Source organism: Triticum aestivum, chromosome 5B (assembly GCF_018294505.1).
Source record: "Triticum aestivum cultivar Chinese Spring chromosome 5B, IWGSC CS RefSeq v2.1, whole genome shotgun sequence".
Taxonomy (NCBI): Eukaryota; Viridiplantae; Streptophyta; class Magnoliopsida; order Poales; family Poaceae; genus Triticum; species Triticum aestivum.
The window spans coordinates 251,498,677-251,570,765 of NC_057807.1; the positions used below are offsets into that span (position 1 = coordinate 251,498,677).

General features: G+C 45.9%; 1 protein-coding gene across 2 annotated transcripts; it reads right to left on the reverse strand.

The window, feature by feature from the left end:
- Nucleotides 1–29,722: 29,722 nt before the first annotated feature.
- LOC123111221 (uncharacterized) lies at nucleotides 29,723–46,226 on the reverse strand. 2 transcript variants are annotated; one of them, XR_006454284.1, is made up of 4 exons: nucleotides 45,924–46,226; nucleotides 45,270–45,538; nucleotides 33,135–35,209; nucleotides 29,723–30,543 (listed from the first exon to the last, which is right to left on the reverse strand). XR_006454284.1 is itself a non-coding variant. In XM_044531965.1 (4 exons), exons 1-4 carry the CDS (start codon nucleotides 46,211–46,213, stop codon nucleotides 29,977–29,979), a joined length of 1,200 nt encoding a protein of 399 aa, XP_044387900.1. In that variant the 5' UTR covers nucleotides 46,214–46,226; the 3' UTR covers nucleotides 29,723–29,976. The 2 variants fall into 2 exon arrangements, 1 of the variants encoding a protein (XP_044387900.1); XM_044531965.1 differs by lacking the exon at nucleotides 33,135–35,209 and adding an exon at nucleotides 40,252–40,325.
- Between the last annotated feature and the right edge of the window lie 25,863 nt (nucleotides 46,227–72,089).

The window sequence follows — 72,089 nt, forward strand, 5'->3', positions numbered from 1 at the left end:
CATGGAAGATATAGGCAGCCCTAGTTGTAGCATGAGCTGCTCGAGCATACAAAATAGAATTTCATTTGAAGATTTGGAGTTTGGCACATACAAATTTACTTGGAACGGCAGGTAAATACCACATATAGGAAGGTATAGTGGACTCATATGGAACAACTTTGGGGTTTAAGGAGTTTGGATGCACAAGCAGTATTCCCACTTAGTACAGGTGAAGGCTAGCAAAAGACTGGGAAGCGACCAACTAAGAGAGTGACAACAGTCATAAACATGCATTAAAATTAATTCGCATCGAATACAAGCATGAGTAGGATATAATCCACAATGAACATAAATATCATGAAGGCTATGTTGATTTGATTCAACTACATGCGTGAACATGTACCAAGTCGAGTCACTCAATTCATTCAAAGGAGGATACCATCCCATCCTACCACATCATAATCATTCTAATAGCATGTTGGCACGCAAGGTAAACCATTATAACTCATAGCTAATCAAGCATGGCACAAGCAACTATAATCTCTAAATGTCATTGCAAATATGTTTACCTCATAATAAGCTGACTCAAAAACGATGAACTCATCATATTTACAAAGACAAGAGGGGTCGAGTTCATACCAGCTTTTCTCATCTCAATAAGTCCATCATATATCATCATTATTGCCTTTCACTTGCACGACCGAATGATGTGTATAATAATAAGAGTGCACGTGCATTGGACTAAGCTGGAATCTGCAAGCATTCAACTCAAGAGAGAAGCCAAGTAATATGGGCTCTAAGTTAAATAAACAATCATGCATATGAGAGCCATTAAACATTTTCAATATGGTCTTCTCGACCCCCAAAGGAAAGAAAATAAAACTATTTACACGGGAAAGCTCCCAACAAGTAAGAAGAAGAACAAGAAATCTTTTTGGGTTTTCATTTTAATTTCTACCACAAGCATGGAAATTAAACTAACTAGTTTTTTTTGGTTTTTCTTAAGGTTTATCAAACACACAAGAAGAAAACTAGAAAAAGAAATTTAAACTAGCATGGATAATACAATGAAAGAGTATGAGCACCGACGACTAGTGTGTGAATCATGAATGTAAAGTCGATGAGAAATACGTACTCCCCCAAGCTTAGGCTTTTGGCCTAAGTTTGTCTAGTACCAAGGACCGCCGCTACTCTCCCCGGTGTACTAGGAGGTGTAATCAGGATACCACTGGCTGATCATCTCTGGATCCCACTGGAAAGAGGATGCATGATAAGGGTCCAGTGCAGGTTCCGGCTCAGGTTCAGGTTCTGCAGTGGATGCTTGAGCTCGATGATTGTTCACCGCTTCCGGTGTGACAAGAAAATTATCTGCAAGCAAATCAAACAACAGAGGCGCAGGCAAAATAATAGCCTCATTGTGTTTCTTATTAAATCTAAGATTTACAAGAGCATCTTCTCTTCGTTGTCAATAATAAACATGTGGGCTACCATGCTCTTGTAATCTAAAATGTGAGGAGGCAATTTTGTCTCCTCTTTCTCATGGTGCCTAATAGGTATCTGAAAATGTCTAGCAAGATGTGAAGCATAGATACCTCCAAATATGTGGCCTTTTATTTTCAGGATATTTTTTTAGTGCACGGATAATTTAGAAAACAGACAGATAATACTATTTTTGCTTTATTTATTCTAAATAACAGAAAGTAAAAAGTGGGTACAGAAGGTTGTGCCTTCTAGTTTCATCCATCTCATGATCATCAAAATGAATCCACTAACAAGGTTGATCAAGTCTTGTTAACAAACTCATTCTGAATAACACGGAACCGGAGAAATTTCGTATAACACTAAGTTACCTCAACAGGGATATGAAAATCCCCAACAATTAGAATATCATACTTTTTCTTGACAGTAGGGAGAGGAAATTCAAAACCTCCAATAATAATAGTTGGAACTTTTCCAATAGAATTGATGTTATGAACTTGAGATTGTTTCCTCGGAAAGTGTAGCGTATGCTCATTACCATTAACATGAAAAGTGGCATTGCCTTTGTTGCAATCAATAATAGCCCCTGCAGTATTAAGAAAAGGTCTACCAAGGATAATAGACATACTATCATCCTCGGGAATATCAAGAATAACAAAGTCCATTAAGATAGTGGCATTTGCAACCACAACAGGCACATCCTCACAAATACCGACAGGTATAGCAGTTGATTTATCAGCCATTTGCAAAGATATTTCAGTAGGTGTCAACTTATTTAATTCAAGTCTACGATATAAAGAGAGAGGCATAACACTAATACCGTCTCCAAGATCACATAAAGCAGTTCTAACATAATTTCTTTTAATGGAGCATGGTATAGTTGGTACCCCTGGGTCTCCAAGTTTCTTTGGTATTCCACCCTTAAAAGTGTAATTAGCAAGCATGGTGGAAATTTCAGCTTCCGGTATCTTTCTTTTATTTGTGATGATATCCTTCATATACTTAGCATAAGGATTTACTTTAAGTATATCAGTTAAGCGCATAAGAAGATAGGTCTAATCATTTCAGCAAAGCGCTAAATCCTCATCATCCTTTGTCTTGGATGCTTTAGGAGGAAAGGGCATGGGTTTCTGAACCCATGGTTCTCTTTCTCTACCGTGCTTCCTAGCAACAAAATCTCTCTTATCATAACGTTGATTCTTTGATTGTGGGTTATCAAGATCAACAGCAAGTTCAATCTCTACTTCGTTGTTTTTGCTAGGTTGAGCATCAACATGAACATTATCATTAACATTATCACTAGGTTCATGTTCATCACCTGATTGTGTTTCAGCATCAGAAATAGAAATATCATTGGGATTCTCAGGTGTATCTACAGTAGGTTCACTAGAAGCATGCAAAGTCCTATCGTTTTTCTTCTTATTATTTTTAGAAGAACTAGGTGCCTCTAAATTATTTCTCTGAGAATCTTGCTCGATTCTCTTAGGGTGGCCTTCAGGATACAAAGGTTCCTGAGTTATTCTACCAGTTCTAGTAGCCACTCTAACAACAAAGTCATTTTTATTATTAAATTCATCAAGCAAATCATTTTGAGCTTTGAGTACTTGCTCAGCTTGAGTAGCAACCACAGAATTATATTTGCTAATGAGTTTAAGTTCACCTTTAACTCTAGCCATATTATCGCTTACGTGTCCTATCTCGAAAGCATTGTTCTTTAACTCTCTACCAACATAAGAATTAAAACTTTCTTGTCTAGCCATAAAGTCATCAAATTCATCTAAGCATGGGCTATGAAATTTAGTAGAGGGGATTTCAACTTTATCATATCTACAGAGAGAATTTACCTTTACTACCTGTGTCGGGTTATCAAGACAATGTGGTTCTTCCACAGGCGGTATATTAAGACCATGTATTTCTTCAATAGGAGGTGAATTCTTAACATATTTAGCTTTAATACCTTTTTATTTCATTGATTTCTTTGCCTCTTGCATATCTTCAGGACTGAGAAATAAAACATCTCTCTTCTTCGGAGTGGGTCTAGGAACAGGCTCAGGAGTTGGCTCAATTGGTTCAGGAATTGCCTCAGGAACTGGCTCAGGGAGAGTCCAATTATTTTCATTAGTCAACATATTATTCAATAGTAATTCAGCTTTGTCGACTGTTCTTTCCCTGAAAACACAACCAGCACAACTATCCAAGTAGTCCTTGGAAGCATCGGTTAGTCCATTATAAAAGATATCAAGTATTTCATTTTTCTTGAGAGGATGATCAGGCAAAGCATTAAGTAATCGGAGAAGCCTCCCCCAAGCTTGTTGGAGACTCTCTTCTTTGATTTGCACAAAATTATATATTTCCCGCAAGGCAGCTTGTTTCTTATGAGCAGGGAAATATTTAGCAGAGAAGTAATAAATCATATCCTGGGGACTACGCACACAACCAGGAGCAAGAGAATTATACCAAGTCTTAGCATCACCCTTTAGTGAGAACGGAAATATCTTAAGGATATAATAATAGTGAGAATTCTCATCATTAGTAAACAGGGTGGCTATATCATTTAGCTTGGTAAGATGTGCCACAACAGTTTCAAATTCAAGGCCATAAAAAGGATCAGATTCAACTAAAGTAATAATCTCAGGATCAACAGAGAATTCATAATCCTTATCAGTAACATAGATAGGTGAAGCAAAAGCAGGATCAGGTTTCATTCTAGCATTAAGAGACTGCTGCTTCCATTTAGCTAATAATTTCTTAAGATCATATCTATCATTGCAAGCAAATATAGCTCTAACAGCTTCTTCATTCATAACATAACCCTCAGGAACAACAGGCAATTCATAATCATTGGGAGAATTTTCATCATCACTATCATCAATAATAGCATCTTCAATAATTTCATTCCCCCTAACTCTAGCAAGTTGTTCATCAACAAATTCACCTAATGGCAAAGTAGTATCACGCACAGAAGTAGTTCATCATGCATAGCAAAAGTGGCATCATCAATAACATGCGACATATCAGAATTCATAGCAGTAGCAGGTTTAGGTGTCGCAAGCTTACTAGCTTACTAATAACGGAAGGAGAATCTAGTGCAGAGCTAGATGGCAGTTCCTTACCTCCCCTCGTAGTTGAGGGTAAAATCGTAGTTCTGTCGTCTTTCAAGTTCTTCATAGTGATCAACAGATATAAATCCCAAGTGACTCAGAGAACAGAGCTATGCTCCCCGGCTACGATGCCAGAAATTAGTCTTGATAACCCACAAGTGTAGGGGATCGCAACAGCTTTCGAGGGTAAAGTATTCAACCCAAATTTATTGATTCGACACAAGGGGAGCCAAAGAATATTCTTGAGTATTAGCAGTTGAGTTGTCAATTCAACCACACCTGGATAACTTAGTATCTACAGCAAAGTATTTAGTAGCAAAGTAATATGATAATAAAGGTAACGGTAGCAAAAGTAAAGATAATAGTTTTTGGGTTTTTTGTAGTGGTTGTAACGGTAGCAACGGAAAAGTAAATAAGCGAAGAACAATATGTGAAAAGCTCGTAGGCAATGGATCAGTGATGGATAATTATGTCGGATGTAATTCCTCATGTAATAGCTATAACATAGGGTGACACAAAACTAGCTCCAGTTCATCAATGTAATGTAGGCATGTATTCTGTAAATAGCCATGCGTGCTTATGGAAAAGAACTTGCATGACATCTTTTATCCTACCCTCCTATGGCAGCGTGGTCCTAGCGGAAACTAAGGGATATTAAGGCCTCCTTTTAATAGAGAACCGGAACAAAGCATTAGCACATAGTGAATACATGAACTCCTCAAACTACGGTCATCACCGAGAAGTATCTCGATTATTGTCACTTCGGGGTTGTCGGATCATAACACATAATAGGTGACTATAGACTTGCAACATAGGATCAAGAACACACATATATTCAAGAAAACATAGTAGGTTCAGATCTGAAATCATGGCACTCGGGCCCTAGTGACAAGCATTAGGCATAGCAAAGTCATAGCAACATCAATCTCAGAACATAGTGGATACTAGGGATCAAACCTCAACAAAACTAACTTGATTACATGGTAAATCTCATCCAACCCATCACCGTCCAGCAAGCCTACGATGGAATTACTCACGCACGGCGGTGAGCATCATGAAATTGGTGATGGAGGATGGTTGATGATGACGACGGCGATGAATCCCCCTCTCCGGAGCCCCGAACGGACTCCAGATAACCCTCCCGGGAGAGATTAGGGCTTGGCGGTGGCTCCGTGTCGTAAAATGCGATGAAACTTTCTCTCTGATTTTATTCTCCCCGAACATGAATATATGGAGTTGGAGTTGAGGTCGGTGGAGGTCCAGGGGGCCCACGAGATAGGGGCGCGCCCAGGAGGGGGGGAGCCCCCTTGTCTCGTGGATAGGGTGTGGGCCCCCTGGTGTATTTCTTTTGCCCAGAAATTCTTATTAATTCCAAAAAGTGCCTCCATGGATTTTAAGGACATTCCGAGAACTTTTCTTTTCTACACATAAAACAACATCATGGCAGTTCTGCTGAAAACAGCGTCTGTCCGGGTTAGTTTCATTCAAATCATGCAAGTTAGAGTCCAAAACAAGGGCAAAAGTGTTTGGAAAAGTAGATATGTTGGAGACGTATCAGTTGTCAGGCAAGGGCACTGTTCACATTAGGGCTACTGGCCTTCAGGACTAAGTTACCTAAGCATTTTGGAGCCTGTGACATCGCTTAGCAGGTGTATGACCGAAGACTGTTTAGATAACCTATGATGGAAGGAACTGGTCTACAAAGCCGATAACTCGCATACACTTTGGCTTCAAAGACTAGTTCGGGGGCAATTGAGGGAGTCCTGGATAGGTTTGTCCTTGGCCTGCCGGCCTATCTCTGATGGGCCGAACTAGTGGACAACTCCGAATTCTATTAAGGAAGGCCGAGCTTCAGAGAACTCCGTGTTCCGGAAGGAAAACTCCGAAGACTTGGCATGTACTTCAAGACAAGATAGATGGCGTATGCGTGTACTCCGACTATGTGTAACCCTTGGTACCCCTGGTGTCTATATATATGTGCCTAGTGCACGATCAATGAGATATCGATGCACCAAATCATTCTCTACATGGTATCTATTGCAAGTCGATCCTCTCTTGCTTCCGCCTAACCCTAGCCACCGCCGCCGCCCCACGCCGCCGCCGCGCCCCTCTTCCCCATGCCGCGCCACCCCCCTACCGCGCCGCCTCTCCGCCGCGCCGCACCCGTGCCGCGCCGCTCCCTCCCAAACCTAGCCGCCGCCCACTCCCCTCACCACCGCGTCGCCGCCATGTCTTCCACTGCCTCCACCTACTCCAACCCCTTCGCTGGGCCGGACCCCGCTGACATCGACGACATCAACATCCACGACAGCATCCCCGTCCTCCTCGATGCCACCGATGCCATGTACTTCGCGTGGAAGACGTACTTCTTGCTGCTCTTCCGCGAGAACAATCTCGTGGATCACATTGACGGCACCGTTGACTCCCGTGCCATGGTGGGTGACTCCGAGTGGACCGCGATCGACGCCACGCTCATCCGGTGGTTCTTCACCATCATGTCGAAGGACCTATTTCATATGGTCATGAGCGATGGTGATGACGCCCGCGCCGTGTGGGTCAAGCTCAACGGCCTCTTCACCGACAACAAGCTTCAGCACCGCGTTTTTTTGTAGCAGGAATTTTTTGACTGTCATCGGGATGATTAGTCTACCGATGACTACTGCCGCATCTGAAGACGTTGGCGGATGAGCTTTGTGACATCAATGCCAAGGTTGATGACGACCTCCTCCTTAGCACGCTCACCGTCGGCCTCAACAAGGACTTCGGTAACGCTGCCACCAACCTCTCCCTCATCACAGAGCCCTCCTTCCCCAAGTTTGTGGCATACTTGCGGTTGGAGGAGCGCCGGATGAAGGGGTCAAGAAGCGTGTGCAGCACCACGCCCTCGCCGCCGGCACCTCGCATGGCGCCCCACCACCGGCCACCCCGCCCGCGCCTGCACCCCGCCACCAGCCGCCGCCCCCCGCGCCTCCGGGGTTCTTGCCCCTACCGCCCGTGCCCCCCGCCCCTCCGGCTGCCCCCCAGCAGCCGCAGCCGGATGGCAGGCGCCGCGGCAACCGCCGTGGGGGCGGTCCCAAACAGGCGGAAGAGGGGGCCCTCGTCGGCAGCAGCAGTCGGCCACCCCGCCCTGGACTTATGGCACCAACCCGTGGACGGATGTCGTACACGCGTACTCGATGCCGGTCCCTCAGGCTCCCGCTCCGGGCATTCTTGGGCCTCGTCCGGCGAGCCACCAGGCACTCTTCACCACGTAGAATGCCGCCCCCTAGAGCGGCTACGGCGCCGCGCCCGTGCCTACCTACGGTGCCGCTCCCGTGCCGGCCTATGGAGCATTTTTTCCTCCCCAGGTGTCGCCGCCGTGGGACCCGGCCCTCCTTGCTGCTCTGTACTCGGCTCCGTCACCAAGTAACTACAGTGGCGGAGGTGACAGGTACATGGACTCGGGCGCCACCGCTCACATGACCGCTCATCCCGGTAACCTCGCGTCTTCCACTCCCGTTCATACTCCCACTCGCATCACCGTCGGTAACGGTTCCTCTCTACCCATTACACATGTCGGTCATATGTCGTTTCCTTCTAACTCCACTCCCATTAACATGTCTAATGTTCTTGTTTCCCCTGACCTAGTTACCAACCTTGTTTTTGTTGTCGCCTTGCTCGTGAGAATCCTATCACTGTTGAATTTGACGACATTGGCTTTTCTGTGAAGGACGCCCGTACACGGATAGTACTCGGATGTCTACTACACAACCTTCTTCTTGTAGACGTTGTTGGGCCTCCAAGTGTAGAGGTTTGTAGGACAGTTGCAAATTTCCCCCAAGTGGATGACCTAAGGTTTATCAATCCATGGGAGGCATAGGATGAAGATCATCTCTCTCAAACAACCCTGCAACCAAATAACAAAGAGTCTCTTGTGTCCCCAACACACCCAATACAATGGCAAATTGTATAGGTGCACTAGTTCAGCGAAGAGATGGTGATACAAGTGCAATATGGATGGTAGATATAGGTTTTTGTAATCTAAAAATATAAAAACAGCAAGGTAACTAATGATAAAAGTGAGCACAAACGGTATTGCAATGCTTAGAAACAAGGCCTAGGGTTCATACTTTCACTAGTGATGGTTCTCTCAACAATAATAACATAATTGGATCATATAACTATCCCTCAACATGCAACAAACAGTCACTCCAAAGTCACTAATAGCGGAGAACAAACGAAGAGATTATTGTAGGGTACGAAACAACCTCGAAGTTATCCTTTCTGATCGATCTATTAAAGAGTCCATAGTAAAATAACACGAAGCTATTCTTTCCGTTTGATCAATCATAGAGTTCGTACTAGAATAACACCTTAAGACACAAATCAACCAAAACCCTAATGTCACCTAGATACTCCAATGTCACCTCAAGTATCCGTGGGTATGATCATACGATATGCATCGCACAATCTCAGATTCATCTGTTCAACCAACACAAAGTACTTCAAAGAGTGCCCCAAAGTTTCTACCGGAGAGTCAAGACGAAAACGTGTGCCAACCCCTATGCATAAGTTCATTGAACCCGCAAGTTGATCACCAAAACATACATCAAGTAGATCACATGAATATCCCATTATCACCATAGATAAGCACGGCAAGACATACATCAAGTGTTCTCAAATCCTTAAAGACTCAATCCGACAAGACAACTTCAAGGGGAAAACTCAATTCATCACAAGAGAATAGAGGGGGAGAAACTATTGGGGAACGTAGCAGAAATTCAAAATTTTCCTACGTATCACCAAGATCTATCTATGGAGAGACCAGCAACGAGTAGAAAGGAGAGTGCATCTACATACCCTTGTAGATCGCTAAGCGGAAGCGTTCAAGTGAACGGGGTTGATGGAGTCGTACTCGTCGTGATTCAGATCACCGATGATCCTAGTGCCGAACGGACGGCACCTCCGCGTTCAACACACGTACAGCTCGACGATGTCTCCCACGCCTTGATCCAGCAAGGAGAGAGGGAGAGGTTGAGGAAGACTCCATCCAGCAGCAGCACAACGGCGTGGTGGTGATGGAGGAGCGTGGCAATCCTGCAGGGCTTCGCCAAGCACCTACGGGAGAGGAGGAGGTGTCACGGGAGGGAGGGAGGCGCCAAGGGCTCAGGTATGGATGCCCTCCCTCCCCTCCACTATATATAGGGGCAGGGGAGAGGGGGGAGGCGCAGCCTTGCCCCTTCCTCCAAGGAAGGGGTGCGGCTAAGAGGGGGGGAGGAGTCCATCCTCCCCAAGGCACCTCGGAGGTGCCTTCCCCCTTTAGGACTCTCCCCTTTTTCCTATATCTTGGCGCATGGGCCTCTAGGGGCTGGTGCCCTTGGCCCATGTAGGCCAAGGCGCACCCCCTACAGCCCATGTGGCCCCCGGGGCAGGTGGCCCCACCCGGTGGGCCCCCGGGACCCTTCCGGTGGTCCCGATACAATACCGATGACCCCGAAACTTGTCCCGATGGCCGAAACAGGACTTCCTATATATAAATCTTTACCTCCGGACCATTCCGGAACTCCTCGTGACGTCCGGGATCTCATCCGGGACTCCGAACAACATTCGGTAACCACATACAAACTTCCCTTATAACCCTAGCGTCATCGAACCTTAAGTGTGTAGACCCTACGGGTTCGGGAGACATGTAGACATGACCGAGACGTTCTCCGGTCAATAACCAACAGCGGGATCTGGATACCCATGATGGCTCCCACATGTTCCACGATGATCTCATCGGATGAACCACGATGTCAAGGACTTAATCAATCCCGTATTCAATTCCCTTTGTCTAGCGGTATTTTACTTGCCCGAGATTCGATCATCGGTATACCGATACCTTGTTCAATCTCGTTACCGGCAAGTCTCTTTAATCGTTTCCGTAACACATCATCCCGTGATCAACCCCTTGGTCACATTGTGCACATTATGATGATGTCCTACCGAGTGGGCCTAGAGATACCTCTCCGTTTACAAGGAGTGACAAATCCCAGTCTCGATCCGCATAAAACAATAGATACTTTCGGAGATACCTGTAGTGCACCTTTATAGTCACCCAGTTACGTTGTGACGTTTGATACACCCAAAGCACTCCTACGGTATCCAGGAGTTACACGCTCTCATGGTCGAAGGAAGAGATACTTGACATTGGCAAAGCTCTAGCAAATGAACTACACGATCTTTTGTGCTAGTCTTAGGATTGGGTCTTGTCCATCACATCATTCTCCTAATGATGTGATCCCGTTATCAACGACATCCAATGTCCATAGCGTGGAAACCATGACTATCTGTTGATCACAACGAGCTAGTCAACTAGAGGCTCACTAGGGACATATTGTGGTCTATGTATTCACACGTGTATTATGATTTCCGGATAATACAGTTATAGCATGAATAAAAGACAATTATCATGAACAAGGAAATATAATAATAATACTTTTATTATTGCCTCTAGGGCATATTTCCAACAGTCTCCCACTTGCACTAGAGTCAATAATCTAGTTCACATCGCCATGTGATTAACACTCACAGGTCACATCGCCATGTGACTAACACCCAAGAGTTTACTAGAGTCAGTAGTCTAGTTCACATCACTATGTGATTAACACTCAATGAGTTTTATGTTTGATCATGTTGCTTGTGAGAGAGGTTTTAGTCAACGGGTCTGAACCTTTCAGATCCGTGTGTGCTTTACAAATCTCTATGTCATCTCCTAGATGCAGCTACCACGCTCTATTTGGAGCTATTCCAAATAACTGTTCTACTTGGAGCTATTCTAAATTATTGCTCCATTATATGTATCTGGTCTCTCTACTCAGAGCTATCCGGATAGGTGTCAAGCTTGCATCGACATAACCCTTTACGACGAACTCTTTTACCACCTCCATAATCGAGAAAATTCCTTAGTCCACTAGTTACTAAGGATAACTTTGACCGCTGTCCTGTGAGCCATTCTTGGATCACTCTTGTACCCCTTGACTGACTCATGGCAAGGCACACTTCAGGTGCGGTACACAGCATAGCATACTGAAGAGCCTACGTCTTAAGCATAGGGGACGACCTTCGTCCTTTCTCTCTATTCTGCCGTGGTCGAGCTTTAAGTCTTAACTTCGTACCTTACAACTCAGGTAAGAACTCCTTCTTTGACTGGTCCATCTTGAACACCTTCAAGATCATGTCAAGGTATGTGCTCATTTGAAAGTACCATTAAGCGTTTTGATCCATCCTCATAGATCTTGATGCTCAATGTTCAAGTAGCTTAATCCAGGTTTTCTATTGAAAAACTCCTTTCAAATAACCCTATATGCTTTCTAGAAATTCTACATCATTTCTGATCATCAATATGCCAACAACATATACTCATCAGAAATTCTATAGTGCTCCCACTCACTTCTTTGGAAATACAAGTTTCTCGTAAACTTTGTACAAACCCAAAATCTTTGATCATCATCAAAGCACACATTCCAACTCCGAGATGCTCACTCCAGTCCTTAGAAGGATTGCTGGAGCTTTGCATACTTATTAGCATCTTTTGGGATTGACAAAACCTTCCGGTTGTATCACATACAACCTTTCCTCAAGTATAACGTCGAGGAAACAATGTTTTGACATCCTATCTGCAAGATTTCATCAATCATGCAGTAACTGCTAATCCAATTCCAACAGACTCTTAGCATCACTACGAGTGAGAAAATCTCATCGTAGTCAACTCCTTGAACTTGTCGAAAAACATCTTAATGACAAGTCGAGCTTTCTCAATGGTGACACTTACCATCATTGTCTGTCTTCCTTTCAAAATCCATATGTACCTAACAGCCTTACGACCATCAAGTAGTTCTTCCAAAGTCTACACTTTGTTTTCATACATGGATCCTCTCTCGGGTTTTATGGCCTTGAGCCATTTATCGGAATCCGGGCCCACCATCGCTTCTCCATAGCTCGTAGGTTCATTGTTGTCTAGCAACATGACTTCCAAGACAGGATTACGTACCACTCTGAAGTAGTACGCATCCTTGTCATCCCACGAGGTTTGGTAGTGACTCGATCCGAAGTTTCATGATCACTATCATAAGCTTCCACTTCAGTTGGTGTACGTGCCACAGGAACAACTTCCTGTGCCCTGCTACACACTTGTTGAAGTGACGGTTCAATAACCTCATCAAGTCTCCACCATCCTCCCACTCAACTTTTCGAGAGAAACTTTTCCTCGAGAAAGGACCCGATTCTAGAAACAATCCCTTATTGCTTTCGAATCTGAGACAGGAGGTATACCCAACTGTTTTGGGTGTCCTATGAAGATGCATTTATCCGCTTTGGGTTCGAGCTTATCAGCCTGAAACCTTTTCACATAAGCGTCGCAGCCCCAAACTTTCAAGAAACGGCAACTTAGGTTTCTCCAAACCATAGTTCATACGGTGTCGTCTCAACGAAATTATGTGGTGCCCTATTTAAAGTGAATGTGGTTGTCTCTAATGCCTAACCCATGAACGATAGTGGTAACTCGATAAGAGACATCATGGTATGCACCATATCCAATAGGGTGCAACTATGACGTTTGGACACACCATCACACTATGGTGTTCCAGGCTGTATCAGTTGTGAAACAATTTCCACAATGTCTTAATTCTGTGCCAAACTCGTGATTCAGATATTCATCTCTATGATCATATCATAGATCTTTTATCCTCTTGTCACGACGATCTTTCAACTTCACACTGAAATTACTTGAACCTTTCAATAATTCAGACTCGTGATTCATCAAGTAAATATACTCAACATCTACTCGAATCATCTGTGAAGTAAGAACATAACGATATTCACTGCATGCCTCAGCACTCATTGGACTGCACACATCAAAATGTGTTACTTCCAACAAGTTGCTATCTTGTTCCATCTTACTGAAAACGAGGCTTTTCAGTCATCTTGCCCATGTGGTATGATTTGCATGTCCCAAGTGATTCAAAATCAAGTGAGTCAAAACGGTCCATTTGCATGGAGTTTCTTCATGCATATATACCAATAGACATGGTTCGCATGTCTCAAACTTTTCAAAAATGAGTGAGTCCAAAGATCCATCAACATGGAGCTTCTTCATGCGTTTTATACCATTATGACTTACATGGCAGTGCCACAAGTAAGTGGTACTATCATTACTATCTTTTGGCATGAACATGTGTATTACTACGATCGAGATTTAATAAACCATTCATTTTAGGTGTAAGACCATTGAAGGTATTATTCAAATAAACAGAGTAACCATTATTCTCCTTAAATAAATAACCGTATTGCGATAGACGTAATCCAATCATGTCTATGCTCAACGCAAACACCAAATAACAATTATTTAGGTTTAACACCAATCCCTTTGGTAGAGGGAGCGTGCGATGCTTGATCATATCAAGCTTGGAAAAACTTCCAACACATATCGTCAGCTCACCTTTAGCTAGTCTCCGTTTATTCCGTAGCCTTTTGTTTCGAGTTACTAACACTTAGCAACCGAACCGGTATCTAATACCCTTGTGCTACTAGGAGTACTAGCAAAGTACACATTAACACAATGTATATCCAATATACTTCTATCGACCTTGCCAGCCTTCTTATCTACCAAGTATCTAGGGTAATTCTGCTCTAGTGGTTGTTCCCCTTATTACAGAAGCACTTAGTCTCGGGTTTGGGTTTTACCTTGGGTTTCTTCACTAGAGCAGCAGCTGATTTGCCGTTTCATGAAGTATCCCTTCTTGCCCTTGCCCTTCTTGAAACTAGTGGTCTCACTGACCATCAATGATTGATGCTCCTTCTTGATTTCTACTTTTGCGGTGTCAAACATCACGAATATCTCAAGGATCATCATATCTATCCCTGATAGGTTATAGTTCATCACGAAGCTCTAACAGCTTGGTGGCAATGACTTTGGAGAACCATCACTGTCTTATCTGGAAGATCAACTCCCACTCGATTCAAATGATTGTTGTACTCAGACAATCTGAGCACAAGCTCAACAATTGAGCTTTTCTCCTTAGTTTGCAGGTTAAGAAAGTCATCGGAGGTCTTATACCTCTTGACATGGGCACGAGCCTGAAGTCCCAATTTCAGCCCTCAAAACATCTCATATGTTTCGCGATGTTTCAAAAACATCTTTGGTGCCTCAACTCTAAACCGTTTAACTGAACTATCACGTAGTTATCAAAACGTGTATGGCAGATGTTCGCAACAACCACAGACAACGTTCGAGGTTCAGCACACTGAGCAGTGCATTAAGGACATAAGCCTTCTATGAAGCAATGAGGACAATCCTCAGTTTACGGACCTAGTCCGCATAATTGCTACTATCAACTTTCAACTAATTTTTTCTCTAGGAACATATCTAAACAGTAGAACTATAGCGTGAGCTACGACATAATTTGCAAAATCCTTTTGACTATGTTCAGGATAATTAAGTTCATCTTATGAACTCCCACTCAGATAGACATCCCTCTAGTCATCTAAGTGATTACATGATCCGAGTCAAACTAGGCCGTGTCCGATCATCACGTGAGACGGACTAGTCATCATCGGTGAACATCTTCATGTTGATCGTATCTTCTATACGACTCATGTTCGACCTTTCGGTCTCCGTGTTCCGAGGCCATGTCTGTACATGCTAGGCTCGTCAAGTTAACCCTAAGTGTATTGCATGTGTAAATCTATCTTACACCCGTTGTATGTGAACGTTAGAATCTAACACCCGATCATCACGTGGTGCTTCGAAACACGAACTGTCGCAACGGTGCACAGTTAGGGGAGAACACTTCTTGAAATTGTTGTAAGGGATCATCTTATTTACTACCGTCGTTCTAAGCAAACAAGATGTATAAATATGATAAACATCACATGCAATCAAATAGTGACATGATATGGCCATCATCACTTTGCTCCTTTTGATCTCCATCTTCAGGGCTTCATGATCATCATCGTCACCGGCATGACACCATGATCTCCATCATCATGATCTCCATCATCGTGTCTTCATGAAGTTGCCTCGCCAACTATTACTTCTACTACTATGGCTAACGGTTAGCAATAAAGTAAAGTAATTACATGACGTTTAAGTTGACACGCAGGTCACAAATAAATAAAGACAACTCCTATGGCTCCTGCCGGTTGTCATACTCATCGACATGCAAGTCGTGATTCCTATTACAAGAACATGATCAATCTCATACATCACATATATCATTCATTACATCCTTTTTGGCCATATCACATCACATAGCATACCCTGCAAAAACAAGTTAGACGTCCTCTAATTGTTGTTTGCATGTTTTACGTGGCTGCTATGGGTTTCTAGCAAGAACGTTTCTTACCTACGCATGAACCACAACGTGATATGCCAATTGCTATTTACCCTTCATAAGGACCCTTTTCATCGAATCCGATCCGACTAAAGTGGGAGAGACAGACACCCGCCAGCCACCTTATGCAACTAGTGCATGTTTGTCGGTGGAACCGGTCTCACGTAAGCGTACGTGTAAGGTTGGTCCGGGCCGCTTCATCCCACGATGCCGCCGAATCAAGATAAGACTAGTAACGGCAAGCATATTGAACAATATCGACGCCCACAACTACTTTGTGTTCTACTCATGCAAAGAATCTACGCAATAGACCTAGCTCATGATGCCACTATTGGGGAACGTAGCAGAAATTCAAAATTTTCCTACGTATCACCAAGATCTATCTATGGAAAGACCAGCAACGAGTAGAAAGGAGAGTGCATCTACATACCCTTGTAGATCGCTAAGCGTAAGCGTTCAAGTGAACGGGGTTGATGGAGTCGTACTCGTCGTGATTCAGATCACCGATGATCCTAGTGCCGAACGGACGGCACCTCCACGTTCAACACACGTACAGCTCGACGATGTCTCCCACGCCTTGATCTAGCAAGGAGAGAGGGAGAGGTTGAGGAAGACTCCATCCAGCAGCAGCACAACGGCGTGGTGGTGATGGAGGAGCGTGGCAATCCTGCAGGGCTTCGCCAAGCACCTACGGGAGAGGAGGAGGTGTCACGGGAGGGAGGGAGGCGCCAAGGGCTCAGGTATGGATGCCCTCCCTCCCCTTCACTATATATAGGGGCAGGGGAGAGGGGGGAGGCGCAGCCTTGCCCCTTCCTCCAAGGAAGGGGTGCAGCTAAGAGGGGGGGAGGAGTCCATCCTCCCCAAGGCACCTCGGAGGTGCCTTCCCCCTTTAGGACTCTCCCCTTTTTCCTATATCTTGGCGCATGGGCCTCTAGGGGCTGGTGCCCTTGGCCCATGTAGGCCAAGGCGCACCCCCTACAGCCCATGTGGCCCCCGGGGCAGGTGGCCCCACCCGGTGGGCCCCCGGGACCCTTCCGGTGGTCCCGATACAATACCGATGACCCCGAAACTTGTCCCGATGGCCGAAACAGGACTTCCTATATATAAATCTTTACCTCCGGACCATTCCGGAACTCCTCGTGACGTCCGGGATCTCATCCGGGACTCCGAACAACATTCGGTAACCACATACAAACTTCCCTTATAACCCTAGCGTCATCGAACCTTAAGTGTGTAGACCCTACGGGTTCGGGAGACATGTAGACATGACCGAGACGTTCTCCGGTCAATAACCAACAGCGGGATCTGGATACCCATGATGGCTCCCACATGTTCCACGATGATCTCATCGGATGAACCACGATGTCAAGGACTTAATCAATCCCGTATTCAATTCCCTTTGTCTAGCGGTATTTTACTTGCCCGAGATTCGATCGTCGGTATACCGATACCTTGTTCAATCTCGTTACCGGCAAGTCTCTTTACTCGTTTCCGTAACACATCATCCCGTGATCAACCCCTTGGTCACATTGTGCACATTATGATGATGTCCTACCGAGTGGGCCCAGAGATACCTCTCCGTTTACAGGGAGTGACAAATCCCAGTCTCGATCCGCATAAAACAATAGATACTTTCGGAGATACCTGTAGTGCACCTTTATAGTCACCCAGTTACGTTGTGACGTTTGATACACCCAAAGCACTCCTACGGTATCCAGGAGTTACACGCTCTCATGGTCGAAGGAAGAGATACTTGACATTGGCAAAGCTCTAGCAAATGAACTACACGATCTTTTGTGCTAGTCTTAGGATTGGGTCTTGTCCATCACATCATTCTCCTAATGATGTGATCCCGTTATCAACGACATCCAATGTCCATAGCCAGGAAACCATGACTATCTGTTGATCACAACGAGCTAGTCAACTAGAGGCTCACTAGGGACATATTGTGGTCTATGTATTCACACGTGTATTATGATTTCCGGATAATACAGTTATAGCATGAATAAAAGACAATTATCATGAACAAGGAAATATAATAATAATACTTTTATTATTGCCTCTAGGGCATATTTCCAACAGAAACATCATAAGATCCAACTATAATAACAAAGCTCGCGATACATCAAGATCGTACCACCTCAAGAACACGAGAGAGAGATCAAACACATAGCTACTGGTACATACCCTCAGCCCCGAGGGTGAACTACTCCCTCCTCGTCATGCAGAGCGCTGGGATGATGAAGATGGCCACTGGTGAGGGATCCCCCTCCGGCAGGGTGTCGGAACAGGGTCCCGATTGGTTTTAGGTGGCTATAGAGGCTTGCGGCGGCGGAACTCCCGATCTATTGTGTTCCCCAAAGTTTTTAGGGTATATGGACATATATAGGTGAAAGAAGTCGGTCAGGGGGGCCACGAGGGTGGGGGCGCGCCCAGGGGGGTAGGGCGCGCCTCCCTGCCTCCTGGCTTTCTTGTTGCTTCCCTTACATACACTCCAAGTCTCCTGGATTGCTTCCGTTCAAAAATAACTCTCCCAAAGGTTTCATTCCGTTTGGACTCCGTTCGATATTCTTTTCTTTGAAACACTGAAATAGGCAAGAAAACAGCAATTTGGGCTGGGCCTCTGGTTAATAGGTTAGTCCCAAAAATAATATAAAAGTGCTTAGCAAAGCCCATAAACATCCAAAACAGATAATATAATAGCATGAATGCTTCATAAATTATAGATACGTTGGAGACGTATCAGCATCCCCAAGCTTAATTCCTGCTCGTCCTCGAGTAGGTAAATGATAAAAGAAATAATTTATGAAGTGTGAATGCTAGTAGGTGCATAATTTTTATCAAATATAATTTCAATCACCTTTCCTAGCATCATTATATGTCATAACAGTAGCTCATCTCATAAAACTTCTCATGGTCAAGTTTTTTTTTACTGAAAGACTGTAAGGGAACCCCCTACAGTATAATTGGTGCAACAAACCCAAATTGCAAGTACCATGCCTTGAACCTGGGTGGGTGTGAAGGCATCAACCCCTTCCCACCACTAGGCTATGCCTTAGTCTGCTCTCATGATCAAGTAACAAGCTATTCACATGTTAAAGCATAGACCACAAACTTTCTTGAAAACTAGCAAACTATGCTCTCAGTCATCAAACAATTGCAATTCATCTTATTTTCAGGAAGGGTCTATGTAAGAGCTTTGATTTAGCAAACTCCACATACTCAACTATCATATAGTCTTCCATGATTGCTATCACTCAAAGCATATTTTTAGAAAAAATAGCATCCATCAAACACAGAGAAAGATCAAGCTTAATGTTTTGCCTCCCAACTTACTTATCATATAGATAATTGTCAACAATAATAATTCATGATCAAATATATTTGAATGGCCATATATGCTTAAATCTTTCCCCATCACACAATGCTTGCAAACTAAAGAGTAGGTTGGAATGAGAAGGAATACTACTGACTCTTGCATAAAAGTAAAAGATAGGCCCTTCGTAGAGGGAAGCAGGGATTTGCAGAGGTGACAGGGCTCGATTTTGAAATAGAGATGAAAATAATTTTGAGAGGTATGCTTTCATGGTCAACATAACAACCAAGGGTTCCCAGTTTCTTCCATACTGGATACATTATAGGCGGTTCCCAAACAGAATGGTAAAGTTTTTACTCCCCCTCCACCAACAATCAACAATCCATGGCTTGCCTGAAACAATGGGTGCCTCCAACTAACAACAATCCTGGGGGAGTTTTGTTTGCAATTATTTTGATTTGATTTTGATCTTTTGATCATGGGACTGGGCATCCCAGTTACCAGCCATTTTTCTAGTGAATGATGAGTGGAGTCCACTCATCGTGAGAATAACCCACCTAGCATGGAAGATACTGACAGCCCCTAGTCGCTACATGAGCGATTCGGGCATACAAAACAGATTATTATTTGAAGGTTTAGAGTTTGGCACATGCAAATTTACTTGGAACGGCAGGTAAATACCGCATATAGGTAGGTATGGTGGACACTCATGGAAGAAACTTGGTTCATGGAATTTGGATGCACAAGCAGTATTCCCGCTTAGTACAGATATTTTGGCTAGCAAGGATCCTAAATAGCAAGCACCACATGTTGGAGGATCTATAACAATATAACTTGTATACAAATATACCCAAGCATAACTCATTACGTTGTCTTCCTTGTCCAATTTCAACTGATTTGCTCAGGTTTGAAAATAATTAATGGGGCTCACAATCATAAAAGATGTCTAAGATAGTATATTTATATGTGAAATCTCTCTTCCTTCAATATTCTTTCATGAATTGTTTAAGTGACCAATACAATGTTTGCTACGCTTCAATAAATTTACCACCTCTACTTCTTAGATGTGAAGTCATTACTCTCAATGGGGTAAGCATATGAAACATACATAATTTCATATTTATTACATTCAACTCATTCAACCATTTACTCATAAGATATAAGTGAAGCACACGAGTAAATGACAAACTACTCCAAAAAGATATAAGTGAAGATCAATGAGTAGTTAAATAATTATGTAGCTATGTGAAGACTCTCTCTCATTTAAGAATTTCAGATCTTGGTATTTTATTTAAACAGCAAGCAAAGCAAAAGAAAATAAAATGACGCTCCAAGCAAAACACATATCATGTGGTGAATAAAAATATAGCTCCAAGTAAAGTTACCGATGAACGAAGACAAAAGAGGGGATGCCATCCGGGGCATCCCCAAGCTTAGGCTCTTGGTTGTCCTTCAATATTACCTTGGGGTGCCTTGGGCATCCTCAAGCTTAGGCTCTTGCCACTCCTTATTCCATAGTCCATCGAATCTTTACCCAAAACTTGAAAACTTCACAACACAAAACTCAACAGAAAACTCGTAAGCTCCGTTAGTATAAGAAAATAAATCACCACTTAGGTACTGTTGTGAACTCATTCTAAATTCATATTGGTGTAATATCTACTATATTCCAACTTCTCTATGGTTCATACCCTCCGATACTACACATAGATTCATCAAAATAAGCAAACAACACATAGAAAACAGAATCTGTCAAAAGAAGAACAGTCTGTAGTAATCTGTATCTCTCTAATACTTCTGTAACTCAAAACATTCTACAAAATTAGGAAAACCTGAGAAATTTGTGTACCAATCCAGAGAAAAACGAATCAGATCAAAATCACGTTTCTGTGAATTATCAAAACTAATTTACTGGATGCAAAAGTTTCTGATTTTCAGCAGGATCAACACAACTATCACCGTAAGCTATCCTAAAGGTCTTACTTGGCACTTTATTGAAACAAAAGCTATAAAACATCATTACTACAGTAGCATAATCATGTGAACACACAAAAACAGTAAGGGTAAATATTGGGTTGTCTCCCAACAAGCGCTTTTCTTTAATGCCTTTCTAGCTAGGCATGATGATGACAATGATGCTCACATAAAAGATAAAAATTGAAACATAACAGGAGCATCATGAAGCATATGACTAGCACATTTAAGCCTAACCCACTTCCTATGCATAGGGACTTTGTGAGTAAACAACTTATAGGAACAATAATCAACTAGCATAGGAAGGTAAAGCAAGCATAACTTCAAGATTTTAAGCACATACAGAGGAAACTTGATATTATTGCAATTCCTACAAGCATATGTTCCTCCTTCATAATAATTTTTAGTAGCATCATGAATGGATTCAACAATATAACCATCACCTAAAGCATTCTTTTCATGATCTGCTTGCATAGAAAATTTACTACTCTCCACATAAGCAAAATTCTTCTCATTCGGAATAGTGGGAGTATCATAAGAGACTCGAATACTATAAATTGTTTCCATATTAAAAGAGTAATGTTCAGAAAAAGGGTAATCATAATCATGACAAGTTTTATAAATATAATCATCACTACTTTTTATAGCATAAGTTTCATCACAATAATCATCATAAGTAGCAACTTTGTTCTCATCATAATCAATTGATACTTCTTCCAAAATAGTGGAATCATCACTAAATAAAGTCATGACCTCTCCAAATACACTTTCATAAATATCACAATAATATTAAACATCCTCCAAAATAGTGGGATCATTACTTCCTAAAGTTGACACTCTTCCGAACCCACTGTCATCAATATAATCATCATAGATAGGAGGCATGCTATCATCTTCATCAAACATAGCATCCCCAAGCTTGGGACAAACATTAATTGCAGCAAATATATTCTCAAACATGTCATTCTCATCAAACATAGCATCCCCAAGCTTGAGCATTTTCATATCATAAGCATAATCACTCTCATCATTAATAGTATGGATAGCACCAATAGTATAGCAATTATCATCATCACAATGAGTAGTAGGAGCAACATCATTTGAGAGGGATACCTTTTTTCCTTTGCTTCTCCGTCTTTTCTTTTTCTTCTTCACATCGTGTGTGGGTTTAACCCTCTTCTTTGAGCTCCTTATTAATGAGATTGGTTCAATAGAAAGCTCCTCCTCGTTACCTGATTCATCATAAGAAATAATAGGAGGATATTGGGAAGTTTCTTCCCATTCATTACTATTCTCTTCATCTTCTATTTGCTTTCTTTTCTTTATGTAATTGGCAATCTAAGGATTTTCAATGCAATTCACCGCACAATACATATAAATTTCCTCTAGATCAAAATCAAGAACTTTTTCAAGGGCAAATTCTGGAAGATTCTTAGTTAAACGTTTCATTCCTTCATAACCCAAAAGCAAACTAAGTTCATTACGATGTGCAAGGGAAATCAAATCATCACAATTTTTGGACACGATTTGATCATGAAACAATTTGCATCGGAGATGTAAATGACCACGTTCATTGCAAAGTTCACAGGTACGGCAAAGAAATTTTAAATTTTCAGCACAAACATCTAGCCTTTCTTGCAATCATTTAGTTTCTAAATACTTATGCCTCTTGCAAAATCTATCTTCCCTATTTGGTGTGTACTCGCAAACTCTATGCACTCCACAAAAGTTTACATGCTTATAAGAGACATTTTCATCATAACTAGTGCAATCATCATTAGTACTATGGATATTCAAAGAGTTCATACTGACAACATTGCAATCATGCTCCTCATTCAAAGATTTAGTGTCAAACATTTTATAGACTTCTTCTTCTAGCATTTGAGCACAATTTTCCTTTCCATCATTCTCACGAAACATATTAAAAATATGAAGCGTATGAGGCAAAGTTAATTCCATTTTTTGTAGTTTTCTTTTGTAAACTAAACTAGTGATAAAACAAGAAACTAAAAGATTCGATTGCAAGATCTAAAGATATACCTTCAAGCACTCACCTCCCCGGCAACGGCGCCAGAAAAGAGCTTGATGTCTACTACACAACCTTCTTCTTGTAGACGTTGTTGGGCCTCCAAGTGCAGAGGTTTGTAGGACAGTAGCAAATTTCCTCAAGTGGATGACCTAAGGTTCATCAATCCGTGGGAGGTGTAGGATGAAGATGGTCTCTCTCAAACAACCCTGGAACCAAATAACAAAGAGTCTCTTGTGTCCCCAACACACCCAATACAATGGCAAATTGTATAGGTGCACTAGTTCGACGAAGAGATGGTGATACAAGTTCAATATGGATGGTAGATATAGGTTTTTGTAATCTAAAAATATAAAAACAGCAAGGTAACTAATGATAAAAGTGAGCACAAACGGTATTGCAATGCTTAGAAACAAGGCCTAGGGTTCATACTTTCACTAGTGCAAGTTCTCTCAACAATAATAACATAATTGGATCATATAACTATCCCTCAACATTCAAAAAACAGTCACTCCAAAGTCACTAATAACGAAGAACAAACGAAGATATTATTGTAGGGTACGAAACAACCTCAAAGTTATCCTTTCTGATCAGTCTATTCAAGAGTCCGTAGTAAAATAACACGAAGCTATTCTTTCCATTCGATCTATCATAGAGTTCGTACTAGAATAACACCTTAAGACACAAATCAACCAAAACCCTAATGTCACCTAGATGCTCCAATGTCACCTCAAGTATCCGTGGGTATGATTATACGATATGCATCACACAATCTCAGATTCATCTATTCAACCAACACAAAGTACTTCAAAGAGTGCCCCAAAGTTTCTACCGGAGAGTCAAGACGAAAACGTGTGCCAACCCCTATGCATAAGTTCATTGAACCCGCAAGTTCATCACCAAAACATACATCAAGTAGATCACATGAATATCCCATTGTCACCACAGATAAGCACGGCAAGACATACATCAAGTGTTCTCAAATCCTTAAAGACTCAATCCGACAAGACAACTTCAAGGGGAGAACTCAATTCATCACAAGAGAGTAGAGGGGGAGAAACATCATAAGATCCAACTATAATAACAAAGCTCGCGATACATCAAGATCGTACCACCTCAAGAACACGAGAGAGAGATCAAACACATAGCTACTGGTACATACCCTCAGTCCCGAGGGTGAACTACTCCCTCCTCGTCATGGAGAGCGCCGGGATGATGAAGATGGCCATCGGTGAGGGATCCCCCTCCGGCAGGGTGCCAGAACAGGGTCCCGATTGGTTTTTGGTGGCTACAGAGGCTTGCGGCAGCGGAACTCCCGATCTATTGTGTTCCCCTGAGTTTTTAGGGTATACGGACATATATAGGCGAAAGAAGTCGATCAGGGGGGCCACGATGGGCCCACAAAGGGTGGGGGCGTGCCCAGGGGGTAGGGCGCGCCTCCCTGCCTCGTGGCTTCCTTGTTGCTTCCCTTACGTACACTCCAAGTCTCCTGGATTGCTTCCGTTCCAAAAATAACTCTCCCAAAGGTTTCATTCCGTTTGGACTCTGTTTGATATTCCTTTTCTTCGAAACACTGAAATAGGCAAGAAAACAACAATTTGGGTTGGCCTCCGGTTGATAGGTTAGTCCCAAAAATAATATAAAAGTGCTTAGTAAAGCCCATAAACATCCAAAATAGATAATATAATAGCATGAATGCTTCATAAATTATAGATACGTTGGAGACGTATCATACTCCACCGGTGTGAAAGCCCGGACGAGCTTTACCCGGTGCATCCTTCCGGCGCCACCACCACCCGTCCTGCCGCCCTCGCCGCTAGTGTCGATCTATGGCACACCCGCCTCGGTCACCCCAACTCCACAGTTTTGCGTCAGATTCTTCAGAGTTTTTCGTTCTCATGTAATAAGGTTGACGACCACTCCTGTGAGGCATGTCGTCTTGGCAAGCACGTCATCTCCCCTTTCATGAGTCTACACACATTTCTACTTTTCCGTTTCAGTTATTGCATAGTGATGTTTGGACGTCCCCGGTTGCAAGCATTATTTATACTATTTGGTGATATTAGATGATTTTTCCCATTACATGTGGACGTTCCCTCTCCATCGCAAGTCCGACGTTCTCGCCACACTCACCGCTTTTTATTCATATGTCACCACACAATTTGGTCGTCCCATTCTTGCCTTGCAAACTGACAATGGAAAAGAGTTTGACAATGTCGCCGTCCGCCATCTCCTTGCGTCGCATGACACTACCTTCCGGTTCACTTGCTCCTACACGTCACAGCAGAATGGCCGCGTCGAGCGCGTCATCCGCACTCTTAATGACTGTGTCCGCACGTTGCTCTTCCACTCCAACGTGCCTCCTTGGTTCTGGCCGGATGCCCTCGCGGCCGTCAGCCTTCTTAGTAACATTCGCCCATGTCGTCCCCACTGGAACTACTCCCCTCACCAGCTCCTCTTCGGTGCAACTCCATCTTATGGTGGTCTTCGCATTTTCAGGTGTCTCTGTTATCCTAGCACCGCGTCCACCACTCCTCACAAGCTCGCTCCCCAGTCAATTCCTTGCATCTTCCTCGGTTATCCTCCCAACACCAAAGGTTACCGGTGCTATGATCCAGTGTCCCACCACGTTATCACTTCACGACATGTGTACTTTGATGAGTTGGTGTTCCCGTTTCAGAAGGTACCCTCGGCGTCTCCCGCGGCGCGACTCACCCCTGCTACCACCTTTGGCGAGCCGCCCTCTACGCCGAGCCGAGCACTGGGCTCGGCCCTGCCCGCGCTTCCAGCGCCGGCCACGCCCTCCCGCGGCGCCTCGGGTGTGGTTGCCCCCGCGGGCGCCCCCGCCGCCGCGGCCCCGCTGGCCGCCCCCCATGCTGCGGTCCCTTCGGCCGTTCCCGTCGCGCCCTCTGGCGCCACCGCGGGTGGGCCCTCGGCGTCTTCGGAGACCGGCTCGAGCTCATCCTCGTTGGTCCCCCTCTCGGCTCCACTGGCTACCGTCGCACCTCTCACCATTGTGGCCCTCGGCGTCTCCGGAGACCGGCTCGAGCGCATCCTCGCCGGTCCCCCTCTCGGCTCCGCTGGCTACCACCGCACCTCTCACCGATGTGGTCACTCAGGCTCGGACTGGGACGTTTCTTCCCAGCATGCGCTACACCACTAACGAGTACGCGTGTGTCGCGTCTACCTCGGCCCCGTCCCCGCTCCCCACCTCCGTCCGCGCAGCCCTTCGGGATCCGAACTGGCTTGCTGTGATGCGTGAGGAGTTCGACGCCCTGCAGCACAACCGTACGTGGCATCTTGTCTCACGGCCTCCCCGTGCCAATGCCATCACTGGCAAGTGGGTCTTCCGCCACAAGACTCGCCCCGACGATTCCCTTGAGCGCTACAAGGCGCGTTGGGTCATGCGCGGCCTTCGCCAGCACGCCGGCGTCGACTTCACCGACACCTTCGCCCCGGTTGTCAAACCGGGCACGATTCGTGCTGTTCTCCAGCTTGCTATTTCTCACGCCTGGCCCGTTCACTGGCTCGACGTGTCCAATGCTTTTTTGCATGGCCACCTCGACGAGCAGGTGTTCTGTCAGCAGCCTACTGGTTTCGTCGACACCGACTATCCGGACCACGTGTGCTTGCTCTCCTGTTCTCTCTATGGGTTGAAACAGGCACCTCAGGCCTAATACCCGCGGATCGCGGCCTTCCTTCAACAGCATGGGTTCCGGTCCACATGGTCTGATGCCTCCCTGTTTGTCTATCACCAGGGCACTGCCACCGCGTACCTTCTCCTATACGTCGACGACATCATCCTGACTGCGTCCTTGCCAGTGCTACTTCAGCAGATCACAGCTCGCCTCGGCACCGAGTTCACCCTCAAGGACTTGGGGGCTCTCCACTACTTCCTCGGCATCGAGGTTGTTCACCGAGCCACCGGCTTTCTTTTGCACCAGTAGAAGTATGCCTACGAGCTTATGGAGCGAGCGGGCATGCTTAACTGCAAGTCTGCTCCTACGCCTGTCGACACGAAGGCTAAGGTGTCCGCCGTCGAGGGTTCTCCGGCGTCTGACGCTCCCTTCTACCGCTCCATCGTCGGTGCTCTTCAGTACCTCACGCTGATGCGTTCGGACATTCAGTACGCTGTCCAGCAGGTGTGCCTTCACATGCATGCTCCTCATGATACTCATTGGGCTCTAGTGAAACGTATTCTTCGGTACATACGTGGCACCATAGCTATGGGTCTCACCCTGATGGCATCACCTGACACCTGCCTTGTCGCCTACTCCGACGCCGACTGGGCTGGGTGTCCCGACACTCGACCCTCCACTTTCGGCTACTGCGTCTACCTCGGGCCCTCTCTGATTTCGTGGTCGTCTAAAACAACAACCCACGGTCTCACGATCGAGCGCCGTGGCTGAGTATAGGGCGGTGGCCAACGCCATTGTGGAGTGTTCTTGGCTACGACAGCTACTTCAGGAGTTGCTATGTGAGGTTACCAAGGATACGCTTGTCTACTGTGACAATGTCTCCGCGGTGTACCTCGCTGCCAACCCTGTCCATCACCGATGGACGAAACATATTGAGCTTGACATTCACTTCGTCAGGGAGCACATCGCACTTGGTCGTGTTCGAGTTCTACATGTGCCCACCGATCAGCATTTCACCGATGTTATGACGAAGGGACTACCCACCTCGACATTCGAGGGCTTTCGATCCAGTCTCTGCGTCACCGGCGACGCTTCGACTGCGGGTGGTGTTGAACATGTGTACATGTACGTAGGTCAGGGTTTAGTATGCAGTACCTGTAGTGTCTGTCTCCCTGTGTATGCACGTGTATCTTAGGAGACACGATACCGGTCGCATCCCTTGTACCTATATATATGTGCCTAGTGCATGATCAATGAGATATCGATGCACCAAATCATTCTCTACAAAAACAACCCAAACTAGAAACTGGGCCAATGGAGTAAACAAGTTTGTTGGGGGACTCAAACGGGCTGCAACAATTGGGAGGATGCCATCACATAGATGAGACCAAATTATATCTCATCTAGATGAGTTCTAGCCACTCCCAATGATTTTTGTTACATATGAAATTTGTCACATAAATACTAGGCCATATTTTGGAAATGCACTCAAAGTTTCAAGTCACTTTGAAATGATAAATATTTGTTTATTTTGAAATAGTTATTTTAGTTGTAGTTGGACCACTTTATAATTTCCTAGGGATTAATTGATGAGTCAAATGATGCTGGTTTCAACATGACAAATGATCAAGGGAATTTTTTGAATAATGCAAATATTTTAGTTTTACTATTTGAAGAAATATTAATTTGACTTGCAATTTGAATTTGAATTTGGTTTTTACCGAGGGACAATGAAGCTTAGCAAGCATGGTGACATGACATTATTAGGGTGAGGTTACTATAGCATAACTATCGGGGTGTTACAACGAGTATAGTAAATAGATATAATGAAGTACTGCTTTATTAACATATTACTCATCTTACACTCTCACAAAGTTTTTATGAGCACGTGTTGCAGCTGCACCTGCAGCTAGCTGTTAATCTTTAGCTCGCTTTTCTTATCTTCTCTCTTCTCTCTCTTCTAACTCAACAAGAACATATTATTTAAATCTTCATAGACCGTTTACATCACTTTATTATACTCTCTAATGGTTGTTATGTTCTGATGATATTTACATCAGCAGTCATCACGTCTAATATTTTTTCTCTGCTAACCCAAGCTTCATCCACCTCCGGTTCGCTTCTTGGCTGCCTCAAAAGTTTCCCTCCTCACTGTATCGGACACATCGTCACAAGTTTGTGAGATTGAGACGAGTGAGTGGAGATTGCCGAGGAAGCAAAGTGCAAAGGCCAATGGAGGCGCCATGTCAGCCCCGTATGTACGACCGTGAAGAGTAAAATAAATCTTCACATTTTTTTTCCCTCTAAAAGAACATATTTTTTTCACAGCAGATACTTAGCATGCTGATGTAATATAAAAATACATTTTTGCCGTCACTCTAATACTCCAGTTATCATGTTACTACCTTTGTTCACAAGTGTAAGATGTACCAACTTTTTTCTGAATCAGATGTATATAGACACATTTTAGTGTGTTTGTTCACTTATTTCAGTCTGTCATAATCTAATTAAAATATCCAAAACATCTTACATCTGCAAACGCATAATAGAAGTGATCATGGGCTCATGGCAGTGGCCCAGTCGTTAGGTGTGACAATTGTTTTGAATGACATGGCAGTCATGCAGTCATCATCCGTGGTGCCCAGATTGTTTCCAGGTTACAGGGGTAGCCCATCTCACCTGGTTGACAAGACATGACTAAATATTAGCTATCTCACCCTGGTTGACAAGACATGACTAAATATTAGCTATGCTAATTTGAATCAAATTCATACAAGGTGTCCAGATGCTTTCTATCTAGATTTTGTTTCAGCAGAACTTCCTGAACCTTGTAAAAAAAAGTGCGCACAAATCACATAACTGCAAAATCAAAACCTGATACTATCTTCCAAGTAAAGATAAGCCATGCTTAGGGAACATGTACAACACATTGCCTGCTTTTCACTGAACTAGTGAAGGTGCGTACAATACTGACTTCTAGCACACAAAAATTAACTAAAACATCCATCCAATGCAGAGTAAAATATATCTGTTTCTCAAAAAACGAAAATTACACAGACCAAGTCCAAGATCAAATACTGCAACTTAAATTCGAATTTGAAACACGATGACTTTATGCTGGCACGGTCGACCAAGTCACCTTCACAGAGAGGGCGGCATGCTGAAGCACTATTTGTTGACAGGCACATCCATGAATGTTTGCTTTGAAGTAGCAACTGCGTTCAAGATGATCATTTTTAGAGCCGTTCTGACTTACCTTGAACTTCAACTGCATCCAAGTATCCATCTTTACAGCAATCACGTATCTTCTTAAGCCACATGACTCAGCAGTAGTGCCACGAAAGAGCGGAATTTCCTGATCTGATCCGCCGACAAGCACAAACGAACTGAGCGATAAATTGAATCCATTCTGCACTTTCAATATGAGGACATCTATTGTGGCTTCCACTGCATTGTAAATGCGTGCTAAAGTGATGTCAACCGCACCACAATCGCCATTAATGCGATTTGTGAATGACACAGAAGGTATGGTTAGGTTACAATAATCTGTTGCGCCGTCGATCAATGTTAGATCATCTTCTTCTTTATCTCCTGTCTTGATCCTCATGTCAAATTCAACTAGAACAGGGGAATTCATTGCGATGCCTCGCTTAGGGCCAGTCATCTCAATGAGAGAACCCTGCAAAACCATTATTATTTAGTAGCTCCTAGTAAAAGTAAGAATTACCTAAAGCGTATACTTGTCTTTCTAGCCAATTGTAAAAGGATCTCAAATACATGGCAGCATAGAATAACTTAAAGTCTTCCCTACAAACATAAATCTGGCTGAACATGAAACTTAACACTTGAGAAATCGCGCAAAGATAATTAACCATAAACTTGCCCAATATATGCAAGGATAACCCCATCTTTCTCTAACATCCTCGAAGGCACATGTATGCACATATAAAAATCCTCAAAGTGGAACCACCATCACCAACGCCGCAGATCTTTGTTCTTTATTATTATAAAGGGAAGTTGGTTAATTCTTTATGAAAGAATCGGTTAAGTCCAGGAGTGACAAAACAGAGATGTGGAAGAAAGAATATCAGGACCACCTGGGCCCAATGGAGGAACCAGAAGAACAGGAGGGAGGTCTGTCTGATCATGAATCTAGTGATCATTCTACTAATAGTAATTCCGACAAAAATGATGCAGAGGAAGAGTGTGAACAAGCAATTGTGCTTGATGGTACTAATGTGGAAAGATTAAGGAGGGAGGAGGTGGCTCCCAGGAATCTCTTTACTTATTGTTGGTTCACAGGATGTGCTTGTCCAATCCACTGATGATATTACTGGAGATGATGCTGCTCCACGCAATGGTACTGAAGCTCAAAGGGGAGTTGCTCAAGCAACAAGAAAGAGTGCCAGAATTGCTCAAATGGGAGTGGGTCGTGAGACTATGAGAGGGTTGAAGACAGAGAGCTGCTAGGAGGGTGGCTGAACAGAATTTGGAAGGTAATACTATCTCCACTAAAAATTCCTTTTCTGTTTTATCTGATGATGATATCTGTTAAAGCTTTAGAAATAGGGATTGACCGTGATTTACTTCCTCTGGAAACATTTGATACTATGAGAGATCTAGAAATAGCTAGGTCAATAACTTGCATCATAAGAGTTGTAATGATGAGGTGGAGAAAAATAGTCCAGTAAAATTCCTGGACTGGGAAAATAAAATGGATGATATTGTTGGTGATTTTACCGTGGTAGTCTCTAGATCTCTAGAAACACTTTGAAAAAGCAGAAGAAAATGGAAAAATTACAGAGCAGAAGGAAGAATAATCACATACTCCCTCCGTTCCTAAATATAAGTCTTTTTAGAGATTCTAATATAGACTATATACGGAGCGAAATGAGTGAATCTACACTCTAAAATACGTCTATATTCATCCGTATGTAGTCCATATTAAATCCCTACAAGGACTTATATTTAGGAACGGAGGGAGTACATTTGAATCAAGGTACTGTGCAAACCAGATGTATGGTGAGAAATAAGAAAACTGATGGGGGGGAAGTTGCTGAATCCCATTCTATGCAATTATGCATGGTGATCTTCCAGGAACTAGACCCAGGAGAAAAAAAATAGTAAGTATAAATGATAGGTCTGATATGGAATTGTAGAGGGTGTGGTAAGAAGGGTTTGGCTAATTACTTGCAGGAATTATTAAGCAATAATGAAGTGGATTCTATGGGGCTACAGGAAACAATGAAGAAAAATTATTCTGCAAGTTTCTTCGGGAAGATTGATCATACTGCTCAATTTTCTTGGCACTAGATTCCCTCTGTTGGAATCCTGTAGATTTAACTATAGATTTACCATTACTGGTACTTCTAAAGGGAGATTTCACATCAAAATTCAGTTTTTTGATGTGAAGCTGCAGATAACATTGGGCCGTGATCATTGTCTATGAAGCTGCTCAAGAGGAGAACAAGAGAGATTTTCTAATTGATCTTGTTGGTGGTGATTTCAGCTAGATTAGGTCTGCTAGGAAAACAATGGTGTTTTCCACAGTAACAGTCATACTTCTACTTTTAACTCCATCAATGCTTATGAACTTAGGAGATTGATGTAACACTCCAGTAGATATCCTCTGTTTGATGGTAAAGATGGATACAAGCTTCCCCAGTCACGTTGAGATGTCGAGAGGTTCAGACCTGATGGTCTTGAGGAAGAAGGTTCAGAGAGAGGGAAAAATCAGCCTTCGTTGTTACACTTTGTTGCCTCTCACGGGTACTGATCTATCAATTTTACAGTGTACTGCTCCTTCAGTCGTGAGCTCGGCTTGTTGGGTTGGGCTTCTCTCTGGCGGCCCTACAAGCTCATGCCAGCCTCATCTCGGCCTGCTTGCGCTCCCGCCTTTCCTTGCGAATTGCCTCACGTGCCAGCAAGGTCGTGACAATCCTCCCTCCTTGGGACGCGACGTGCCCCCATGCTAGTGCCACCGGGTGAAGACGATGGATGGAATCGAGCTCCTCCCAGGTAGTATATAACGTTGGTAGTTTCTGTCAGGAGACCTTGACTTGTGTCTGACAGTTTCTTGTTACACCCATCCAGCACAATCAACAGCCTCCCAGGTAGTATATGGCGTTGGTAGTTTCCGCCAGGAAATCTTGACTTGTGCCGACAGTTTCTTGATGCGCCGAATATGTCGCTCATCCAGCACAATCAACGGCTGCAACTCCGCAATGGCGTCAGGTGATAGAGGGGGGAGGTCAGTTTGCGCTTACTCACTTAGACACAGTGCCTTCTTAAGTTGTGACACATGGATCACTGGATGGATGTGGCTGGATGGAGACGGTTGCAATTTGTAAGCCACAGCACCCATTTTCTGCATCACTTGATATGGTTCGAAGAACTTGAACGATAGCTTGTGAGATGTCCGTTGCGTCACGGATTGTTGAACATACAGTCGTAGTAGGAAAACATAGTCACCTAAAGTGAATTGCTGTTCTGTACACTTTTTATCAGCCTGTCGCTGCATCCGCTGTTGGGCCCGTGTAAGTGTTGACGAATAACTTTGCAAATTCAGGACAGCTGACAGAACTGGTTGTTGAATACCAAAATACCACGGCTTATGCCCATAGAGCACTTCAAATTGAGAGTGCCCACTGCAGAATGAAATGATATGGTGTAGCAAAATTCAGCTTGTGGCAGCCATTGCGACCATCTCTTCGGATTTCCAGCAACAAAGCACCTCAGAAACGTTTCCAGGCACTGTTATGGAGTGCCAGTAACACGGCTTCATGCGCTTCTTTGTGACTTCCTAGCCAAAGTCTTCCATTCAGCTTGATGATGCCTTGTTGAAGAGAAAACCCTTGCACAGTAGGGCTGGCTAGGGCTAATTCGGCCAGCAATTGTTGGGCTTGGGCATTGGAGCTGATAACCTTCTCCTATGATCCCCAACCAGCGTGGCTGGACAGAAGATAGAGCATTTAGTTCCTCTGAATGTTCTCAGCATGACAAAGCATCTGATGCGGTATTGTCCAGCCATTTTTTATACATGATCTTGTACTGGAATCCTAGTAAGCGATAAAACCCTTTTGTTACATAGGAGTATTTGCTTTGTGATCCACCAAATGTATCAGACTACGATGATATGTGTACTCCCCAGCCTATAAATATGAGCGTCATTTGTCAATTGCCAGTAAGATAGCAAGATGATTCCTCGTTGTATGTCTATAGAGCTTATTCCTCGCCCCAAGCGCCTTGCTGAGAAACGCCATTGGATGGCCTCTTTCCATTAGCACCGAGCCTATCCCAGCATCACACGCGTCTGTTTCCAACAGCAACTGGTGACTGAAATCCGACCGAGGCTACTACCGTATGAGACAGTGTTTCAGTTGGTTTAGTTTCGTCAAACACCATGCATAACTGAATGAGATGTGCCAATTCTCCTTTCTGAATCACCTTCGGAAAGTTGCACCGCAGACATTTCATAACACTTGCTCACATTGTCTTTGAGACCTTTAAGAGTGATGCATACACCATTGTATCCAAACCGCATGGTTTTCTTAACCAATTCACCCACATGGCACCAATTCCAGATAACCAATTCATGCTGAGTATAATATCATAAGATCCGAGATCGAGCACACGTAATTCTGTTGTGAAGGTGTGACCCTGGCATGTCCATACAGCTTTGGCACCACAGCTTTGCTTTGCAATCTCCCCCATTTGCAATGGCCACAATTGCAGGTGGTGCCTCGTGCCTGGGTAACTGAAGCCTTTGTACAGTGTGACTGCTGAAGAAGTTATTAGAGCTCCCTAAGTCAACCAAAATCAGCACCTGCTGCCCACATAAAACTCCTTGCAATCAGATCGTTTTACGATGAGCAGTGCCTGCTACAGCTCATGGAGAAATATGATCAACCCTTCCTCTTCACTTTCAGAAGATGATTCATGTTGCGAAGCATTTTCTTCACCAAGAGTAGCTGGGTGAGCTCCTTCCAGCAGATGCAGCAAATCTTCAATCAGTTCCAGTTGAACTGAGTGCAGGCATTTCTAGCCACGATGATATTTTATACTCCCTCCGTCCCAAAATAAGTGTCTTAACCTTTGTACAACTTTGTATTAAAGCTAGTACAAAGTTGAGACACTTATTTTGGTACGGAGGGAGTATCACCGCATTTGAAACATAGCCCTTTTTCTCTGTGCATGGCTTTGAGTGCTGCAATCTTTTGATCAAATTTGCTTTTATCATCAAGCTGCACTTTCTCTGTATTTGGAGCACTTCCCAAAACACCCTTTGGTTTGTACTCTGTTTTGTATCTGCCACTTGAATAATGCCTAGCTTCACCCAACAAGTCCTGCGTTTGAGCAAGAGAAAGAGCCAAGTCAGGAGTTCTTGGTTTGTGCAGTCGTATAGCGGACTGAACCTCATGCCTCAACCCTTTTGCAAATTTTAAAAAGGGCAGCCCGGTGCACGTAGCTCCCGCTTGTGCAGGGCCCGGGGAAGGGTCCGACCACTTTGGGTCTATTGTGCCTTTCCCTACATTTCTGCAAGAGACTGTTTCCAGGACTCGAACCCGTGACCTCATGGTCACAAGGCAACAGCTTTACCGCTGCGCCAAGGCTCCCCTTCGACCCTTTTGCGAATTTAGTTATAAAAAAAGCTTCATCATAATATTTGTTATGAACCAATACTGTGTGCATCAACTCCTCAAATCTGTGGTGATAAGCATTTACAGAGTCAGTTTGCTCAACACGCTCTAAAGCTTTTAAGTAGCAGTGGTATCTATCTCTCCCAAATTCTGTATGAACAGCTACCACAAATGCTTCCATGATTCAACCTCATGCATAGCCTCATAAGTGTAGCCAAAGAACTGCATTGCCACGGAAATGGAGAGTGGCAAAACTAGCCAAAGACTCCCTAGGAACATTGTACATGTGAATATTTTTCAGTAACTGTTTTCCACCAACTAGGATTGTCCCCGTCAAACTTGGGAAAATTGGACTTAGGCATGTGTGAGTTAAATGAATTATGCCGAGGAACAAACTCGTGAACATGCTCAGGGATGCTACCAGAATGTTCACCAATTCAAAGGCTACTGGAGTTTGTGGGAAGGCACGTTTACCCCCCAGGGTATGCACAGGAGCCGTGGAGACAACTGTAGCAAAACCCTGGCATGGTGTTGCTTCATGGCGCCCTTCAGGCCTAGGCGATTGTTCGTGGACAGTAGGGTGCCGCTCCGCCTCCAGAACCGTGACATGTGCACTCACTTTGTCCAGAGTGGACTGGATCACCGCCAAGTTCCTGCCCACTGTTGGTGCCCAAGTATTCACCGAGGAGAGGAGCTTGGTCAGCGCCGCCAAAGTGGTGTCCACGGACGCGAACTTCGCCTTGATGGTAAAGATAGATACAAGCTTCCTCAGCGTCACGCTGAGATGTGGAGAGGTTCAGACCTGATGGTCTTGAGGAGGAAGAAAGGTTTACACCTTGTTGTCGCTCACGGGTACCGATCCATCTATTTTACAGTGCACTGCTCCTTCAGTCGCGAGCTCAGCTTATTGGGTTGGGCTTGTCTCCCTGGCGACACTACGAGCTCGCACCGGCCTTCTCGGCATCTGCTTGCGCTCGCGCCTCTCCTTGCGATTGCCTCACGCGCCAAGAAGATCCTGGCAACTGAGATGTCAGGAGGCACTTTTACTTGGACAAACAATCAGGAGGATCCTGTGCTGGGTAAATTGGATAGGCTATTAATGTGTAGTGGCGGGGAACAATTACTCCCCATGGCAACGATGGATTAGTTGACTAGGATCAATTCTGATCATAGTCCTTTGTTGCTCAGGATGGCCTTTACAAACGCTAGGCGGCTGGCTTTGTTCATGAGATGCGCCTTCCAGGTGAGTAGCATGCCGCCGTTTTGTCGATGACGGGCTGCAACTGTGCGGCCGTGGGGTGGTGTAGAGTCAGGGGGGTGCCCAAATAGGTGATCGGGAAATCGGCGAGGGGGCAGCCCAGCAGGTTGGCAACAGGTGCCACATGGCAGAGAACCGTATCAGGGTGGCGGAGCTTTTTGAGAAGTTGACCTGGAGGCCTGAAGCTCGGCCGAAGAGCAGTAGGATGCTCTTGAGGCGGTGATGTCGCCAATGGTGGGGTGGTAGAAGAGGATTACGTTGTCAGCGTAGAGTGAGACCGAGGGGAACGGGCGCAAGGGTGCAGCCACTGCAGGACGCCCAGTTCCGTCGCACGGCGGAGGAGGCGGCCCAACGTGTCAACGGTGAGGATGAAGAGCTGTGGCGACACGGGGTCGCCCTGGCGGAGGCCACACCTGTGCCAGATGGTGGGGCCGGGGTTTCCGTTGATCACCTTCATGCTGGCCAAGGAGAGCAAGATGGCCAGGCAGTCCAGGAAGCGAGAGCCGAAGCCGTACAGGCGAAGGACCTCGAAGAGGAACGGCCAGCTAATGGTGTCGAAAGCACGAGCCAAGTCCAGCTTCAGGAGGACACGAGAGGCGCCGAGCTAGTGTAGAAGGCGCGCGGATTGGCGCACGAGGATGAAGTTGTCGTGCAGGCTGCGGTTGGGGATGAATTTGTTCTGGCACGTGCTGACGAGGCTGTGGAGCTTTGGCGCGAGGCGTAACGATAAGACCTTGGCGAAGATTTCGGTGACAAGGTGGACTGGGCTTATAGGCCTAAAGTCGCCTAGGCCGCAAGCGTCTGCGCGCTTCGGGAGCAAGGTGAGCAGCGCCTGGTTGAGGGAGCAAAAGCCCAGACAACGCATCTCGTTGGAAGACGTCAACGAAATCTTGCCGGACGATGGGCCAGCACGCGCGTAAGAACTCGGCAGTGAAGTCGTCCGGGCCGGGAGCTTTACGTACGAGTAGTTTCACCGCCTGCCAAATTTCCTCGGCTTTGAAAGGGGCGTCGAGGTCATCGAGGTTGGTGGGCGGGATCAGCTCGGAGAGGTCGAGGCTGCACTCACGGAGCGTCTCGCAGCCGAGCAGGGCGTCGAAGTGTGCGTATGCCGCGGCCGCCATGTTGCAGGGGGCAAAGATCAAAGCGCCGTCCACAATGAAGTTGTGGATCCGATTCTTCTGTCGCCGGTACGTGCATTGCCGGTGGAAGAAAGATGTGTTGGCGTCGCCGTCCTTGAGGGTCGCAATGCGGCGGGAGGGGGGGTGCGCAGCACGCCACTGCGGAACTTCCAGCAGTCACGCAAGCCGTGTCCAAGGTAGAGGCAACGGCGGCGGCGGATGTCATTGGTGCACTCGCGCACCGAGTGGCCAGGGTCCAGGCAGCGGAAGCAGAGGCCAGCGGCCTCCTCCGGAGAGGGGTTGCGGCGGTGGTGCCGCTGGGCCGGCGGGATGGCGTCACGGCGCGCGCCCCGGCGCCTGTTCCTGCGGCGGGGGGCCTGGAAGCCATCCGCGTCAACCTCCGAACCTCCATGGACGCGGTGGACCTCGCTACGGGGCCCGAGGCGGGTGGCGGCCGGGGCGGCATGGCGGGGCCGGGCGCCGCCAGGAGGAGGGAGGCGATGAGGGCCTAGCCCGGGGCAGGAGGAGGCATCCGGGCAACCTCACTGTAGGATCTCACGAAGGACTCGCCATTAGAATCCAGCCAGCGGCGCGAGCCGGCGGAGCCGAGGTCAAGGTCGCCGGAGCTGCCACTGGGGGAGGCCATGGTCGGCGTGGGAGGAGGGCTACCGACGGGGGTCGGCGGCGGTGGGGCTAGAGGCGGGAGGGGGCTAGGCTAGGGGCGGAGCGGAGCGGAGCGGAGCGAAGCGGAGCCATCTCAGAAGTGTCGATTCTTTGTTGCTCGTCCTTTTGCAAGATTAACATCAGATTTGCTAGCTTGCGAGGGTTGCCAACCGCAGCAGAGTACAGCTGAGGAAGAGCATAAAGAGAAGGCAATGGCCTTTCCACACCTCAATGGGGATACAATCAGAGCCCATCGCCCTTGCCTCCTTTCATCCCTTCTAAAGCCTCAATGACCTCAAACTCCTAGATTCGTCGCACAAAACGCATGTTGGTATCATGAAAGGAGTCGTCCAACTCAATGATAGAGCTCCCACTCTCTACATTGAACAACTTGTTGAGGTACTCCTGCCATCTATGCTTAATCTCCTTGCCCTTCAACAGGAGCTTATCTGCTCCGTCCTTGATGCATTTGACTTGGTTGACATCGCTCGTCTTCTTCTCTCAGATCTTAGCCATCTTATAGATGTCCCTTTCGCCTTCCTTCGTGTCTAAGTGTTGGTAGTAGGCCGACCCCTAGCTTCACTCACATCTCGCTTTGCGGTGTTCTTTGCCATATTGTAGTTCTCTATGTTGTCTGCACTCCTATCTGGGTGTAGGCATCTAAAACAATATAATTAAGCAATGACTAGTGACTGCTAAATTCTTGTTGCAAAATGCAGTGTGGATTTTTGGGATGGGTCTACGCGCATCGGTTAAGCAAAAAAATAGTAAAAAATCAAAAAATGTGAATTTTTTTTGCGAGAAACGGTCTAGCATAATAATCACATTTAAAGTATCGGTCACAAATGAGTTATGTTGTAATCTGAGTGAAAAAGTAAAGTGCAGCTACAGAAACCGTGAATAGTAGTGTTTATATAGTATTGATTTTGTTGTATTTTGCTCGGAATACGATACAAATCATTTTATCCCTAAACTTTAAATGTGAGTTATGCTAGACCATGTATTTTGTCAAAAAAGTTTTTCAGTTTGGGTGCGCGCGCACCCAGGTTCCCCGAGATGCATTTTCGGTGCAAAATGCCATTATAACAACTTTGGATTGAATTTTAATCATATAGAAGCAAATATTTAGCCATAACCAAAATATAACTAAAATACGCAAATGTTCATGTATACACTACATATTTAAATGTTGAATAACCTAAGCTTATGTTATTATGAAAGAAAAAAAATTCAAACAAAACTAAAAATGCAATCAAGAGTATCTTCATTGTGTATACCAATCTACACAAAATCAGAGATAAAGTGGATTATATTATAGTACTAGTAAATGCACGTTAATATTAGGCAGTATATTAGATAGGATATTTTTGCGCGTTAATTATGTGTTTAGTGCTATATTTGTATGATATTAATTACACACTGAACATGTTGGGCGCTCGCCATTGAAACAGTCTAGCTCATTGGATTGGCCTGGTTCGATGGTCAAGATTAGTTGGAACTGCCCCTTTGAGTCTTTTGATATTGGTAGAGATACAACATTCGGTCCCAAATTCTACTACTGAAAAGGAGATTAATTAGTTGTAGTATGCCATAATAATGTTATATTTCAATTCATCTTCTCTATGAATGTGATGAAATTGAGATTACATTGTAAAATAAGCGAATTGCTAAAAGTAAACTGCATGAGGTATTGAGGTAATGATGTGCACCTGTTGCGCAATAATGGGGTCATCCCTGCTACGTTTGACAATATAATTAAGCAATGAGTCCACATAATCCCGCACTGCGATATATCCATACAGTTCTACTGAGCTAGTGTTGATAGAGACACTAGCCAATTTTAATGACAAAATTTGCATCATCGGGCTTTTATAATGCACGCAGCATCTTTCTCGGTCAGGAAAGCAATCCGTTGGCTCCGATAACATCATTGGCTCAAGTTGTGCTTCATATATATATATATATATATATATATATATATATAATATTAAATAAAGATGTACTCTAAAAAGTATAATCATGCTTTTCACGCACATATCTGAGTTCAAAAACAATTATCTAATGAAATGCCTCCAATGTTACTATTATAGAATAACAACAAAAGAAATGCTAATTGAACAAGTGAGAAGAGTGACGCAACCCTACATGATGGAAATACTGAAGCAGACTATAAGAGTAGTGGTTAACAAGACTTCAATTCGTGTATGGCAAAACGTTTAACGAAACAGTATGTTAAACTTGTTGATCTTCAAAGAACTTCATAAGATGTTCGTTATTGACAAAAACAATTTTCTCATCGCCTATTTTCATTTTGATAAGAATATACATAAGTGCATACGAGACTTATTCATTTATCTGATTCAAAAAATAAAACAATTATTGCTAGGACACAATGCAATATACTATTTGAAAGTAAAGATAACGTTATGAACTGGCACCAACTCTAACAACATTTGTTGAAAATCAAGATGCTCATAATACTAACGCTTATTATTACATGGCAAAACTGGCTATTTGTATAAGTGGACTACCCTGTGGATCATATATCCAAAGTTGGTTGTCAATTGGTACAATACCCATTAGGGGCAAAGCAGAATAGAAATTGACACTCGTACCCCTATGTAGAACAAGGGAGTTGCATTCACTTAATGACCAATTCGATCACTCGGGGGATCTGCCCAACTAGAAAAGCTCACGTGACCCTAGAAAGAAATCTTGCGCAGTGCAACCAGCGGCTGATCAATCCATCACCTATTAATACGTCTTCACCACCGTCACTGCATATCGTTGTTGGTCCAACATAATCGAACTCCTAGCTCAGCACCTTAATGCGGTACATAATCGAACTCCTAGCTCAGTACCTTAATGCTACCACACGCTTGCTCATATACCATTTTTGAACCATGCAAGTGCTAATCCCACGAGTATTCATGGCCACTAATATTGATGCTGTAGACAATATTATGAAGATAATGATAATGAAGGTGTGGCTACTCCAGATGATGATCATGTACCCATGGAGCATTGATTGTGATATGGGTAGCCCAAATATGGAGGAAGGTAGCACTTTCCCTTCAATGGATGCATTTAGACTAGTAATCAAACAATATGAAATCAGGGGAATTTGACATGGGGTCTCTAAGATCTGAACCGGGTAGGTTTCACGGCATTTGTAAAGCCAAAGGATGTATGTGACACATTAAGGCTGAGAAAGTGCAGCATGGAGTTATCATGGTACAGATCTTGTTGTGAAATGCTAATCTTTGTACTGCTCTTTATCATTATCATTTACTTGGTACTAATTGGCTCATTCTTTACTTATACTTTTATTTGCAAGTGACTGGTGTAGGGCCTGATCACATATGTTTTACTAGCATCACATATGTCTTACTAGCAGCGGGAGAACATCTAGTATGGCATCTCAAAGCTGGATTGCCGAGAGACGGAGAGAGCAATGCCTATGTTGAGGAAGAACCCTAAAACGAGTGTTGTAGAACTGTAGTAGAAGTTGGAAGAAAACTGGTCTCACTTAGACTCTGTTTGTTTGGGCGTCTGAGAGCAGCTTTGGATGAAAAAAGCTAAAGCCCAAACAAACAACTGTTTTGCACCCGTTGTGGCCTCACAGCATAACGTAGTTTGCAGTTATGAAACAACTCCCAATCCAAACACCACAATACGTACTTCAGCTGAAGTGGGTTGCGCTACCATCCATGTACCAATGCTAACCTTGCGCTTTCACTCACTTCACGAAGAAATTACCATCCCTAATCAATCAAGCTTGAGTCAAGCCTCCTCAGCGTATGCCGCTGGAGAAGAAAGTCTGGTTCAGACACCTACACCTGGATAGGAGTGTAGACAACAACGCGAGTTATGGGTGAAGCAAGGGGTGGGGTCAGGCTTATGAGGACTTCTACCAGCATTTAAACACGAAGGAAGGCAAAAGGGACTTATATATGGCCAAGATCCAAGAGAGGAAGACGAGGGATTTCAACCAAGTCAAATGAGAGCTCTACCATTGAACTAGACAAATTCCCTTTGACAATACCAACAGATGTTCTGTGCGATGAATCTAGGAGTCGAAGGTCGGGGAAGTTTAAAAAGGATGAAAGCAGGCAAGGTGATGAGCCCTGATTGTATCCCCATTGAAGTTTGGACAGGCCTTGGAGACACAGCGATAATATGGCTAAATAAGCTTTTCAATCTCATTTTTTGGTTAAACAAGATGCCCGAAGAATGAAAGCGGAGTATATTAGTACCAGTCTTAAAGAACAAGGAGGGTGTTCAAGGTTGTACTAATTACTGTGGAATTAAGCTGATGAGCCATACAATGAAGCTATGGGAGAGTCATTGAGCACCGCTTAAGAAGAATGACAAGCATGACCAAAAATTGGTTTCATGCCTGGGAGGTGGACCATGGAAGCCATTTTCTTGGTATGACAACTTATGGAGAGATAAAGGGAGCGAAAGAAGGGCCTTCATATGGTGTTCATTGACTTGGAGAACCCCTACGATAAGATACCGTGGAATGTCATGTGGCGGGCCTTGGAGAAACACAAAGTCCCAACAATCAAGGACATACGATAATGTTGTGACAAATGTTCGAACAAGTGATGGCGAACACTAATGACTTTACGATTAAAATAGGACCACACCAAGGGTCAACTTTGAGCCCTTATCTTTTTTGCTTTGGTGATGGATGAGGTCACAAGGGATATACAAGGAGAAACCGCATGGTGTATGGTCTTTTGAGGAGGATGTGGTCGACAATAATCAAACAGAGCCTAACAGAAAGTTGAATCGTGGAGATAAGTTTTGGAATTGAAAGGTTTTAGGCTTAGTAGAACTAAACTGAGTACATGAGGTGTGATTTTAGTACCATACTAGGCATGTGGAGGTTAGCCTTGATGGGCAGGTGGTACCTCAGAAGGACAGCTTTCGATATTTAGGGTCAATGCTGCAGAAGGCTGTGATGTTGATAAAGATGTGAGCCATCAAATCAAAGTTGGATGGATGAAGTGGCACCAAGCTTCTGGCATTCTCTGTGAAAAGGGAGTGCAACAAAAGCTAAAAGGCGGGTTCTATAGGATGGCGATTCAACCTACGATGTTGTATGGAGCAAAATGTTGGCCAACTAAAAGGCGCCATGTCGAACAGTTAGTTGTAGCAGAATACACATGTTGAGATGGATATGTGGCCACACAAGAAAGGATCGGGTCCAGAATGATGATATATGTGATAGAGTTGGGGTAGCAACGATTGAAGAGAAGCTTGTCCAACATTGTTTGAGATGGTTTGGGCATATACAACGCAGGCCTCCAGAAGCGTCGGCGCATGTCGGTTCATAGCAAAAGGATAAAACGCGCTAGTAATGTCAAGAGAGGTCAGGATAGACCAAACTTGACATGGGAAGAGTCCGTAAAGACAGATTGAACTAAGCCATGGATAGGGGTGCATGGAAGTTAGCTATTCACATAACAGAACCATGACTTGGTTTCGAGACCTTATGGGTTTCAACTCTAGGCTATCCCAACTTGTTTGAGACCGAAAGGCTTTGTGGTTGTTGTATCCTTCTGTATTGGTTGTGCGTACTAGATGTGTGCACAAATGCTTACATGGATCTGGAGAATGTAGTGAAGGCCGCTTTCCCTGATGGCAAGCACAGGGAGTGCATTAAGCAACTTACCACAAGCTTGGTTGGGGAATTCCTTGGTAAAGTATGGCCACATGTGGGCTGCAGCTAGGGCATATGAAAAAGATAAATTTGATAACCACATGGCCAAGATATTTGCAGCAAGCAAAGGTAGCAGCATACCCACTACAACACCACAATTTACTATGGATGAGGTTCATTTCTAGCCCTTGCACAAGTGATCCATTCATTTTTATGCTCTTGTTGCAAACATTTAATTGCTCTTGAATTTTTAGGTGTGGAGTTATCCCAAATATTAAGTGTGACTGCATAACTAATAATCTTGCTGAGACCTTAACTCTTGGCTGAGGGATATAAAGGATTTGCCTATTGTTCATCTAGTTGATACTTGATAAGTCAAGTTTTAATTAATTATGTTACTTTTTAAGCAGAGGAGAGCAAGGTAAAAGGTAAAATACTACCTGCTATCATACAAGAGTTAATGTCTATCCTAGAGGAATAGGCCATCGTAAGCCGCATGGATCCAGCGAGTGGAGTGCCAAGGTCAAAGATACTACAAAAAATGACCTTCAACATGTAGTTAAGTGTCTTACACATGAATGAACTTGCCTAGAATGGCAGCACATGGGCAAGCCATGTTGACATGCACTGGTTGTTTTAGTTGCACCAAAAAAGAGATGTTGAAATAAAGGTTGACGGCCAACTTTGGGTATATGATCTAAGGCCTCAGGACTAAAGTCAACCAGCTTACAATAAAGAGATGTTGGAGTTAAAAAAACTACTTCGGAAATAAATACTCCCTCCGTCCGAAAAAAATTGTCCCTCAAATGGATGTATCTAGCATCAAGTTAGTGCTAGATACATCTCTTTGAGACACAAGTTTGGGACGAGGGAGTACTTGGGACTTCTACTCTCTTTTAACTAACATACTAACACTCTACTAAAGCATCCGCTACATTGCATACTGCTAAAAAATAATGCACATTCAGCCTCAAGCTTTTAATCAATTAGCTAAATATTGTGAAATATCCTATAAATCAACTGGAACGTGATAGGAAAGAGATTTGCATCACTTACTCTCATCACGGTCAGTAACACGACATAATTTTCGAAGAGCAAAGCTTCTCTTGTATATAGCACCATCCCGATGGCTGCTGTTCTTAAAGATGAAGGTCGATCTTACATTGTCGGCGGGATGTCTAACAAGGACCTCCTTGGTTCCCCACCTCTTTGCTTCTCTACTTATCTCTTCGGTGATGTGGCAGAGCCAATTCGGTTTACCCCATTTCTTCTTGTCTTTTACTCCCATGATGTTCTGGGCCATGATCCAGGATTGATAAGCAGATCTACCACCAAAGAGCTATTAGAATTCGGCTAAAATAAGATACGTTGATTGAAATTGTAATCATACTACTCCAATCGTTTCACTATATATGTCCCCATTCTTGGGAACCTCCGTTCCAAAATATCAATCCATTCAGCAAAAAAGAAAAATAAGAGTGTAGTTGCAGTTTTTTCCAATCTTTCCCCTTGCTTAAGTGCTTTGATATTGGTTGGCAGCCGTATGGTGGGACGAGGACAGATGTATTGAAACAAAAATCATTCAAACAAATGTTGAGGGGGAAATCCTTCAAAATAATATAACTGTAAGGACGAATAAGAGTTCAAAGGCACAAAGTTCAACGTTTGTCTCAATCCAGCGCCAAAAATATCCACAAGATAAAGACGCACCGGGGAACATGGTCCAGATTTCTCCACGAGTGGAGCATCTTGTTGCTCAAGTTTCGGAGGACCCAATCGAGGAGAAGCAGAGAGGAGGGCAGCAATTTGGGGATGGACGAGGCCGCGCGGTGAAGCGACTGGGCGCTCGTTTGGATGGTGAAAGGTTGGCAGAAAAAAATTAGGGTTCGGAAATCGGGACTGGGGACGCGGAATGCGCGAGGCTTCCACCAATCAGGCCATCCACCTCGTCCGTTCTTTCTTTCCGCTCGATACAGCCGGTACGGGTACGGCCAGTACATGGGAGGTGCTATACCTCGGATGCTCGTATTTCTATAAACAGGCTTTGCTCCGCTATCTTCTTAGAGATTTCGCTGTAAACCAAATTCGGATGTGTATAGATGCATTTTAAATTGTAGATTCATTTATTTTGCTCTGTACTCCTATGTAGGCCATAATGAAATCTTTACAAAGACTTAGAGATTTCATTATAAACCAAATTCAGATGTATATAGATGCATTTTAAATTGTAGATTCATTTATTTTGCTCTGTATGTAGGCCATGAAATCTTTACAAAGAGTTATACTTCCTCCGTACAAAGTTGAGACATTTATTTTAGGACGAAGGGTATATTTAGGAACGGCGGGAGTATAAAGCAACAACTGAACGGAGTACACGGCTGAACGATATAAGATGGAGAGGTGATTCTCTTACAAAGCATATCCGGAGATAATCAGATCATGCAGAACAACTACGCTATCGGAGAAGAACACAGGGAAGACTAGGTACAACGCTACGCTACGCCCTAGCACACCTAAACTCCATGACAATGCCCTCGGGAGGGAAGACGACGCGAAAAGTCGGTTGTCGAGTCCAAGGTGGACATGAGCTTTCGCTCGGAACCTTGACACCGTGAGGAGAATCACGACGACGTCTTCAAGAAAAGACTGGCGCTCGCGAGCGTCACCGCTGTCGGCGCCAAAAGCACGGAGCTTTCCTTCCGCAACTCAACCATGCCACATGAGGTCACCAGGACAAGCGCGACGATCCCAGGTTCCCAGATTCAGATTTGGGCGTCGCCACTACTAACAACAAAGGACGGGCCCGAGCCACCTGACGCTACCCCCTCGTCGCCCATAGGACCAAGAGGGAAGCCACCGCCGCCGCCATAGTGCCCGTCAGAGAGCCAAACATGCAGCCCGCCATCTGAGGCCGCCGCCCCGGCATACCAGGTCCAACACACCGCCATCCGACCACTTCGCGTCACACTGACCACTGTAGGAAAGAGGACGAGTCCATCCACTCCTAGCCCCGCATCAGCCATCGATTCTGGGTTAGCGCCTCCACCGTAGGAACTGCCCACACATGCATCCCTGGCTAGCCCTGATGGGCTAGGGGGCACGAACCGATTACTGCCAACGGCCGTTGTCGAGCAAGCCTAGACCCGACCCTCTGGCCTCGGCCCAAGCAAGCATGCACAATGCCATGTCCATGGTATTTGGCGCGGATCCGACGGCAAGAGCAGCGATGTCACGACCACCACCTACTCCCACCGCACCCGTGAGAGGAAGACACCATTCGTGAGCACATCCCGGCCCGAGACCAACCTCACCTACCCGAAGCACCAGATCTGGCCTGCCTGAGCACGAACCCTAGCTCCAAGCCTTCCCCGTTGCGCGTGCGGTCGGCACCACTAGCACCTGCCCAACCCCGTGCACCGTCGGCTTGAACCCAAGAGAAGGAGAGCCACCACCCTGCGCCGCCTGTAAAAGAAGCATCGCACCCGGATCTGCGACGCCATTGCCGCCACAAGCACGCACCACCCACCATGCCCGAGAAGAACCAGCAGCGGGGAAAAGCCACCATCGGCCACCCAGGCCCTGCTGTCCACCAGCGGACACGGCAAGCAGGCTGCACCGCCGGGCCCAAGCCGATCGCAACCCGCGCCGCTCGCCGAGGAGCTCTCCAACCCAATCCAGATCGGGATGAGCGAGCCACCCCCACCGGCGTGCACCACCATCCCTACGCCGCCCAGCACACGGACCACGTCCACGCCCCGCTGAGGCACGGCCGGAGAGCCGCCGCGTTGCAGCACCCAGCGCCAGCGCCGCATCCCAACGCGGTTGCCTTGTGACGCCCCCGATTCAATCGTACACTAATCATACATGCAAACGTGTACGATCAAGATCAGGACTCACGGGAAGATATCACAACACAACTCTAAACACAAATAAAAGGATACAAGCTTCATATTACAAGCCAAGGGCCTCGAGGGCTCGAATAGAAATGCTCAACCATAAACGAGTTAGGGGAAGCAACAATATCTGAGTAAAAACATAAGTTAAACAAGGTGCCATAACATGGCTAGCACAAACATGGATACAGATCGAAGAGGCACAAGCCTCTTGCCTGGGATCCTCCTAAACTACTCCTGGTCGTCGGCGACCTCACGTAGTAGTAGTCACCCTCAGGGAAGTAGCAGTCATCATCGACGATGGCGTCTGGCTCCTGGCTCCTGGGCTCCAACATCTTATCGCAGCAACCCGGTTTGGGGAAAAGGGGAAGCAAAGCAACCGTGAGTACTCATCCAAAGTACTCGCAAGACTGACATCGGATCTACACTACATATGCATCGGTATCAATAAAGGGGTAGTATTTGTGGGCTGAACTACAGAATGCCAGAATAAAGGGGGAGAAGCTAGTCCTATCGAATACTACGCTTCTGGCAGCCTCCATCTTGAAGCAATAGAAGAGAGTAGCAAGTATAGCATCAAGTGTCATCGCATGGCATAATCCTACCCGACAATCCTCTCCTCCTCACCATGTGAGAGAGCGAGCACCGGGTTGTAGCTGTCACTTGACTGGGTGTGTTTTATTAAGTATCATATTTTAGTTGTAAGAGGTCGGAATACAACTCCAAGTCATCCTGTTACCATGGACACGAGTATTTGAATAGATCAACTTCCCTGCAAGGGTGCACCACATTACCCGACACGCTCGATCACTCTGGCCAGACACGCTTTGCTGGGTCATGCCCGGCCTCGAAAGGTTAACACGTCGCATCCCTACCTAAGCTCAATAGAGGTCAGCATGCCAGTCTATATCCTAAGCGCGCAGGGGTCTTGGGCCCATCGCCCTTTGCACTCCTGCACATTGCGTGAGCGGCCAGGATCAGTCCTGGCAACCTGCACTACAAGGCGGTTGCTTTACGTGGACCACCCAGGCGCGCGCTACTCAGTCGCTGACGTCTGGAGAACTTCGGTTGATACTACGACGTTGGTTGCCCATATCTTGTCCCACGCGACGGTTAGTGCGTATTGTTGGGGAATGTAGTAATTCAAAAAAATCCTACGATCACGCAAGATCTATCTAGGAGATGCATAGCAACGAGACGGGAGAGTGTGTCCACGCACCCTCGTAGACCTAAAGCGGAAGCGTTTAGTAACGCGATTGATGTAGTCAACCGTCTTCACGATCCAACCGATCCAAGTACCGAACGTACGTCACCTCCGTGCTCGGCACATGTTCAGCACGATGGCGTCCCTCGTGCTCTTGATCCAGTTGAGGATGAGGGAGAGTTCCATCAGCATGACAGCGTGGCGATGTTGATGATGATGTTACCGGCGCAGGGCTTCGCCTAAGCACTACAACGATATGACCGAGGTGTTAAACTGTGGAGGGGGGCACCGCACACGGCTAAGAGATTGTCTGTTGTGTTTTGGGGTGCCCCCTGCCCCCATATATAAAGGAGGAGAGGGGAGGCCGGCCGGCCCTGTAGGGCGCGCCAAGAAGGAGGAGTCCTACTAGGACTCCAAGTCCTAGTAGGATTCCCCTTGGTGGAAGGGGGAAGAAGGAAGGGAGAGGGAGAGGGAGAGGGAAAGGGGGGCCACGCCCCCTCCCCTATTCGGACTCCCCTTGGGGGGGGGGGAACCCCCTTGCGGGTTGTCCTCTCTCTCCCCTATGGCCCATGCTGGCCCATTGCTTCCCTGGGGGGTTCCGGTAACCCCTCCGGCACTCCGTTTTTACCCGGTATCTCTGGGAACTCTTCCAGTGTCCGAATAACATCGTCCAATATATCAATCTTTATGTCTCCACCATTTCGAGACTCCTCGTCATGTCCGTGATCTCATCCGAGACTCCAAACAAACTTCGGACATCAAATCACATAACTCATAATACAAATCATCATCGAACGTTAAGCGTGCGGACCCTACGGGTTCGAGAACTATGTAGACATGATCGAGATACATCTCCGATCAATAACCAATAGCGGAACCTGGATGCTCATATTGGTTCCTACATATTCTACGAAGATCTTTATCAGTCAAACCGAACAACAACATACGTTGTTCCCTTTGTCATCGGTATGTTACTTGCCCGAGATTCGATCATCAATATCATCATACCTAGTTCAATCTCGTTACCGGCAAGTCTCTTTACTCGTTCCATAATGCTTCATCCTGTAACCAACTCCTTGGTCACATTGCTTGCAAGGCTTATAGTGATGAGCATTACCAAGAGGGCCCAGATATACCTCTCTGATACACGGAGTGACAAATTCTATTTATCAATTTATGCCAACCCAACAAACACCTTCAGAGACACTTGTAGAGCATCTTTATAATCACCCAGTTACGTTGTGACGTTTGATAGCACACAAGGTGTTCCTCCGGTATTCGGGAGTTGCATAATCTCATAGTTAGAGGAACATGTATAGCCATGAAGAAAGCAGTAGCAATAAAACTGTGATGATCATCATGCTAAGCTAACGGATGGGTCTTGTCCATCACATCATTCTCTAATGATGTGATCCCGTTCATCAAATGACAACACATGTCTATGGTTAGGAAACATAACCATATTTGATTAACGAGCTAGTCAAGTAGAGGCATACTAGGGACACTATGTTTTGTCTATGTATTCACACATGTACTAAGTTTCGAGTTAATACAATTCTAGCATGAATAATAAACATTTATCATGATATAAGAAAATATAAATAACAACTTTATTATTACCTCTAGGGCATATTTCCTTCAGTCTCCCACTTGCACTAGAGTCAATAATCTAGATTACAAAGTAATGATTCTAACACCCATGGAGTCTTGGTGTTGATCATGTTTTGCTCGTGGAAGAGGCTTAGTCAATGGGTCTGCATTATTCAGATCCATATGTATCTTGCAAATCTCTATGTCTCCCTCTGTGACTTGATGACGGATGGAATTGAAGCGTCTCTTGATGTGTTTGGTTCTCTTGTGAAATCTAGATTCCTTTGCCAAGGCAATGGCACCAGTATTGTCACAAAAGATTTTCATTGGACCCGATGCACTAGGTATAACACCTAGATCGGATATGAACTCCTTCATCCAGACTCCTTCATTTGCTGCTTCCGAAGCAGCTATGTACTCCGCTTCACACGTAGATCATGCCACGACGATCTGCTTGGAACTGCACCAACTAACAGCTCCACCATTCAATATAAATACGTATCCGGATTGCGAAGAATCATCCGGATCAGTGTCAAAGCTTGCATCAACGTAACCATTTACGACAAGCTCTTTGTCACCTCCATAAACGAGAAACATATCCTTAGTCCTTTTCAGGTATTTCTGGATGTTCTTGACCGTTGTCCAGTGCTCCACTCATGGATTACTTTGGTACCTCCCTACTATACTTATAGCAAGGCACACATCGGGTCTGGTACACAACATTGCATACATGATAGAACCTATGGCTGAAGCATAGGGAATGACATTCATTTTCTCTCTATCTTCTGCAGTGGTCGGGCATTGAGTCTGACTCAACTTCACACCTTGTAACACAGGCAAGAACCCTTTCTTTGACTCATCCATTTTGAACTTCTTCAAAACTTTATCAAGGTATGTGCTTTGTGAAAGTCCAATTAAGCGTCTTGATCTATCTCTATAGATCTTCTGGTTGCATCATATACAACTCTTCTTTAAGAAATCCATTAAGGAATGCAGTTTTGACATCCATTTGCCAAATTTCATAATCATAAAATGCGGCAATTGCTAACATGATTCGGATAGACTTAAGCAGTGCTATGGGTGAGAAGGTGTCATCGTAGCCAACTCCTTGAACTTGTCGAAAACCTTTCGCAACAAGTCGAGCTTTGTAGACAGTAACATTACCGTCAGTGTCAGTCTTCTTCTTGAAGATCCATTTATTTTCTATGGCTTGCCGATCATCGGTCAAGTCCACCAAAGTCCATACTTTGTTCTCATACATGGATCCCATCTCAGATTTCATGGCCTCAAGCCATTTCATGGAATCTAGGCTCATCATCGCTTCCTCATAGTTCGTAGGTTCATCATGGTCTAGTAGCATGACTTCCAGAATAGGATTACCGTACCACTCTGGTGCGGACCATACTCTGGATGACCTACGAGGTTCGGTAGTAACTTGATCTGAAGTTTCATGATCATCATCATTAGCTTCCTCACTAATTGGTGTAGGAATCACTGGAACTGATTTCTGTGATGAACAACTTTCCAATTCGGGAGAAGGTACAATTACCTCGTCAAGTTTTACTTTCCTCCCACTCACTTCTTTCGAGAGAAACTCCTTCTCTAGAAAGGATCCATTCTTAGCAACAAATATCTTGCCTTCGGATCTGTGATAGAAGGTGTACCCAACAGTTCTCTTTGGGTATCCTATGAAGATGCACTTCTCCGATTTGGGTTCGAGCTTATCAGGTTTAAGCTTTTTCACATAAGCATCGCTACCCCAAACTTTAAGAAACGACAACTTGGGTTTCTTGCCAAACCACAATTCATATGGTGTCGTCTCAACGGATTTCGATGGTGCCCTATTTAACTTGAATGCAGTCATCTCTAAAGCATATCCCAAAAATGATAGCGATAAATCAGTAAGAGACATCATAGATCGCACCATATCCAATAAAGTACGGTTACGACGTTCGGACACACCATTACGCTGTGGTGTTCCAGGTGGCGTGAGTTGCAAAACTATTCCACATTGTTCCAAATGAAGACCAAACTCGTAGCTCAAATATTCGCCTCCATGATCAGATCATAGAAAATTTATTTTCTTGTTACGATGATTTTCCACTTCACTCTGAAATTATTTGAACTTTTTAGATGTTTCAGACTTATGTTTCATTAAGTAGATATACCCATATCTGCTCAAATCATCTATGAAGGTCAGAAAATAACGATACCCGCCACGAGCCTCAACACTCATTGGTCCACATACATCGGTATGTATTATTTCCAATAAGTCAGTAGCTCGTTCCATTGTTCCGGAGAATGGAGTTTTAGTCATCTTGCCCATGAGGCATGGTTCGCAAGCACCAAGTGATTCATAATCAAGTGATTCCAAAAGCCCATCAGCATGGAGTTTCTTCATGCGCTTTACACCAATATGACCTAAACGACAATGCCACAAATAAGTTGCACTATCATTATCAGCTTTGCATCTTTTGGCTTCAGTATTATGAACATGTGTATCACCACGGTCGAGATTCAGCATAAATAGACCACTCAACAAGGGTGCATGACCATAAAAGATATTACTCATATAAATAGAACAACCATTATTCTGTAATTTAAATGAATAACCGTCTCGCATCAAACAAGATCCAGATATAATGTTCATGCTCAATGTTGGCATCAAATAACAATTATTCAAGTCTAAAACTAATCCCGAAGGTAGATGTAGAGGTAGCGTGCCAACGACGATCACATCGACCTTAGAACCATTTCCGATGTGCATCGTCACCTCGTCCTTAGCCAATCTTCGTTTAATTCGTAGCCCCTGTTTCGAGTTGCAAATATGAGCAATAGAACCAGTATCAAATACCCAGGCACTACTACGAGCATTAGCAAGGTACACATCAATAACATGTATATCAAATATACCTTTCACTTTGCCATCCTTCTTATCCGCCAAATACTTGGGGCAATTCCGCTTCCAGTGACCAGTCCCTTTGCAGTAGAAGCACTCGGTTTCAGGCTTAGGTCCAGACTTGGGCTTCTTCTCTTGAGCAGCAACTTGCTTGCCATTCTTCTTGAAGTTCCCCTTCTTCCCTTTGCCCTTTTTCTTGAAACTAGTGGTCTTGTTAACCATCAACACTTGATGCTCCTTCTTGATTTCTACCTCCGCAGCCTTTAGCACTTCGAAGAGCTCAGGAATCATTTTCGTCATCCCTTGCATATTATAGTTCATCACGAAGCCTTTATAGCTTGGTGGCAGTGATTGAATAACTCTGTCAATGACACTATCATCAGGAAGATTAACTCCCAGCTGAGTCAAGTGGTTATGATACCCAGACATTCTGAGTATGTGTTCACTGATAGAACTATTCTCCTCCATTTTGCAACTATAGAACTTGTTGGAGACTTCATATCTCTCAACTCGGGCATTTGCTTGAAATATTAACTTCAACTCTTGGAACATCTCATATGCTCATGACGTTCAAAACGTCTTTGAAGTCCCGATTCTAAGCCGTAAGCATGGCACACTGAACTATCGAGTAGTGATCAGCTTTGCTCTGCCAGACGTTCATAACGTCCGCAGTTGCTCCTGCAGCAGGCCTTGCACCTAACAGTGCTTCTAGGACGTAATTCTTCTGTGCAACAATGAGGATAATCTCCAAGTTACGGACCCAGACCGTGTAATTGCTACTATCATCTTTCAACTTAGCTTTCTCTAGGAACGCATTAAAATTCAAGTAACGATAGCACGGGCCATTGATCTACAACAACATAGATATGCAAAAACTAGCATGACTAAGTTCATGATAAATTAAAGTTCAATTAATCATATTACTTAAGAACTCCCACTCAGATAGACATCCCCCTAGTCATCTAAATGATCACGTGATCCAAATCAACTAAACCATGTCCGATCATCACGTGAGATGGAGTAGTTTTCAATGGTGAACATCACTATGTTGATCATATCTACTATATGATTCACGTTCGACCTTTCGGTCTCAGTGTTCTGAGGCTATATCTGCATATGCTAGGCTCGTCAAGTTTAACCCGAGTATTCTACGCGTGCAAAACTGGCTTGCACCCGTTGTATGTGAACGTAGAGCTTATCACACCCGATCATTACGTGGTGTCTCAGCACGACGAACTGTATCAACGATGCATACTCAGGGAGAACACTTATACCTTGAAATTTAGTAAGGGATCATCTTATAATGCTACCGCCGTACTAAGCAAAATAAGATGCATAAAAGATAAACATCACATGCAATCAAAATATGTGACATGATATGGCCATCATCATCTTGTGCTCATGATCTCCATCACCGAAGCATCGTCATGATTTCCATCGTCACCGGCTTGACACCTTGATCTCCATCGTAGCATCATTGTCGTCTCGCCAACTATTGCTACTGTGACTATCGCTACCGCTTAGTGATAAAGTAAAGCAATTACATGGCGATTGCATTTCATACAATAAAGCGACAACTATATGGCTCCTGCCAGTTGTCGATAACTCTGTTACAAAACATGATCATCTCATACAACAATTTATATCTCATCATGTCTTGACCATATCACATCACAACAAGCCCTGCAAAAACAAGTTAGATGTCCTCTACTTTGTTGTTGTAAGTTTTACATGGCTGCTACGGGCTTCTAGCAAGAACCTTTCTTACCTACGCATCGAAACCACAACAATTTTTCGTCAAGTGTGATGTTTTAACCTTCAACAAGGACCGACCGTAGTCAAACTCGATTCAATTAAAGTTGGAGAGACAGACACCTGCTAGCCACCTATGTGCAAAGCACGTCGGTAGAACCCGTCTCATGAACGCGGTCATGTAATGTCGGTCCGGGCCGCTTCATCCAACAATACCGCTGAATCAAAGTAAGATGTTGGTGGTAAGCAGTATGACTATTATTGCCCACAAATTTTTTGTGTTCTACTCATGCATGTATCATCTACGCATAGACCTGGCTCGGATGCCATTGTTGGGGAACGTAGTAATTCAAAAAAATCGTACGATCACGCAAGATCTATCTAGGAGATGCATAGCAACGAGACGGGAGAGTGTGTCCACGTACCCTCGTAGACCGAAAGCGGAAGCATTTAGTAACACGGTTGATGTAGTCGAACGTCTTCACGATCCAACCGATACAAGTACCAAACGTACGGCACCTCCGTGTCCAGCACACGTTCAACACGATGACGTTCCTCATGCTCTTGATCCAGTTGAGTACGAGGGAGAGTTCCATCAGCACCATGGCGTGGCGATGGTGGTGATGATGTTATCGGCGCAGGGCTTCGCCTAAGCACTACGACGATATGACCGAGGTGTTAAACTGTGGAGGGGGGCACCGCACACGGCTAAGAGATTGTCTATTGTGTTTTGGGGTGCCCCCTGCCCCCGTAAATAAAGGAGGAGAGGGGGGCGGCCGGCCCTATAGGGCGCGCCAAGAAGGAGGAGTCCTACTAGGACTCCAAGTCCTAGTAGGATTCCCCTTGGTAGAAGGGAGAAGAAGGAAGGGAGAGGGAAAGGGGGGCCACGCCCCCTCCTCTAGTCCTATTTGGACTCCCCATGGGGGGGGGCACGCGCCACCCCCTTGCGGGCTGTCCTCTCTCTCCCCTATGGCCCATGTTGGCCCATTGCTTCCTCGGGGGGTTCCGGTAACCCCTCCGACGCTCCGTTTTTGCCCGGTATCTCTTGGAACTCTTTCGGTGTCCGAATAACATCATCCAATATGTCAGATTACGGGTTCCGCAAACCCTTGAGAGGTTCGAACTCTGGGGTGCATGCGGAGATCTCAACCTACCCAGCCTGCCTACTCGCGATCCTCCTAAGCCTAATGCGACGAGCTCGAAGAGACAAAGAGACACAACATTTTATCCTGGTTCGGGCCACCTTGCGGTGTAATAACCTACTCCGGCATTTTGATGGATTGCCTCGGGCTGAGGATGAACTAGTACAGTGGATGAACTGGCCTCAGGAGGTGAGGTGTTCTTGAGCCCGAGAGAGCTGAGGGGATGTGAACTAGATGCCCTCTATGGTTGTGGCTAAGTCCTGTTTATAGTGGCCTTGGTCCTCTTCCCAAATGTTGGCGGGAAGGGATCCCACAACAAGCGGATTTGAAAAGGGACAAGTAGTATAACTTATCCTGACAAAAGTAGTCTTCGCCTGTGAAAAGCCTCTGGTCATGACACTGTGTGGGCTCGGCGATGACCTCCGTCCTGCTGTCCTGGTGGTCTTGGTTTTGTTGCACCAGAATGGAAACCTTTGGCTGATTCCTCGGGACTCCCGCTTGTGGCACCGAAGAGGAAACCTGCGCTCTACGTCCGATGGCGCCCGCCTGGCTTTGGTCGTCATGGCTCATGTCAGCTGAGCCTTGTGAGGTAAACCTTGCATCGAACTCTCGCCCCCCGGGAGCCAGCCTGAAGAGGCCGATCCCCTCAGGGGTGTAAGTGCATCTAGTGCCACCCCTAGTTGGTTTTGGAGTATTGACGGCAAACCTGGTTGAGGGACTAATGTGTTTGTGAGAATTGCAGGATAACACAGGTAGTAGTCCATCATTGATTCGGTTTACCTACCGGAGATGACCCCTAAAAATGTGTGAAGACATTGAAGACAATGGTGGTCTGTGAAGTCATTCACGTTGAAGACTATGACACGAGAAGACATTGCGTGAAGACTATGGAGCGCGAAGACTTAGTTGTTTTGTTGTTTCCTTTTCTTCTTTGTTGAGTCATAGGAACCACCATTTAAGTGGGGTCCAAGTGAACAAAGTCAGAGTGACTGAAGTGATGCTCAACAAAATCCTATGTCTTCGAGCGAAGACAATGAGAGCAAATCTTATCCAGTGTCGGATGAGTCAGCTTTACTTGTAGCCCAAGTCAAGCTGTCGCGTGTGTTTGAAATCTGACCGTTACGACACGTGTCAGTTCCTTAGTGACCCAGGGTCATTTCAGACAAATCCGGTCGGGTTGTCCAGTGGCTATAAATAGTCCACCCCCTACACCATAAATTGGTGGTTGCTTAGAGTTAGTACACTGCTTTTGTTGTTTGAGAGCAACCCACCGCCAAAGCTTTCGAGAGAGAATCCTTGCGAGTCAAAGCCCAAACCACCCAGAGCCCAAAGAGTGTTTGGCATCACTGAAGTCTTTCTGTCCGCGTGATCTAAAGACTTGTTACACTTGAGGACTGTGAATCCTCCAGCCGGTTAGGCGTCGCGTTCTGAGCATCCAAGAGCCATTGTGGATTGCCGGTGAACGAAGTCTGTGAAGGTTCAGAAGTCTACCTGAAGACTTACCAGAGTGATTGGGCGGGGACTAGGTGTCCTTAGCTCAAGGGGAATAAGGTGAAGACAAGGTCTTCTGAGTTGAATCTCAGCCTCCCTAACCAGATGTATAGTTGTCACAACAACTGGAACTGGTCGAACAAATCCCTGTCCTTCTGAAGCCACTGGTTCTATCTCTTACTTCTATTTACTTACTGTCTGTCTTCATGAAGTCATTGCTTGCTTGCATTGTCTGTTTGACTTCACTGTGTGACTGCCTGTTCTGATTGGCTTCATACTATCTTCCATCCTGATCTTTACTACCTAGCTGCTATTAGTCTTCGTGCTTCCACTTCATTGAACACTTGACTATGGCTTGTCTAGTGTAGTCTACCTTCTACTGCATTCGAATAGTGTTGTTTATATTGTTTGTCTTCGAAACTCCCACATTTTGAAGACTTACATAAAAATCTCATATTCACCCCCTCTAGTCGATAAATAGCCCATTCAATTGGTATCAGAGCGAGGTACTCCCTTGTTCTGTGTGATTCGGTTTAACCACCTGGAGTTTAGCTATGTCGACTGCAGGGATAATCAAAGTCTCCACTGCGTGCCCCATCTTCGATGGCACTGAATATCCCTACTGGAAGAATAGGATGCGCATGCATCTTGAAGCCATTGATGTCAATCTATGGTATGTCGTCAAGAACGGCGTTCCCAAGACTGGTGAAGGTGTCACCCCTGCTGATGTCAAGAAGTTTATTCAACTGGACTCTACTGCCAAGAACATCATCTGTGGTCACCTTACCAAAAGACAGTATGGCCGTGTGAGTGCTCTGGAAACGTCAAAGCTAGTCTGGGACTAGCTCTCCAAGGTCAATGAAGGCGTCTCAACTCAGCCAGATCAATGTATTAGTACTCTCCGCAACCTCTTCAACCGCTTCAAGAGACACGACAACGAGTATGTCCAGTTCACGTTTGATCGCCTCACTGATATCACAAATGAGCTCCAAGCCCTCGACCCCACTGAGATCACGAAGCATGAGATAGTGAAGACACTACTGAGATCTCTTGACAGCTCATTTGACACCTTAGTCCTGATGATACAAGAACGCCCTGATTTCAAGTCTCTCGATCCGTCTGACATACTTGAGAGGCTCAACACACATTAGTACCAGCTATCTGAGAAACGAGATATCTATGGCCCCAACTATGGCCGAACTCGAGCTTTGAAGGCAAAGGCTGCTGCTTCCTCATCTGAAGAAGAATCTGACTGCAGTTCTGGTGATCCTGAAGACATTGGAAAGGAGCTTGCCATGCTTGTGAAGAAGTTCCAGAAATTCACCAAGAAGAAAGGATTCAGAAAGTCTTCATGATCCAGCTCAAGGAATGATGAAGCTTCTGCCTATGATCACAAGAAGAGAACCTGTCACAAGTGCAAGAAACCTGGTCACTACATCTCTAAGTGTCCACAGTGGGACAATGAGAAGAAGAAGAAGAAGAGCAAAGAATGTGATTCTGATGACAAGAAGGAGAAGAAATCCTCAAAGTCTTCTTCCAAGTCTTCTTCCAAGTCTTCATCACACAAGAATAGCTCATTTGGCAAGGCCCATGCCTTTGTTGGCAAGGAAATGGATTCAGAAGAGGAGTCAGCTTTTGAGGAGGCGGAGGTCGAATCTGAGGAGGAGTCTGACTCTGGTGTTGCGAGTCTAGCTCTAGCTACAGCCTACGTTGCCAAGTCCATCTTCAACACCGAAGACAATGGCTCCGTCACCAACGGTGATGATAATGACAAGGACGACTCGCCTCCCACCTACTGCTTCATGGCACGTGGTGCCAAGGTAAAATCATGCGATGCTTACTTTCAAACATCAAGTGAAGATGACTCTGATGGTGAATCCAAACCTAGTTACAAACACTACAAAAAAGACACATCCGTGACATTTTGGGCCGAATGATTTTTTTTCTGTCATACATATGACACTTCTATGACGATAATTGTGACAAAACCTGGTATCATCATAGATGTGGTGGGCTCCTACTTCTATGACATGATAGAAAATGGGCTTTTCATCCTGGGCGGGCCGGAGACGCAGCTGCATGACATTCTTTGGGCCGTCCATGACGGGAAAAACCATGGTAGAAGCGAGGGGGAGGAAAATTTCGGGGAGTTGCCGGTTAAGGTGGGAGGTCGGGGGCCGAGCGATGCGTGTTTCTCTCGTATGTACGCGCGTGTGTGTGCGAGGCGTTGGCTCTAACTGAAGCCGAGCGAGGCGTTGGGCTCTAACTGAACCCGAGCGATTGCACTGCAGGCTACGCGTTACTGAACCCGAGAGATTGATCGATGGATGTTAACTGAACCTGATGGAGCGATTCCTTCGCTACTGCTGCTAACTGAAGCCGATCGATGCTGCCTCTGGGATGAACAGTGAGCGTTGCGGGGGGGGGGGGGGTTGGATGAATAGTGAGCGGTTGCGTTGCCTCTGGATGAACAGGAACCCGTGGTGTGGAGGGCTGGATGAACAGTAGACGGTGGAGGGGTGGCCGTGGAGAGGTGGTTGAACAGGACCCCGTGGTGTGGAGGGCTAGATGAACAGTAGACGGTCGAGGGGTGCCCGTGGAGGGGTGGTTGAACAGTAACCGATGGAGTAGCGCGCGGTGGAGGCTGGATGAACAGGAGCCCGTGGAGGCTGGAGGAGGTCGACGGTAGCCCGTGGAGGCTGGAGGAGGTCGACGGTGGAGATGAGCAGTATCCCGTGGAGTCCCGTTTTGCGGTACGCCACACCCCTCCCCCCCGTTTCGACCATAGCGCTCCAATACAAGTCCGTTTCGTTCGTTTTGCGGTACGCCACACCCCTCTCGATCAACAGGACCCCCGTTTCGACCGTAGGAGGTCCGTTTCGTCCATTTTGCGGTACGCCACACCCCTCCCGATCAACAGGACCCCTGTTTCGACCGTAGGAGGTTCGTTTCCTCCGTTTTGCGGTACGCCAGGCCCCTCCCGATCAACAGGACCCCGTTTCGAACGTGGCCGGTCGAACACAAGGCCGTTTCCTCCATTGTGCAGTACACCAGGCCTCGTTTCCATCGCCTGTTCCGTCCAAGCCCTCCCGATGAACACGACCATGCATTCCATTCCGACCCAGCCGATTGGCTCCCACGCGTTCTGTTGCCTCCCGATGAACACGACGCATTTCGTTGCCTCCCCATGAACACGGCGATGATGCTGTTTCTCCGTTCCGACCCAGCCATGTACGTATGCGCGAGTAGGCGTTCGAGACCCTGCCCGTATGTACGTACGTGGCCGTATTTTCTTTCTTGCAGCCTCGCCGCTGTACGTACGTGTACATGCTACGTGCGCGCCTCTACTACGACACGTGCGCGCCTCTACTACGACACGTGCGCGCCTCTACATCGACCAGTATGTACGTACACGTTCGCGACCAGAATGACAACGGTACGTATGCTTCGACCAGGTGGGTCTCGACTGTCAGGCACTTCCTTGCCTGCGAAGATGTAGCTGGTGGGTCCCAACAATCAGGGGGGCAAATCATTTTTTTGCCCGGACGCACTTCCTTGCGTGCGAAGATGTAGCTGGTGGGTCCCAGCAGTCAGGGGGGCGAATCATTTTTTTCACGAAATACGGTGGCCCGTCCGGTGGGTCCCTGCTATCAGGTGGAGGAATCATTATTTTGCGCGTAATAAGGGGGCACTTCCTTGCAGTGGCCGTGGACCCAGCTGTCAGCCTCTCCACGTATAGTCCATGTCCGATGGAAGTCATTCCTTGACCATGTTGATCACGCCACGCCGAGAGCACCACGGCGGTGGACGACGGCGAGGCCTAGGAAGGGGATGACTTGGAGCCGGGGAAGACGCAGCAGTGGATGCCCACGCGAAGAGGAGTACGAGGATCCACTGGTTCGGCTACGGTGTGAGGCTGTTGTCGCCGCAGAATAACAGGGGGTGTGGGTGAGTAGAGGGATGGCCTGGACAGCGGTGGGAGTAGTAGGGGCGGTGAGGCCTCCGCGGCATCACAGCCGGCCACGGGAGGCAGGAGCACACGGCACGACCGGCGCTGGTTTGGGCGGCTGGAGTAAGAAGACCAGAGGTTGAAGAAGCACTACGACCGTTGGATGAACATCGTACGGTAACAGGGGCTAGAATCGTTCATATTGACTAAGTTGACAAAGCCCTCCATCCCCGTTAACTTGGTAGGCCCACAAGTCAGCCTCCCACTATGCTGGGTTCCAGCTGGCAGGGGGAGTATTCATTTTTTTGTGCGTAATAAGGAGGCACTTCCTTGCGTGTGAAGATAGCTGGTGGGTCCAACATGTCAGCTGGGTGCATGTTTTTTCGTGAAATACAGAGGCCCTTCCGGTGGGTCCTAGATGTCAGGTGGAGGAATAATTATTTTGCGTGTAATAAGGAGGCACTTCCTTGCTGCGGTCGTGGACCCAGCTGTCAGCCTCTCCACGTACAGTCCACGTCCGATGGAAGCCGTTCCTTGACCACGTTGACCACGCCGCGCCGAGAGCACTAGGGCGGTGGACGACGGCGAGGCCTAGGAAGGGAACGACATAGAGGCAAGGAAGACTCGGCAGTTGTTTCCCACACGGAGGGGAGTACGACTGTACGAGGGTTTACTGGTTTGTCTGCCCTCGCCGGAGAATAACAACAGATGTGGCCGTGTGGGTGAGTAGAGGGATGGCTAGGCTAGCGATGGGAGTACGATGGGGCGGTGAGGCCTGCGTGGCAGCACAGCCAGCCGCGGGGAGGAGGGAGCAGGTAGTCCCGCCGGCGCTTGTTTGAGCGGCTGGAGCAGGAAGAGCAGAGATTGAAGAAGCACGACGGCCGTTGGATGGACATCGTACGGTCACTGGAGCTAGAATCGTTCATATTGACTAAGTTGACAAAGCCCTCTGTCCCCGTCAACTTAGTAGGCCCACAAGTCAGCCTCCCACCATGGTGGGTCCCAGCTAGCAGGGGGGTATTCATTTTTCTGTGCGTAATAAGGAGGCACTTCCGGTGGGTCCGAGCTGACAGCGGGGGGAACGTTTTTTTCGCGAAATACGGTGGTCCGTCCGGTGGGTCCCAGCAATCAGGGACAAACGTTTTTTTTTCACGAAATAAGGTGGCCCGTCCGGTGGGTCACAGCAGTCAGGGGGGAAACATTTTTTCCGCGAAATACTGGTGGCCCGTCCGGTGGGTCCCTGCTGTCAGGTGGAGGAATAATTATTTTGCGCGTAATAAGGAGGCACTTCCTTGCGGCTGTCGTGGACCCAGCTGTCAGCCTCTCCATGTACAGTACTCTTCCGATGGAAGTTGGTCGTTGACCACATTGACCACGCCACGCCGAGAGCACCAGGGCGGTGGACGACGGCGAGGCCTAGGAAGGGGACGACGCGGAGCCGAGGAAGACACGGCAATGGATGCCCACGCGGAGAGGAGTACGAGGGTTCACTGGTTCGGCTGCGGTGTGAGGCTGTCGTCGCCGCAGAATAACAGGGGGAGTGGGTGAGTGGAGGGATGGCCTGGCCAGCGGTAGGAGTAGTATGGGGACGGCGAGGCCTCCGCGGCAGCACAGCCGGCCACGGGAGGCAAGAGCATGCGGCACGACCGGCGCTGCTTTGGGCGGCTGGGGCAAGAAGACCAGAGGTTGAAGAAGCACTACGGCTGTTGGATGGACATCATTGACCACGCCGCGTTGAGAGCACCAGGACGGTGGACGATGGCGAGGCCTACGAAGGGAACGACATGGAGCCAGCAAAGACACGGCAGTGGCTGCCCACCCGATGGAGAGTACGAGGGTTGACTGGTTCGGCTGTCGTCGCCGGAAAATAACAGGAGGTGTGGGTGAGTAGAGGGATAGACATGCCAGGGATGCGAGTATGATGGGGCCGTGAGGCCTGCCCGGTAGCACTGCCGGCCACGGGAGGCGGGAGCAGGCGGTTCCGACAGCGCTGGTTTGGGTGGCTGGGGCAGGAAGATCAGAGACCGAAGAAGCACGATTGCCGTTAGATTGACATCTAATGGTCTGACGCTGGTAGAGTTGATTGTTGACTAAGTTTCTTTTTTAAGAAACCTTGTGTACGCATGAACTTAGTAGGCCCACAAGTCAGCCTCCAAATCTGTGGCAGACAACATAAAGCCCATTTGCTATTTTTTACAATTTGCAGCCCATTTGCTATTTTTTATAATTTGCAGCCCATTTGCTAATTCTTAAGTAATTTATTATAGCCCATTTTCTGCCCAGGACCATGGTCAAAAAGTTCAACCTTATTTTGCATATTTCGGTGGAGTCCAAACTGTTGTAATCCCAAAATGATAAACATTTTTTAAGAACTTATTGATTTGCCAAAAAAAATCGTTTTGTTTTTGTAAGCAAATAAGACGTGGGACAATTGAGTTGGTTTAAGGGAAAACCAGTGGTGAAAAAATCAGCACTGGGTGGGAAAAACAACAAAAATAAGGATGTTAATATGAAAAGGGAATTTTATGTGTTTTCAATATAATGATACATGTATATGAACTAGTAAAACTATAGGTAGAGATTAGAAAACGGATGTAGGACATGCGTTTCAAGAGGAAAATAGAACTGGGTTGTGTGTTTGATTCAGTAACAAAACTGCCTGCGAATGTTGTAAGACAAAATATAACTAACGCTGGCGGGACAGAGGCCAGTGGATACCTGCTGGATCTTTGTGCCCCATTGTCGTCATGGGCTGGGCCTGTTAAAAACAAAACCAACCCTGGTCAGTCTACAACCCAGTTGAAACTTGCTTGACCTGAAAAAACAATATACGTGCTCAATAAACGAGAGAATTCTGCAAGCACAGACTGATAACTGGGACGCAGCATGGATATTGTTTTTTTATCGTGATAATAAGTGCATGCACTTGTTTCAAAAAAACTGCAGAACTGGGAATTCGAACGACGGGTGCTTATGCTACCCATCAAATAAAAATCAGGTGCCTGAGAATTCGTTTCAAAACAAATGATTCAGCTTTATATCCACGTCGACCCTCGGCATGATGGTTGGAAGCAAATGCAAGTTCATACCAAAAGATCGTTAACAACAATACCAACTTGCGGACGACAAGGTAGTACAACTACCAATACCAAACTACTCCTGGCCCTAGTGTTCGTCTGGTAGAAAATCTTGCAGAGGACCAGCTCCCGCTCCTTCTCTTGCTCCAGGTCCCCGATGTGGTACTAGTGCATCACCCAGTTGGTCCTCTGCTAGTCGAAGTTCTTGTTGGTGTGCAGCACCAGAACCTTTTTTGCTGCCCATCTGCCGGCCGTTGACCATCATAGGCAAGGTATTGCCGATCTTGTGCCACATCGTGTGCGTGCCGCACTCCGACTGTATCTTGCGACGCATCCACGTGCCCCTTTTGAATGCCCTTGAATTGTGCTGGAAGAAATGCTTCCTTAGGCCACTCAGTGTGATACCTGTAGTATTGTGGAATACAGGTTTTAGTGTACCTAGTTGGCATTTTCATAACATCTTTGGCATGTTGCAGTCACTTGTTTCACTTTTTATTAACTGTCAAATTGTAATTGTTTCACCAGGTCTGCGTCTAAAAAGAAAAATAGAGCTATAAACAAAGGAATATGTTTGTGCAAGTAGACGGTCGATCGGTGTCTTACCTGGAAGTTTCTCAGGTTGGGTGTAGCATATGCCGTGCTCGCTGTCGATGGTTGGTATGAACAAATCGATGAGAGACTGAAATCTCGCGCTGTCAACACTCACTTTGCCTCAAGGTGCTCGATCAGCTCCTGATCTGTGGGATCAAACTTGACGCCAGCCGGCAGCACCGGCCAATCCTTCTTCGACTTGCAACGGTAATTCCAGTTATATGGTACTCAATGTATGACCAATCGACTATTTTAAGTGAATAATGGAAGATTTCGACAGAGTAAAAACTCACGCTTCTTCGACAGTTGTATGAGAGTAATTGCCATGCCGTTTTGCAAGGGCGCTTGTAAAAACTCTAAACTCTATTCTCCTCTTATTTAATGGACGAGGAAAATCTTTTGCCTCCATTTCGAAAAAAAAAGATTTCGACAGATAAGTGGTACTCCAAATCTGAAGTCCGGAATACCCGAACACGCCGCCAGGATTCTTGTGTCACCTCACGCGCAGCGTGTTGTCACGTCAATTCAATGTGTGGACATGATGAATAATTTGACCGACGTATACTAGTACTACTACTGTACTACTTACTAGTCGTATTTAGTGTCACAATTTATACATAGGTTTAACTAACAAGTATGCACTTGAAGCCCAACTTATATATATGTATATATATGGCTTCTGCACAGCATCTCCATCATCATTATCAGTACATCCTACGCAGGTGAGTTAGGATGCACTTGATCCCAGGAAGGTATCTATCCTTCAAACCAGAGGAGTGCTTCAAACTAACAATAGTACATAATATCCAACAAAAGAGGGTCGTGCTACAGCAGTAGAATACATGGCTCAGTCTAGATATCAGCACGAATCAAGTTGTGCATATTTGCTGTTGGCATGAACCACATCGCCGCATGTCAGGTTTGCAAAAGCCATCCATCGCATGGAAGCTTGATGCCTTTCACACACTGAAGATTACCTGGCAACAAGCTGTCTCGACGAATCTCTGGATATGGTGATTCATGAAACCCATGGTATGATGTGTAAACATAGCCCCCCTCGCGAATGGAAGTTGCATAGCACAGTAATCATCGCCGGTGATATGATCGATGATTGGTTGGATGATCGGATAATTGAGCCCGAGGAACAAGGAGTGGTTGCCGAGGCTGTAAACCCGCCTCCAGTTGAATACGCCTGGCCCAACGGAGCTGGGATCTTTCTCGAACACGAAGCAGCCATAGCCATCAATGTCAAGAACGCCCCACGCATTGTACTGCATGTGGTTTGATGTAATGGTTTGGTCAATTTGGTATGTGCGAATGAGCATTAAATGACCGCCGTCAGCTGAACGAGCGATAAACCAGCACCCATCGGCTGGTATGATTCCAGGTCCTGGAATCATGAAGGATAGCGCATTTGCGTCTGCTGCAACAATTCAAATTGGAGACTAAAAGGACAAAAATAAATAATCATGTTCAGAGTATGTGTGGAATTAAGATTGTTATAACAGTGACATATATCATAGACAGAGAATTGCAATGCCGTGGTCATAATCATACCCCAAGTTAAAAAAATAAGCCAATGGCTTTCATATTCTAGCAACATGTCATGGTTCAAACATCATGTAACAATGAGAGGAAAACAACTATGACAGCACCTACTCATATTCTACCATAGCACTTACTACTACTATTCTCATATCAAGTCTAAGCAATAACATGCGTTGTTATAAAAATCTAGTAAACGAGAGTAACATATAGCAATCATGATGTTATGCTCATAATATGTATTCTAACAATCATTAGATGCCAATTGTTCTCATATCAACTCTAACAATAACATCTGTGGTCATAAAAATCCAGGAAATGAGAGGAACATATAGCAATGATGTGGTTATAGACATGCTATGCATTCTAAATTTGTAACAAATGAACAGGCAGTCGTATTCATAAGGTAAAGATGAGATGAGATAGAACAATTACACGACGATAGATTCCACCAGTATAGGCAGCCTATCTATGCGTCGACCGCGTAAACGATACCCTCGTGCACTATAGCATCAGACAGAAATGTTGCCTCAACAGGATTGATGATGAGCCATAACCATGTATGGCGACCGGATTCCAGATAGACTAATCCCATGTTGAACAAGGCAATGAGCTTGTAATCCATGTAGTCTTCTGATGGTGTGGGCACTTCGCAGATTACACCTTTCTGCAAACAGAGGTCGAGCCAAAAGCTTGATGCTTCTCGTGCTTAGTAGGCAGGAGTGTCCGGCGGGCCGCGAGTCTCGATGTCGGCGGTATCCAACGATGGAAGGGTGACCTCTCGCTGGGTGTAGATATCCATGAGACGCCACGGACTACCGGTGTGGTGGATGAGGACGATCCAGTTGGCCTTCATGCCCGCCCAGTAGTGGCCGCACATGAAGGACATGTGGACGGGTAGTGGTAGCATGTCGAGGGGCACCACGACAACCTCTATAGGATCGTCAAGTCGGTGTCTGGGCCACCTGCGAGGATCGGGCATCAGCAAGCAGGGTGTCTTGAAAAGAGTCGGCCGGTTGCAGACGAGTAGACGGTACAAAGACACCGAGCATGTGGCCAGACGGACGGTGCTGAGTAGGTCCATACGACTACAGATCTGCTCCAAGAGAACATCGGGGAGGGAATTCCAATTGCGGCTCTGCGTGTCAGTCGATTCTGCCATTGGGGTTTTTGGTGCCTTCGAGCCAGCGGGGAAGTGGATTCGGGCGGGCGAGCGAAGAAGCTTCTCCTTGTGTGGCCGAGCAGTGAGCGGGGGGATATGGTACGCGCGAGCTACCAAGGAAGATGGTGCGGGCGGGCGAGCAGTGAGCGGGGGTAAATGGTGTGCGGTTGACGATGGGGAAGAGAGGAGGAAGAAGAAGAGAGGAGGAAGAAGAGTGGAAGACGGGGAAGAAAGTCCATTAAATCTCAATTCTACTAGTACTACTATCAGGATATAGGCACCGTCCTCCGGAGTGTAAATAGTTACACCGATGACATGTGGGTCTACCACAAGAGGGCCCATATGTCAGTTAATGGAGGACACAGGTGCGTAGGCATATTTGCAGAAGCGTGCTCTACTGGCAAACATGATGGCAGTACTGGGTAAGGCTGATTTAGTAACACCAACACACTGGTTCAGCTTATTAATTACGTGTCCCATCTGCTGCAGCGTGTGTTGTCACTTCACTGCGAAGACTAGTTGAATAGTTCTCTTTGACCGAGATGGGGAATGATGGATCGTGAGGATTTCCTTTCTACAGTATCCCTATGCCTCTACGCTCACTTCACTCATTTTGCTCCGTACCTAGTCACTTGTTGAAATCTGTAGAAAGACAAATACTCCGTATTTGGGAACAGAGGGAGGCTTTTACTTCGTACTGGAGTATTTGGGAACAGAGGGAGTATCACCATATGGAGGGAACAGAGGAAGTTTGAAATATGAACATGTCAATGGGAGGGAGTAAGCCCCATGCATGCATGCATGCATGCAACATGCAACACTCACACGTACTCCACATGGACGCACGCAACACTCATGCACCCATGCGGCACACAACACACGACGCAACACACACGCTCACGCTCAAGTGCTCAACCTACTCCCTACGTCCGTGAAAGACTGTACATTTAGATATTTACACATTGACCAGGGTATAATTAACGCCCAAAAGTAGCAAACTTATGTGTGCATGCGACCATTGAGATAAGAAGATTAAATGAAGGCTGATGCATGCTGTAATTAAGGATAGACATGTAGCCTATACCTACAGCACAAGTTGGTGCATTAGTCAATCAATATCGATTTAGATTAAAGGCTAAATGCATTGGAAGTGTAGATGTACATCATGTACTACTACACTCTTTGTTTTATAGACGATGTACACTCTTTGTTGGAAGGCCGAGGGAGGACACGTGTGTAACGCCCCGGATTCGATGCGCCAGGTGTCTGCCAGTTATTCGCCGTCCTTGCCTTGTCATTTTCTTGCGTGTTGCATTTTATCATGTCATCATGTGCATCTCATTTTGCATACATGTTCGTCTCATGCATCCGACCATTTTCCCCGTTGTCCGTTTTGCAATCCGACACTCCTATGTCCCCCGGCACCCCCTTTTGCCTCTTTTAGTGTGCGGGTGTTAAAAATTCTCGGAATGGACCGAGGTTTGCCAAGCGGCCTTGGCATAGCACCGGTAGACCGCCTGTCAAGTTTCGTGCCATTTGGAGGTCGTTTGATACTCCAACGGTTAACCGGGTAACCGTAAAAGCCCCCTTTTGTCTTGCAGCCCAACACCCCTCCAAAATGGCCCAATAAGCCATCCAAAACCTCTCCATGCTCTCGGTCGTTCGATCACGATCGTGTGGGCAAAAATCTCACTCCATTTGGAGTCTCCTAGCTCCCTCTACCTATATATAGACCTCTCCCTCCGAAATTCCCGTAGTCCAAACCCTAGCCTTCTTCCCTCCGCGCCGCTGGACAAACCTCCCCACCGCGTCGGACATGTCCGCCACCAGCCTCCACGTCACTCGGTCCAATCACGAGGTGACACGTCACCTCCTCCGCCTCCCTCCTCCACTCACAACGCACCACATCAGCGCCCGCGCCGCTCCACTTCGCCGTCGGCCCGCGGGACCCGGATCGGGCCCGCGCGAGCCCGTCTGCGCCGCCGCTCGGCCCGCGTGCGCCTGCGCCACGCCGTCCTCGCCGCGCCGCCGCCTCTGCGCCCTTGTCGCCGGCTTCCACCGCCGCCATCGCCGGCGTCCACCGCCGACCTCGCCGTCCGCTTGGCCCCTCTGGCCACCCGGCGCCGCCGGAGCTCCTCAAGAGCGCCGCCGCACCCGCGCCCTGCGCCTGACTTCCCCGCCGGCCCTGCCTGAGCTCACCGGAGCGCGCCTCGCGCCGCCTCTCCGCCGCCCCTCATCACCGGCAGCCGAGACGCCTCGCCGCGGATCCGGCCGGGATCCGGAGCCCCGACCTCCCCGGCCTTCTCCCGGCCTCCTCCGGCCACCCCTCCCGCTCGCTCCGGCCACCGCAGGCTCGCCGGAGTTCCTCGCCGCCGATCTGCACCGCGCCGTCCCGGGACCCCTTCGCCCCTCCAACCGAACAGCCCGCGGCACCGCTTCGTCCCGCGGGATCCCCTCGTCCACTTTTCCACCGAGGTCCATTTTTCTCCAAGTCCCCGAATCTGTGATATTTTATGCCATGTTCATCATATCATAACTCCATGTATACTGCTTCATTTTGCGTGCATGATATATCAAAATGTTCATCATGAGATGCTCTTCACTTTGTTTTATTGTTCCATGCTTGTTTGAGTCCATCTTGATGCCCTAATCATCGTTGCAAGAGTGCTATATGATGTTAATCTGCTGAAACTGTTATAACTTGGTGTTTTGTCATTTTTGTTGCATTTGATGTGTGCATTTTATGAGCTGGATGTCTACATGAGTTTTGATATATGACATGCCATATTTACAGGGGTGCTATCCATGTATTTTTGTGAGTCTTGTACTGAGTGCATCGAGCTTGTTAAGTAGGGTACTCGCTGTTGCTGTATTGCTTGTCTGAATCTGTTATATCATGATACTATGTAAACCTGCTGCTACTAATCATTTTATGCATAATATGGAGATGTTCACTAAGTATGATTTGTTATACATGTATTGCTATATCCATTCACGCCCATGGTTGCATTTATAGCCTGCTGTAACTTGTTGTTATCTTGCTGCAAACTTGCTAAATAATGTTGCTGTCAGCCTGTTAACCTGAAGTTCAGTTTTGCCATGTGTTTTGCTAGTGATCCATGCACCCTATGGACTTGCTCTTGCCATGCTTAGCTTCATAAGCATGTATTCTTACTGTTGGTCACCTTGTCATGCCATGTATTGCTCTGTGGTGAGTGGTTGAAGCTCACCAACATGCCTACTTATCGTTGTTCCTGCCATGTATAAATCTGTCATATCTTTTGCTATGTTTACATGGGTGCCATCATATCTTCTGATCCTTTTTGGTTCATGGTCAGTAAAGGATTTGTTCTATGTAATAATTAGATTCATGCCATGCCTTTGTTTGACATGATAAGTTCCTGTAACATGTTGTTTGATAGCTCTAAACATTGCAACCTGATGTTATTTCTGCAAAGTCTGAAACTGTTAATATATGCAATCTTGCCATGTGTTTTTGAGCATATTCTAATGATTTCTGGAGATAGCTCAGTGTTCATGTTTTGCCATGCTTTACCTGTACTTCATGACCATGCCTTTGT

Bases quoted from the DNA above. Each gene is read 5' to 3' on its own strand.
- LOC123111221 (XM_044531965.1), bottom strand. From the start codon at position 46,213: ATGTACTGGCCGTACCCGTACCGGCTGTATCGAGCGGAAAGAAAGAAC. The intron at 45,539-45,923 runs GTGCGTCTTTAT...CTTTGGTGGTAG, and splicing joins AATCTGGACCATGTTCCCCG to ATCTGCTTATCAATCCTGGA. The intron at 40,326-45,269 runs GTAAGTGATGCA...GATATATCGCAG, and splicing joins TGTTACTGACCGTGATGAGA to TGCGGGATTATGTGGACTCA.